Raw genomic sequence first — 72,089 nt, 5'->3', positions numbered from 1 at the left:
AATCTTATTTCTTTACTGGCTGACACAATAGAATAATTTGCATGCGGAGATTTGTCCCTCTAAAATAGCATGCATATGCATATTTAGTAAGAATCTTACTTAATCAAGAAAATGCCTCTCTTTACTTCAGTTTCACCTGCTGTATTTATTTTATCCTGTTTCTTAGAGCATCGTTAGTGCTACCAAAATATGGACGGGTTGGCTATTAAACTACAAGAAAAGCAAACTAGGGAAAAATGGTGGGGACCGCGGTCTTCTGCTTCCCTTATTACCAAGTACGAACGTGCGTACGTTTAACGTCGCTAAAGCAAGTCTTGAGCAATCGAGAATGGTAAGTTTCACTGCCAAGTTTAATGCACTACCTGCACATATGATATTTTACGGAACGTTCATTAACTAGTTGCCCGCGCTTTATGTAGCATTTACGAATATCAGTTCATGAAAACCACGTTCGCGTAATTGTATTGAGTTCACACGTGCATTACGCACCTTTTCTTTCTTATGCCCCTACCAACGCGCACTTACCAATATGTACATTGGTTTCAGAAGTAGTGGGGTTGACTGTACTATAAACTCACGAAAGGAAGAGCTCTTCTCCAGCAGCTTTGCTATACTTAAAACAAGCTCAACATGCCCATACGAGCTTTTTGTTCAAGTGTGGAATCCTGCCTAATCCAAGATTTTTGTAAAAATGCCCTCAGGAATTTTTCAGAAAGGAAGAGCTTCCTCAGATTGATTTGTACATACTTACAAAAGTTGCATCAGCCAGATTTTTGTCCATAAACTTGTCAAAAATTGGCCACACCAGAAATTAAGCAAAAACCCATACATACACACACATATTTACTTCTGGTTTAAGTTTAATTGGATACCAGGTTCAATTTGCTTATCTAATATTAAAACAATGCAATATGCAGAGCCCCTCTAGAATTGCTCCGTGACTCTATTATATGTTTGCATGTTTCCCCTCTGTGTCAGTGTGTGTAATTCCCGAGACGGTAGTATTGATTTTTGTTTTGCATGTTTCTCCTCAGCGCCAGTACTTACAGAAATTCCCGAGTATTGCATCAGCCAGTATTGTTAGAGTGACTGAGGAGAACAGATGTGTTTTTACAGTGCTTATCATACTTACAGGCCTGTTTGGTTTAATTGAACAATATAAAATCTGATATTTGTTGTAATCCACTCATATTTAGAGTCAGTGTGAATGAATATTTATTCTTTTTTTCCACTTGTGGGCTATTGGCTTTACAACCTGTCATAATAAGCATAGAGTTTTTGATTTGGACCCCAAGAAATTTTATATAAATACCAAAGCCAAAAAATATTAACACACATACACACATACACACACACAAATCACACAGCTGAACCCAACTGATATTTTTTATTCAGTATAAAGTTTTGAATTGAAACCCAGGAAATTGTATATAATAAACAACAACAAAAATGCCAAATCAAAAACATTGTGACCAATGCAATAAAAATATATCCAGCTCTAATTGGGCCAGACACCAAAAGATTTGTAACCCAGACAAATACAGAACTCCCACAAAAATTTGCCCCAAATGCAATAGAAAATATAACATGCAATACTTCACATATACACATAAAGATACTTGCTCTGCACAGTCATCAATATTGCCCCCTCAACCATCTACATCTGGTCTGAAAAGGAAGCATGAAACACCTGTTAATGCTTCACCTGCAAAGCAACCACGCTATGAACCCATCCGTAGCAGTTTTAATGCCCAACTTAGGGATTATCGCTTTGTATCAGAGCCAAAATGTGGTATTAAGAATTTCTTGAACAGTATAAATTCTGATCTGCAGGCAATTCTAAATGAACAAAATGGCTCTTATAAGCTGTCCCTCAAATTGTTTGTACAATATAAGAAACCAAATGGCACAAAATTTACACAGCCCCACATAACAGAAACTGTACCGGTATATTCAAATGCAAATTCGGACAGAATAATAAGCAGTTTGATGGATCAACTGAACATCAAACACTCTGAATTTGCAGCAAAAGAGTCCGGATGGAGCCTATGTGGTTCATCACACAAGTTATATGTTAATATTTCTGAATTCAGCCCATTGCAAGGATCTACATATTTGCCATTACCTGACAATATTAAAAACAGAAGAGCCGTGGTTAATATTGAAAATACCGACCAGAAATGCTTTTTGTGGTGTATATTAGCTGCTTTGTTTCCAGTTTCAAGGAATCCTCAGAGAATAAGTTATTACAAACAGCATGAACACGATTTTGACGATGCAATGGAGGGTTTAGAATATCCAATGTCAGTTCAGAATATTGATAAATTTGAAAAAAAGGCCAGGCACATCAATGGCAAACAATTATCTATTAATGTATTTATTTGTTCCACTGGCAATTGCCCGATAGCACCTCTCAGAATCAGTACATTTGATGATGAATCTGCTATTCCGATTGATCTGCTCTTAATTGAAGGGGATGGCACATATCATTACACTCTGATACATAATCTTGAAGCTTTAGTGAGAACACAACTAGACAAATCCAATACAATATTTAAGTTGTGCAGAAGATGTTTAACTGTATTTGATGGTCAAAAAATGGTGAAAGGGGTTCGGGAAGAGAGTGCAGAAATTGCAAAAAACAAGTTAATTGAGCATCTGAAATACTGTGGCAACCATAAACCTGTTCATCTGGTGATGCCCAATCCAAGTGAAAATTGCAAATTCAAAAAGTTTGAAGCCTTGTTGGAACACCCAGCATGTATTGTCTGTGATTTTGAATCGAACCTCAAACCTCTTGCATTCTGCAATCCAGATCCCGAAGAATCTTCAAGTACACCATACCAGCAACATGAACCTTCCAGCTTTTGTTATATGGTTATACGGGATGGTGTTGTTATTAAAGAATATTCATACGTGGGACCAGATGCCATCAAAATATTTAAACATAGAATAGAAAATGAGTGCCATGACATAGCATCTAATTTCTTATTAAAATCAAAGCCTATGTTGCCTTTAACAGAGCAACAGATTGAAGATTTCAACAATGCAGAAAAATGCCCGGTATGTGATTGTGAATTTTCAGATACAAATATCAAAGTGAAACACCATTCTCATACAGATGGTAAATTCTTAATGGCCCTGTGTAATAGCTGCAATATTCAGATCAAGAGACCAAAATTTATCCCCATATTTTGCCATGGAGCATCCAATTATGATTTCCATCATCTGATCAGATACGAGGGGTTTGACAAGCAGAATTTAAATATTTTAGCTGAAAATGATGAGAAATATATATCTATTAGCAAAATAATTAAAGTTGATGGTGTTCCTATTCAATTAAGATTTCTTGATTCTTACAGATTTTTATCTGCTAGCCTGCCTACACTGGCAAATCAATTATCTGATGAACAATTCAAAATCACACGTGCCATGTTTCCAAATCAGGATTTGAAATTAATTAGGCGGAAGGGTGTATATCCATATGACTATGTTACAGATTTTTCTAAATTTGATGAGTGTTCCCTGCCACCACAACAAGAGTTTTACAGCAGAATCAGAGGATCTGGAATCACTGATGAAGATTATCACCATGCTCAGTTGATGTGGAACAATTTAAAATGCAAGACATTTGGTGATTATCACATGGCATATTTGAAACTTGATGTGACCCTCTTAGCTGATATATTGCAGGCATTCAGAAAATCTTCCATGAAAAATTATAAACTGGACCCAATATATTTTTACAGTGCCCCGGGCCTAGCATGGTCTGCAACGTTTTTGAACACCAAAATGCAATTGGATCTGATCCCAGATCAAGATAAGTATCTGTTTATGGAGAAATGTATAAGAGGGGGGATGGTGCAATGTTCCCAGAGATATGCCAGAGCAAATAACAAATATATGCCTGATTATGATCCAGCACGGTCATCAAATTATATACTGTATGTAGATGCAAACAGCCTCTATGGTCATGCCATGATGCAAAAACTGCCATATGCAGGGCTTGAGTGGGTTGAAGATTTCAATATTGAAGATCTTCAGGACTTTGATGACAGTGACTATGGCCTCTTCTTAGAGGCTGATCTGATAATTCCTGATGATTTGCACAATAAATTTTCTGATCTGTCCCCAATTCCCGAGGTTCAGTGCTCACCTGGCTCTAAACAGAAGAAGCTCATGATGACTCTGGAGCCGAAACAGGGCTATGTCATATATTACAAAAACCTCCAGTTCCTGATGAAACATGGTGTTCAAGTGACCAAAATTGGAAAAGTTTTGAGGTTCAGGCACTCAGAATGGTTGAAACCATACATTGATACAAATACAGAGCTTCGAACATCTGCAAAGAGCCAATTTGATAAGGGCTTGTTTAAATTGATGGTTAATTCTGTGTATGGCAAAACTATTGAAAATGTCAGAAAACATACCGATGTTAAAATAATTACTGACCCCAGCCTGAGCAAAAAATTGGTTGCAAAGCCTAATTTCAATTACAGAAGAATTTATGATGAGCACATGGCACTTTTCAACATGAAGAAAACAAAGATCAAATTTGATAAACCTATTTATGTAGGGGCTGCAATATTGGAATCGTCTAAATTACATATGTTAACATTGTATTATGATGTGCTGAAACCTTTTTATGGTGATAATATAAAATTGATGTACATGGACACTGATAGTTTTGTTCTTGATATTCAAACAGAAGATGTTTATCAAGATATGTCACAGCCTGAATTGTTTCAATACTTTGATACCAGTGAACATACAAGAATTCAACCCCACAACAAAAAGGTGCCTGGCAAGTTAAAAGATGAGACACTTGGTGATGTTATTGTGAAATTTGCTGGGTTAAGTGCCAAGATGTACACTTTTGAAACATGTAGTGGCGCTGTTGCCAAAAAGGCCAAGGGTATTGGCAAAGTCACTGTTGAAAAAGACCTCCAATTTGAAGATTATGAAAATTGCCTCAAATCCCAGAGTTCAATCAGAACATCAGAAAATAGAATTCAGAGTGAGGATCACTTATTGACTTCAAATATTGTAAGAAAAGTGGCTCTGGACCCACATGATGATAAGAGATGCATTTTGTCATGTGGCATACATACTCTACCATGGGGTCATTGTGATTTGAACAGTGGTAATCAATGCCCAATTACAGAGCATGATTTGAAATAAATAAACATGCCCATGAACTTATTTGGGTTCAAAAAACAGGCTATTATGGAGCTGCCGACACCACAACCCTCTTCTGATATGCTGTCTAAACTGAGTGGCTTGTTAATTATTCATCTGAACAGCATATTTACAGATAATGATGATGAAACAGGCAAAACATTGTACATATTTAACAATAATTTAAATCATTACCAATTACCTGTAGGTGGGCAATTGCAATTTATTACAACCCCTGAGGGTGATGTTAAAATTTCAGTAGGGAGAAATATTTATAGAATTAAGCACTCAAACATGGTTTCTGGCACTGTTTATACTGTTTCTGCTGGTGACTGCTTATATATTGAGGTCCCTGGGTCATATGACAAGCTTATACCCTTTTTTATAGAATTAAGAATCAGATACTCTATAATAAATAACCACTAAAACAAAAATGCCTAATGATATATTTGGCCATACAAGACATGAAGATCACAGTGATGCGATTCTGATGCTTGATGTCAGAGTCAAGAAATTAAGAAGTGATTTACAAGCTTTACAGACCACACTCAATGCCAGTCTTCAACTAGAAATTACAAATTTACAATCACAATGCATGGACCCTCTTCTTAAAATTGATTCTGAACTCAAAGTGCTGCTTCAGAAATATACTGATCTGGCAACATTGGATAATTTTCAAAGTTTAGAAGAAGCTGTAGCAGCTCTTCAAGCCAAATTTAAGACCCAGGCCACCAATTCTGAGCAATTGAAACAACAATTGGAAGAGCAAATAAATAATATCCAGGCACAGCTCCAAACAATTGTCAAAAGCATAAAATCACAAGAAGATTTTGATCTAGTGATTTCCACTCTAAAGGAACAGATTCAGTCACTCCAAATACCTAATCTGGACCCCCTGAACAATGCCATAGCCGAGGTTAAAGAAAAAATTGAGACACTTGAAAATTTTATGAACAACTTGCCATCTTCTGATGCTTTGAATGCAATAACTCGGAGTGTAGCAAATATTAAGCTGCAACTTGAAACATATGAAGATTTTGGAAAAATTCAAAGTTCCATAACCCATCTTGAAGGTACAATAGCAGCAGTGCAAAATGATTTGGCAAATGTACTAGAATCCCGATTGCCTGGAATTGTAGACACACTTGTCAGTGTCCAGCACCAAATCACAAAGCTTGAAAACCTCAACACTGAATCTGAACTATCTCATTTTCATCACTTGATAGATGATATCCAAACAAAACTTGAAATTTTACAACAATCCACACCCTCTCAGGCAGATATAGCCCTGCTCCAAAATGCTATGCAAAATGTGGCTGATGCTTCTGAATTAAACAATGTAAAATTGGCACTTGAATCTTTGCAGAATACAGTATCAAATCTTCCCACATCACAGGAACTTAAAAATATTAAGAGGGCAGTGAATCGCATATTGAAATCAGAAGATATCAAGAATATCCAGGCAGAGATCAAACAACTTACTCAGACAGTGGCCACTCTACCAACCAATCAACATATTAATGAACTGCATGCCCTGTTTGAGGATATCAGAAGACAGGTCCATGATCTTACTGCTCAAAATTCAAAATTGGCAGTTGTTGAAAATTTGCAGCAAATTGTAGCTAATATCAAGCAACAGCTAGGGACCATGGAATCCAATCAAGCAAATGCTCTGTCTGTTTTTGCCACCCAGCTTCAAGAGATTGTGCAACAATACAAGAAACTTGTTGTGGACATAAAGATCAAGCCAGGCCATGATGATGTTGTTAGGACCATCAATGAGCACCTTGAATCTGTAACAAGCAGATTGCTCACAGCAGAAAAGGAAATAACAGGCATAATCGAGAATCCAAAACATACAGTAATTCTTGAATTGTACAGCATCCCCAACAAAGAATATGATTCACCATTTACACCAGGTGGCAAAATATATATGCTGTCCCCTGCACAATTTTATTACCAGTTTTTTGTTGGGGGCACACTGAGACCAATCAAGATCAAATATTGGCTTCAACCACAGGCACACCACTACCCTACCTTATCAATAACAAATGCTGACAACAAACCAAAAATCACCAGTGTAGAATTGGAGGATTTTACAGATCCTAATACATTAGAAACAGCCTATGCTGAAGATGATGGCTCTCTGGAATTTAAAATACAAATAGGGGACAAATTATATTTAGAAAATCCTGTAGTATCAGCTGCTGAACACCCCATAGTTGCAATATTCTTGTTTACATATTATGTCTAGACAAATTATTGTTGATGAATTACACAGACAGGCCAGACATAATTTTAAGAGGCTCCCAGTAGTCACAAAGGGCATAGATGATTTATGGCAGAGCGACTTGATTGAAATAGCAAGTGGACAGTTGAAAAACTTAGACAAAATCAACAAGGGCTACAAGTATCTACTCACTGTAATAGACACATTTTCAAAATTTGCCTGGGCTGTGCCACTCAAATCCAAGACTGGAAAATGTGTTACAGAAGCCCTCAGGACAATCATCAATCAGAGTGGAAGATCCCCGCGCTATTTGCAAACAGATAATGGCAAAGAATTTTATAATTCAGTGTTTCAACAATTTATTAAAAGCCAGGCAATACAACATTATTCGAGTTACAGTGATCTCAAGGCCTCAATTGTAGAGAGATTCAACAGAACCTTAAAAAATCTTATGTATAAACAATTTACCCTCCAAGGTAATTATAAATGGCTTAATATTCTTCCAGAACTTCTACATAAATATAACAACTCGGTCCATTCCACAATCAACATGAAACCCTCTGAAGTAACTTCATCTGATGAGCAAAAATTGATCAGGACTGTTTATTATCCTAGATACCAGCCAACAACAAGAAAAGCCAAATACAGGGTGGGTGATCAAGTAAGAATCAGCAAATATAAGCACTTATTCAAAAGAGGCTTTACAAGAAACTGGAGCACCGAATTATTTACAGTGGTTCAAGTTAAACCTGGGGCCCTTAACACATATATAATAAAAGACCACTGAGGAGAAATTCTCAAAGGCAGATTCTATGAAGAAGAACTCAGCAAAACTAAACAGCCTGACACATATCTCATAGAAAAAATCATCCGCAGAAAAGGCAACAAGTTATTTGTCAAATGGCTAGGACTTCCGGAACACAGCTGGATCGATGCAGACAAAGTGATAATATGAGCACCTGGGATGTTATAAAAAGGCTGCCAGAACCTGAACAACAAAATAAGAGAAATGGAAAATTGCTGCCTGAAAATATTAGGTGTCTTATTGTTGGGCCATCTGCTTGTGGTAAAACTACACTAATGGTTGATAATTTTTTATTGGCACCCAACTGGTTAGACTGGAAAAGCAGGCACTTGTATATCTTCTCTAAGAGCTTGGAACAATTAAAATATCAGCAGCTGATGAAGCTATATGATGGATTGGATATTGCCACTTTTGAACCAGATGTTAAGCCACTTCATGAATGTCTCGATAATTCTGTTGTTGTGTTTGATGATATTATATTGGATAATCAAAACAAGGTTAGAAATTTTTTTACACAGGGCCGGCACAAAAACATTGATTGCTTCTACCTGGCACAGACTTTTTCAAAAATACCCAAGCAACTGATCCGGGACAACAGTAATTTTATATGTGTGTTTCATCAGGATCATACCAACCTCAAACACATACATGATGAATATGTAGGTGGGGACTTGAGCTACAATGATTTTTCCAAGATTTGCAGCAAGTGCTGGAACCAGGACAGTTATGGGTTTGTCACAATTGATATGACAAGAACACCTAATAGTGGCAAATACAGAAATAAAATCAACGATTTTCTAGACGTTGAGACATATATAAATAACCATGAAAAGGCCAATCATTGATGATCTTAAATTAAGAGATTATCTTGTAAAAAGATTTAAGGGATGGAAATCAGAGAACCGGGGAATTTATGAAAAACACAAACAAACAGAACAGCCTGTCATTGATGCTATTAATAATTTAGGTAAGAATATCAAAACTGTTACAGAGCAGAATCAAAATTTGATCACAGAGCTTGTACCTGTAACTGCTAGGAACATATTAGATTATCCATTCACCCCACTTTCCAGTATTCATACACCTAGTCCTATTGCTCCTAGAAGAATTGAAGCTACTCAGGATCCTATTGAATTGGGCCTTCTTGCTCAAAAATATTTAACCACACCTAAAGACAACAAAGATGAGGTGTTTGGCTTATATGCTGACACAGAGCTTGATGGCAGTATCATACATAGAATTGGCAATTTCAGAGTAACATTTATGGGGGATGATCTGATTGTTTATTCAGAATCTCGTCTCGGAGAAAAAGGTGGTTTTGTTAAATATCCCGGCACACCTGGGTTGTGGGAACTGATAACTAGGAAGAGGCCTGGCAGCTATACAGATCAAGATTATGAACATTACAAAGAAATATTAATAAAATCAGATGCTCTATACCAGAACAATGATCCCACACAAAAAAGAGTCAAGTCTAGCAGTGAAGCAAAATACAATAATTTAATCAAGCCCATATGGTCACAGATCAAGACTGGCAGTGGAATCAAACAATACAACACCCTGCCTAAAGAATTTGTCTGGGTTGATGATGTCAGGAAACTTGTAGATAGGTTATTGGTGATAGCTGGGGAGGAAAATGCTGGCAGCCACAATTTTTACAATGAAAAGGTTGGAATTATGGACATGATAAGCACCAAATTGTCTAATTTTATAGTGAATGACACTAAGGGGATTGGATATCTTATAAAAATTATTAATACTCTACCACCTAAATTTTGGAATATTTCTGAGGGTCGGGGGTTGGTTAATGACATTATAAACAAGCTGCCATTTGAACTCCACATTCCAGGCTATCAGTATTGTGGTCCCGGTACAAAATTGGACCATAGATTAAACAGAGGGGATCCTGGTGTAAATCCTCTAGATGCTGCTTGTAGAGACCATGACATAGCATACAACACACATTCTGATCTTGACAAGAGACATGTTGCAGACAAAAAATTAGAAGAGGCTGCATTTGGCAGATTTGTAAGCAAAGATGCTTCTTTAAGTGAAAAAATAGCAGCATTGGGAACCACCATAGCTATGAGCACCAAACAAAAACTGGGGTGGGGGTTGTGAATATGTATATAATAAACCTACAATGAAGGCCAAGGGTGTTATGTATCAAATACCTTATGCAGGTCTCAAATCTCTTAAAACTATTGACAGTCTCTTGACCAAAAAGCAGCGCAAGAAAAAAAGCTCTTGTATTGCCAAGGGTCATGGTATGAAATTGTTGCTTAGTACCCCCCAATTAAAAAAATTACAACAATCTAGGAAAAAATCACATGTGGGGGGATTCATATTTACCATCCCTGCCATCTTAGCTGCTCTCGGGGCTGTTGGGAGCTTGGCTGGGGGATCAGCCGCCATAGCAAAAACAGTAATAGATGCCAAGAAAAATAGGGCAGAATTAGATGAGCAGAAGCGCCATAACCTGGCCATGGAGAAAAAAGGCAAAGGTGTTAAGAGAGCCATGAATAAGTTTAAAAAAAACAAGAGCCGCTTACAAACCAAGATATTGAAGCTTTAATCAAGCCACTGGGCATCAAACATTTTAGAGGTGTGTACATGTCTGATTCTTTACCGGAGCAACCACTCAACAAAGAGTGTGGCATTGTTAATTTGGATAAGTACAAAAATCAGGGCACTCACTGGATTTGTTATCTTAAATATTTAAAAAATAAGGCATTTGTGTTTGATTCATTTGGAGGTGTTCCACCTGAAAATTTAGTAAAATATCTAAAATCAGCTAATCTTTATTACAATAATGCCCGTGTTCAAAATTTCAAAGATGTTAATTGTGGACATCTGTGTTTATCTGTTCTCAAATATATGTCTCAAATAAATAAACCATCAATTGAAGATTTTCAAAAAGCCTTGTGGTATCTGAAACATCATGGGGGTATTCCATCTCACCAGCCAAAATTCAATATTGAAACTCAAATTGCATGATGATATAGTGTATCCCAAAACAATAGCTCTCAGAGCATTTTATGGCATGTACTTGATTCCTAATATTACACACCACAACAACAAAATTGCAGTAGGGGATCAAAAAATTGTCATCACTCCAGGGCAATATAATCTGTCCACTCTAAATGCTCAATTACCCAGAGGTATAGTTTTAAGTCAAAATTCTGTCACTCACAGAGTAGAGATTGTATCTGCTACAGAGACAGTACATCTGGGTACTATAGGAGAGCTGTTAGGCTTTGAGAACAACACAAAACTTGAAGCAGCCATCAAACACACTGCTATGAATATACCTAAATTCTTAGCCATAGAGACTCTGAATATTCACTGTAATGTGGCCGAGGGTATGATCACCAAATCAAATGGCATAGGCACTCACAAACAAACCGGCATCATTGCAACATTCAAACCTAATTCCGAATTCATGGAGCCAATCATCTACAATCCATCCCCAACATTATATTTTCCTGTGTGCCATAATAGAATAGATTACATTGAATTGATGGTCACTAATGAAAAAGAAGAATTAGTTGATTTTGCTGGAGCCACAACAACTGCTATCATAGAGATTAATATTTAAATAAAAATACATACAATGGAAAATATTGAGAGTTATGAGCTACAATCATTCCCCCCAAACAGGAGGACATTTGCAAATTTAAATCAACCCAACACAGAAATTGAGGTTGATCTTGATGTAGGGGATGGCTTTATACACCCCCACAGAGCAGATCTATACATCAAATTTGATGTTGTAAAGCTCGATGGAACAGATTATCCTGCAAATTCAAATATAAGATTGGTAGACAATTTTGTGCCGCATCTGTTCTCTGAAATTGAGATCAGAAAGCATGGTGTTGTTATAAACAGAATAGATTATCTCGGCATTACCTCCACAGCTTTGGCCACACTAAAATTATCCAAAACCGAGGCTTCTTACTACAGAATCGGTGGATTTGAAGCTGGTGAGAAAATATTATCTAAAAGCCACACAGTGCTGTTCCCTATGCGCCTGTTGCCAGGATTCTTCTCAGATTACAAAGATATCATGTGGAAGGGTGGGTTAAGAATTACATTTAGAAGAGCTGCCAATGATAATAATGCTTTGATGAGGTACAGCACATTAAACCCTACAGGAGAAGCTCTGCCTAATACCCTACCTGATGAGGGTAAATGCATTATTCAGACTATGGAGCTAAGAATCCCTGTTGTTGAATATGAAGCCAGTTATGCTCTTAAATACAAAGCTGATATCCTAAAAAATCCACACATTCCTCTGCAATTTTATACATATCAATGCGTACAGAAGCCCGCATCTGGTACTTATTATGAATTTGATGCCACAAATTCATTCTCCAGTATTCAATATGACATGCCTGATTTTGTGGTGGTACTGTTTCAGACTGGAAGACACAATAATCAGGAAAAAAATTCAAGCAAATTTGATAACTGCAACATCAAGAACATATATCTTAAAAATGGCAGAAATGAGGTATTTCCTAGAGAAAATTACAATTTAGACATGTCCAAGGATGATTTTCTTAAATTATATGAGGCATTTTCGGCTTTCAAGAGGGTCACTACAGGCAATACTGACATGTATTACACACCAGATGAATTCAAAGCACGGAGACCCATGTTTGTCATCAACACTTCAAAAAGGAAACAAGTTGTGGTGAATGACAGGACAAATATTAAAATTATCTGTGAATTCCACGAGGCTTTACCCGATGACACCATATGTAGTGTTATTCTCATAGGTGAAAAATCATATGTTTATGATGTAAGAAATGAGAGGGTCACGGAGCAATTCTAGAAGCCCGATTCAAACACAGAGGCCCCTTGATTATAAAACAATTTTGCCGTCATGAAATATATTACTTACCCAAATTTTATAGCTTTTCTGCTCGTGGCAGAAAAGCTTTTATATCTACCCAAATAACCAGCCAAAAGCTGAAATACAGAAATATTGCAATGATTATTCTGTAAGTTAAAGACTTGTGTGCGACAAAACCAAGCCTAAATGCAATTCGGTTTGCATGACAAATATCCAGGAATTTCCTCAATATGATGGATAGTCCCTGAAAAAGGCACAGTGTAGATAAGAATTTCTCTTTGAGTCCCATGACAAATGACATGTAATTTCCCTTTGAAAAAACATAGTGCAGGTTAAGCCAACAGATAAAATCTCCCAGGTATACAGAAAGAAGGCAATTGCTCTTTGATGATGAATAACTCTCTGAAAAGACGCAGTATAGATTATATCTGCTGGCATACAGAAAGAAGGCAATTATTTTTTGATGATGAATAATATGTTATTTTCCCGGGCAAGCATAATTTATTGTCGGCCAAAACATAGGATTGATTAAAAGATTAGAAGAACATGCAAGCTTGACCTCTATTCCGTTGTATTGATCAGGGAGTTTTGCCTCATAGAAATATAACAGCAGTTAATATGATTTTATACCCAGACAACAGCTATTAACTAGGCTCTGTTATATAACACTTTTACCAGGTTTTCAGATCTGGGAGCTATCAACTAGCAGTAATTATTCAAAATCTCACGTATGGAATGCCACACATATTTCAATCTATCAGGACTCGAACCCAGAACCCCTTGTTTATCAATTAAACTTAAACTAGAAGTGAATATGTGTGTATATGGGTGGGTGTGTGTGTATGTGTGTGTATGTATGAGTTTTTGCTTAATTTCTGGTGTGGCCAATTTTTGACAAGTTTATGGACAAAAATCTGGCTGATGCAACTTTTGTAAGTATACGCAAATCAATCTGAGGGAGCTCTTCTTTTCTGAAAAATTCCTGAGGGCATTTTTACAAAAATCTTGGATTAGACGGGGGTGCTACACTAGAGCAAAAACTCATATGGGCATGTTGAGCAAGTTTTAAGTGTAGCAAATCTGCTGGAGGAGAGCTCTTCCTTTCGTGAGTTTATAGTACAGTCAACCCCACTACTTTCAGACACTATCAAAATGTTCACCGTGAAAACAAGGGCAAAGGGGGCAAAAGGAATGCAGGAGAAATTATAGTTTTTCTCGTAGTTTCCCTTATTTCAAAGTTCCGTGCAAATGAAAGTGAGTAATCAAATTTCAGCGGCGAACGGCGAAAAAAAAAAATATAACCATATTCCCACATCACGGTCAAGAGTTTGTTTTGTACGTACCTCACCACTAATGTTCAATGCATGTAAAAATGCAACGCCATCCTTCCACTTAGACCACAATACTCATTTAACTGGCTTCTCCCCGTTAGCGGTTGGCGTGGCAGGCTTCACTTCAACAGGCAGTGGTTGGGTACTATCTCTTGCCGGCGAGGACTAGATGTCGTGCACAAGAACGGGCGTGAGCCGTTTGCAGCGGATCTACGAGGTGGAGAGCGAGGGACGAACTGCTTGCCCGGTGCTGCAGTATTTTACGAGCAAGCCTGCGTGGCAAAAATCACCACTAGAGGCAGCACCTGAGAGTCATCGTGAGGAGGAACGCCCTCCGATGGCTAAAAATTGAACGTCACTTTTGTTCAATTTTTAAATATGTAAGGTTTGTAAATACAAAAGTAAGGCAAACGTTACAAGAGCGAAGCAGTACACACTACTGCGAAGGGTGCTAACTACAGGATCTTTCCCACTCCACGCAATCCCATTCCCTCTCGCGTGTTCATTGGTGGAGCCGTCTCGCGTCACTACTTTTGCAGATACTTGTTTTAGTTGGTCCAGAAATAAACAAGACAGAGTACAACGCCGTTGCAGCAGCAAGCACTGCTTTCCTCCTTCCACTCACTTTCTCCCCTTATCTACCGTTATGCGCGGCGTTGCTCTACAGATTCCCGAGACAGATTATATCATAGCAAACTGCACTAATCGCCACGCCTAAAATCTCGCAGTCCAGCCTTGAACCCAGCTGCATAAACCAAATGATTGCTTTCTTTTTACTATACACCCACAAGGCACAACATAATACTGTGACACATATTCAGCCGAACAAAAAACGTTCTTCGAGTCAAGACACGTAGATGTTTAAGAAACGTGTCTTAGATCCCTTGGTCGCTTGACATGGGAACGTGTCAAACAGAACACCATCGCAACCCCCACCCACCCCTCACAAGGCCCTTTTCTTCCCCTGCTGTCTCGCAGCGTCACCATTCCCATTTTGTAGGCCTTCAGCGCAATCTTGACAAATGTCTCCTCTGCTAACATGGGAGCATGCTGAAGAAAGTCACCCCCTCCCCTTGCCCCTAGAGTTCACAGTCCAATCACGTTCGAGGAGGCATAAAAGGAAGACGCAGATCGAATGGGAACAGAGGAAACGTTTGTCCGATGTCCTCTGTGTATATGTACAGGATTGCATTGAATATTTTCGCTGGGTTCACATTCCTTCTGATTCATGGAGTGAATTAAGCATCCTGGACCTAGAGTCATCTGATCGATTATGGATGAAGAGTGGTAACCTTATTTTCTTATTTTGTGTAACTTTTTTTTTTACTATAAGGTTAATCGTGAGAACGAGGGAAAGTTATCTTTTACAGCCCCGAACAAATATAAACAAACTTGGACCTTACCTTCCTCACAATGTTGACAAGGCGAGTCCCTTTACAGACTAACGAATCTCTGGTGCCTGAACTTAGAGCCAGCCTCTGTAGGAATTTTGTTGTGGCATTTACTATGTGTGCTTGTGACTGTCCATCTATCTCATCTCTAATGACCTAGAGTTCATCCATAGACTATCTTTATATTCATAATTGTGAACAAAGGAATTTAAATTTTCTTAATAGACTAGAGATAATCGATAAAGACAATCTTTACAATTCATAATGGTAAACAAAGGAATCAAAATTTTCTTAATAGACTAGAGATAATCGATAAAGACAATCTTTACATTCATAATGGTAAACAAAGGAATTAAAATTTTCTTAATAGACTAGAGATAATCGATAAAGATTATTTTTATATTCATAATGGTGAACAAAGGAATTTAAATTTTCTTAATAGACTAGAGATAATCGATAAAGACAATATTTACATTCATATTGGTAAACAAAGGAATCAAAATTTTCTTAATAGACTAGAGATAATCGATAAAGATTATCTTTATATTCATAATGGTAAACAAAGTAATTTAAAAATTTTTTAATAGACTAGAGATAATCTGTAAAGATTATCTTTATATTCATAATGGTGAACAAAGGAATTAAAGTTTTCTTAATAGACTAGAGATAATCGATAAAGACTATCATTAGATTCATAATGGTGAACAAAGGAATTAAAGTTTTCTTAATAGACTAGAGATAATCGATAAAGACTATCATTATATTCATAATGGTGAACAAAGGAATTAAAGTTTTCTTAATAGACTAGAGATAATCGATAAAGACTATCATTAGATTCATAATGGTGAACAAAGGAATTAAAGTTTTCTTAATAGACTAGAGATAATCGATAAAGACTATCTTTATACTCAGAATGACGAACACATGATTTAGAATATCGTCAATAGACTAGAGGCAATCGATAAGGACTATTCTTATATTCATTCACAATAGTGAACAAATGATTTCAAATTACCTCAATATACTATAGTGAATTAAGCATCCTGGAGTCATCTGGTCCACACCAAAAATTGAATACTGTTCTCCGATCTGGTTTTTCCATGCCCATCTAATTTATATAGGCTAAATTTTGTTCTAAACTTCTTCCTGGCCATTATTTGTTACCGAATTCCATCCACTAAACACTTACAAAGGCCTATTCTTCTGAAAATTTTAAATATCCAACCAGCTCACGAGAGACAAACGGGCAGGCCATGTATTCCTGCACAATATAGTTAATGGTACCATCAGAAGTGACCGCCTTCTGTAGGAAATTCCCTTTTGAGTACCAACTCGCACAACAAGAAGCACTCAACTTTTCGCTTCTCAGAAGCCAAGGTTGTCTACAGATTACCCAGCCAATTCAACAAGTTAACACGCCAAATAGAAATTTTTGAAAATCAGGCACATTTCAAAAGGCTGCTGTACAATAATGTGTAAGGTTCTTTATTGGGTCTAATTTTTTGTTGTAATTTTCTTTATCTATAATTTTCCACTCTTATACATTCCAATGTAAAATGGCCAACGCTGTATTTGGAATTCTTCGTTAAATAAATAAATAATCCATAAAGACTATATATATATCCATAATGGTGAACAAAGGAATTAAAATTTCCTTAATAGCCTAGAGTTAATATATAAGACTATATTTTATAATACTGAACAAAGGAGTTAGAATTTCCTTAATAACCTAGGCTTAACCCCTAAAGACTATCTCATATTCTTTAAAGAAATATTTCCAATATTATGTAAGAAAAGGGCAACTGCACATGAAACCTACCATTCCATCGCAATGTTAGATTCTGACAGAGAAGATCGTATTTCAATATCAGGCCGAGGATACAGGATACAGAAAAGTTATGCAATAAAAAACTTCCGCGCGCAATATTGCCGAGAAATATCAATATACGCACTTACGTATTGCTTCCAGGATGAGTTCGGATGGCTAATATGTGCGTGCGTGTGTGTGCGTGGATGCAAAATAGCAGTCGTTCTTTTTTTGTCCCTTCCTTTGCAATCTATTCTTCGAAGTTTCGGAAAAGCAATAAACTTTGGAGTGATGACAGAAAAACGTAAAAGTAGGAGATATATGTTTGGCACATACTATATGACGGTACGACAGAAGAGGAGGGAAACATTTCAAAGTGGGAGGCGATACGAGGAAAGGTTTGTCCCAAAATGACGAAAGGATCTCCCCCTTTTTTATATTTCCATTGCATTTCGTTCTCTCTGAGAAGGACTGGAAGTAGAGACGACATAAAATGTCTTCATTTCGAAGTTCTAGTCAAGCCCTAAACTCTATCGGTAGCTCAATTTGCGAGCGAAACCTGTTTGCGTCATTTCGGTTATTACAGGGAAAGTTCTTGATATTTCAAGCTATGTAGCGTCATCATTCCATTTTACTTCATTTTTTAAAGCAAAAAGATTTTTCATCCAAGGTTGTAATATTTACTTCGTTTCATCTTACCTCTACAGCTACTCAATTAATATACAGTAAACCCTCGTTAACACGAATCCTAAGGGACCGAAAAATCAAGAGTTCGTGTTAAAGAAATTCGTGCTAACCGGCGACTCAAATTTTATAGTTGCAATACAGTTCTTTCTACACATTAATCATTTACAATACGTATTATGTATGTCACGAGCTTAAAGTATTGTAGATAATGTAGATGTGGCAATTCCATACTGTTCAGCAATTGTCGTTTTGTTCAATACACCACGGTCTACTTCGTCTAGGATTTTCAGTTTTGTTTGCAGATCTATGCCTGTCTGCTTCCTCTTGGCCATGACTCCCGTCTTACTGCTTGCAACTTGATGTTACTCGCACTGGCTATGTTTTAAAGTATAGAAAAACACATCTGAACACAGAACTGAATTTGTTGGTTAAATACCCTAGAGCACCTGTATGGGAAATTCCTTCCACTATTAAAGCCCCTTCTTGGGAAATTCCCTCTACCAGTCGATCAAATTTAAACCAGAGGTCGTTGTAGATGATGGTCTCCCATCTACAACGCGACATAATCTTGATGTTTGTAAGAGCGAAGAAGACAAACTAATTACTAATGAAAATTTAGATGTTTTATATCTAGATCTAAATTCTTATCCAAATTCAGAAGAAGAGAAATTGTTTAATGTTTTCGAAGTAACTGGGAATTGCAGCAAGAAGCCAGAAATTCAAATAGAAGTTTTGAGATTAAAAATAAGATGTACTTTGGATACAGGAAGTGAATGCACAGTCATGAATTATAATGTTTGGGTAAAGCTCCGAGAGAGATTACCAGGCTTGAAACTGCAAAGATGTCCAGGAATAAGGTTAAAGGATTTTGTTGGACATGAGAAGTCTCGTATTGTAGGATGCCGATCCATTATTTTTGAAATTGCAGGACACACTTTTGAAGATCAAGTGTACGTAGTGAAGAATTTAGAGGCAGATTTGTTATTTGGATATCCATTCTTCAAGAGATATAGAGTCAATTTGGATGCAGGTGCCAACAAATTATATTTAACGGTGAAGGGACAAGTCGTTGAAGAAAGTTTGATTCCAGATGACCAAGACGATAGTTTTGAAGCAATTAATGGTAAGACTTCGTGTGTTAAACTATCGGTGGCTGAAAGGGAATCGCATTCAGACAATAGGTCCGCCGCCGAGGAAGATATAAGAAAGAAGGCTTTCGCTCCAGGGTTGCTGAATCAAGAAGATGAGGAGAACCTACACTGCCCATTATTTTCTGACAAACAGGGACTTGTAAATACTTCAATCTGCAAGATAAGTGCAGAACAACCTGTATTTCCTTTACAAAATCCATCTCCCATTCCAAAAGAGAAGAATCTAGAAGAAGACCTAAATGGATGGAAGACCTGGCTAATTGACGTCAAGAAGTTTTACGAAGGAGTGTGTTGAACAAGATGTAAAACCATTTCCTGTTTTCTTCAGAAGCTACATGCAGATGAAGAATGAAGTCCAAGAAGACCATGCCAAATGAAACATCGCCTCACATCATGAAGAAGAAGTGAAACAAAAATGAAAATATACAAAAAGGGAGAAAAAGTTATAAAACAAAATTAAATAACGTTAACTTATATTTAATTTTATTTTCTTCTTGGGGAACGCTATGTGTCGCCCCTGTCAACACATGCTTTTTCAAGCAAAAAACTATTCAATCTGTATTGTATTAATCTATGTTGGAATCTTTTCTTTAAAAATGTGTTATTCTTGATGTTACAATAGGAAATGAATTGTTTAACTTAAATCAGGGGAAAATGATGAAACTATGGAAATATTAAACAACTATGTAATAACCATGGTAAATTGTAAACAACAATATGATATAAAAGAGCTAGACTTTTGTGAGTCTGCGGGACATTCTCCTGGTTGCCGAAAGGTTGATGGTTCAGGGGACGTTGGGGAATATCTTGCTTCAATCTTCGGAATGACTGGTGTACTTGTACTCCATTTGGCAGACATTACACAAACCCAACTCTGAATAAGGCGTTCTCCTGCATCATCAAAAAGACCAGGGTTATAAACTTCGGTATAACTAATAGGTTCAGGCCTACAAGTTATACCGGGTGAATTGTCTGTTTGAAAAAGTGTTTGTATAACATCGGAAGTTTAAATAAATCTTCGAGTAAAAGGTCTTAATGATCTTTAATTTCAAACCTACATAGGTGATAATTGAAAATAAATCCTGCACCACAGACCTCGCAAGGGCTTGGTCCTACTAACCCTTAGAAGCCTTTGAGAAGTCCGATAAAAGGGTTATAACCGTCTAACATAAAGCTATAAAGGCAGAAGGTGCGTGTCAAACGCAACGTCCTGTCGCTACCGTATGTTGTTCTACGTCATCATTGAAGTCGTTGTCGATGTCATTGCCGTCAACGCCGTCTTTCCTTGTGAAGACATTCAAAAATAATGAAAATAATCCGCCGGAAAGAACAAACATCGTAACAATGAAGATAGTCTGGATCATCACATGCAAAGCCAGCAACTCCAGCCAAAAATTATTAACAAAATAGTCCATTACTGCGACAGTTGTGGGAAGGACTAGAAATTCGAATACTTCAACCCAGTATACCATATACAAATATTAGACAATTCTGAGTCAGAGTCCTAAAAAAAGGACTGACACTCAGTAACAGATAAAATCCGACTTTGACAGATTAGGTGTCCACAAACGTTTCTGGGTAATCTGTGATACTGTATTCAAAGTGTACGATGTTTAGATACCCTGTTTGAATATATGTCTCGTGGATATCCAGAAATTAATATCTAAATTTGGATATGTAAAAGATATCCAGTGGATTCGAACTAAACATCAAATGGATGTCTCATGGATATTTGTATGGGATGTTGCTCCTTGTAAGTAATGCAATAAGAAATAGGATATTACTAGAAACAGTTTCCTTTTCCACACAGGGAACTAGAAGACATTATAAGATTGCTTTCGCAAAGCAACTTGGGAGTTTGTCAGGGGGGGCTAAACGGTTCCAGGGCTGCCGTGTCGGGAGCAAGGAAATGGGTCTACTGGGGTGACAAACTCCCTCAGGGAAGACACGGGATCTCAGCGCGGGTAGGAGATCCTTCAGGGTGCGGAAGCCGCCTAGCATCTGGAGAAAGGAGATTTGTCTCCGGGAGAGAATTTCCCCTCAGCGAGAGCCTGATTTACATACTCTTTACATGTCACAGCATCCCAGCCGTTTCTCCTGGGCCTACAATTTGGCTGATGAAAAGTTGAGTGACATCTCCTCTCCTTTCTCCGCAATCGCGGCTCCAGGACTTGGAAACTTTGGAGGCGAAAATCCAGGCCTCATCCTGACGGAGTTGCTATTATCTTGTTCTCGAGAGTAAGTCGTCGCTCTCTCTTTGTAATTGTGTTTTGATTTGTGTGCGCTTGGGATTATGTAGATTTATTATCGCTAAGATATTCTTTTTTTAAAATGTAGTCCCACTGACGGAATTGGAGAATAGCTGCAAACTTGTGAGAGGTATCTCTATAAATGCAGTACCGTATCGTACCCAAGGTATTGGGTAAGAAGTATAAAGTCTTAGCATAGCAGGAAGCAGAGAAAGGAATGCAGAATAAGCAAGGAGGCAAACGTTAGGGGAGTGACTCAGGAGGTGTGACCAGTTGGCGAGAATAGGAGAGAGAGAGTAAGGTCTGCGGATTGTGAGAGAAAAGCAAAGTGGAGAACGATTATTAGACGATGGTGTGTGTGATAGATTCGATGTCTGACAAGGAGGTCAGACAAGTGACATTTGAGAGGACAAGTGTAGGAACAATCTTCATCTATTTGTAAGGCAAGTAATATCCTTTTCTTAACCAATCCATATAGGTTCAGTCATGGAGAGTATAAAACCCATATCTAATCTAAGTTAATTTCTATCGCCATTCCTATAAAAGTAACCTCTTGCATTTATCACATTTAGGCCAAGCGAGTGATAACCACCTGAAAGATGAATGAGGAATAGCTACATCACCCAATTCAATCTAGAGGTTCTTGGTTCGATCCCAAACGCAGCATGGGAGTTGCGTTACGGTACTGTGGTAGTTCAATTCAGCGCAGTGTGGCATCTGAATTAGCCGAGAAACCAAAACGTTCTCTATCGATTGATTGATTTTGTTTACTTTACTTTGCTTTTCCGCCGCTTTCTTCTAATCCCGAAGACGAGGATGAATGAATTAGTTGCAATTTTTGTCCGCTCTGGCATATAAGGCCATTTTGCACCCGTCATGTATACCGGGAAATGATCCATTATCTAAAATTCTTACCTAAGGTTTAAAAAAAAAACCTGTAAAGAGCACCTCGGTGAAAAGTTAAAACTGCAAGGATGTAACGGAATCTACACAAGACAAACACAACACGTTAAAAAGGTAAGAATACTAAAAACTTCCTCCCAGACAATGGAAGAGACTTCTCAAAAAGCTAAGAACATTTGCTAAAGTACAGTCGTCGTCTTCCAACAGGGATAATAAACAGTTGGGAAGAAGTCTGTCGAAGGAATATGCCGAACACTTCAAATAACATTACAGATACGACACATTGGAGGGTCCAGCCCTTGCAGCAACTGGCCTTCAGTGAGACGGCTGCCGGCCCCCGTGGTGGAGTGGTTAGCACATCGCGCTACGACGCCAGGGGTTCCGGGTTCGAATCCCGGCCTGTTCGTTTGTATGTGTCCATTCATCAATTTCATCATATCATCACTCATCCCCGTCTTCGCACATTAGCCAAAAGTGGCACAAAGAGCGAAGTAAAATAAAGCAAATCAATCAATAAGTGAGATGGCTGTGTCAAATACTCAGCCGAGTTAGAACAACTTCTTCTCGACGAGAGGGCCGGTACAACAGACGCCAAGCATCAATGGTGGGCTTAATAGCTCAAAGCTTGTTCCCCGTTACTTCGTTCTACCCATCCTGCCAAGTATCAGGAAGAGAACGACGCAAGATATTCTGCAGGTCCCTACCTGGCAGAAGGTGGGGAGAATGAGTGTGATATGATGAAACTCATGAAGGGACACTCACAAAGAACAACCATGCTGGGATTCAAATCCTGAACCCCTGGCGTTAAACAATCGGTAAAAGTTTATCTATAACCGTCAGATATAGAAATCGCCACAATCACCAGGTAGGTACATGTAAGTGATATCAGTTATCGTTAAAATTACAAATGTGCCGGTCGCCTTGAAAAGCAGATTGTTATAATTTTTAATTTATGTACGTTATGGTTAACAGTGGTCAAAAATAAGTATAAAATTAAAAAGAAATGAAATCAGGAACTGGGGCATTAGTCCCCACTCTCAATACGTGATCACGGAAAAAGCCACTTCGTAATCGGAGAGATTATCTTAGTCCTGACTGAATGCTAACGAGCGCCGAGTTGTACGTCTTACAAGTTCTTATATGACAATCAGCTTGCCGTAGAGGTTACACTCAAACAACCAATCAGATTTAGAGAAATGTTCGCAGCAGAGTTTATTTCTGCCAGAAAGACTGGCCTCCTGCTGGACGCCACGTGGAAACTTTCTATAAACAAAACACCGAGACTGACGCTTTCGCCTAAACGCACAGCTAAGAAAATAGATGTCAGAGTAGAATTGCTCTGGTGCCACATATGGGAAAGCAAAGCGAGAGCTCTGGTGCCCACACTGTGTGGCAATGTCAACCGTGCTGCGTTGCCTGGTTCGAGCGTCAGACCGACTTCTCTCCGGGGCACTTTGGAGTCCCATTCGACACATAGCTGGGAATCGTGTGAATTGAAACTTCCTTACAGGCCCCAGAGATGGAGTCCGATATGTACAAGTCGGATTCCTCTTAAACCTCCGAACACACGGAGCTGTGCTCCGACGTGACAACAGCGCGAACTTCTGCCACCCGCCTAATTCCATGGCAATGCGTTTAGTGCTTCCTTAATTCGGTAAGGTTCCCATACACATGGTCGATGACTGAAAAGAACAGATATTGAAATTATTCTCCACAATGATTCCAGTAGTTTTCGTTTGCGGCTACGTCACCTTACTTTGAACGAAAAGTGGAAACTACGCTAAGTGTTATTCGTAATCCTTTCTTGACAAAAACGCCACGAGATCATAATACGTCAACGACTGCACAGTTTAAGACTATGACCCGCTTTAGACGGAAGCAATTACGTTAACATTTTTGCTAGCATAAATGCTTGTAATAGGTCCACTCCCGGTCCCCGAAATGACGTATCTTTCATACCCCGGCTTGGAGCCAGACGTCATTATTGGTACGAGAAACCGGTCGTGTGATATTACTTACGGTCCAGGTTTTTTAGTTCGGTACTGAGACGGTTGTTTATTGTCGTACTAATGCTAGGCAGAGATTAAATACCTTGAAATGTTACACTTTTTGGTTTACCTTAGATATGTAGACTCGAACAATAATAATACACCAATAGCATTATACCAGATACCTGAAAAACATCAAATAATAACACTGACGAACGCTAAAAGTATGAATATATTGTATCAACAAAAAAAATATTGGAATCAACGAACGGTTTATCTCGCCTCCTCACTCACTCTCTCTCATTCTCTCTCTCATTCTTACTTCTGAGGAATTTCACATGGGAATATACATACAATATCATGGATCTCATCAACATACCATTTCCTTTTTGTTTTGAACCTTTACATAGTCTGTCCGCTCCTGTGCTCTTTTAAATCAAATATGCGCCAGCCCTCGGAAAGCAATTGTCTAAAACAATTGGGTCGGCGTAGTTAAACCTTTCGTTCGAATGAACGTACGCATCGAGTCCTAAGCACGACATTTACCAAGTTTCTCGGACGGGGGTAATACACACAAGCCTCTCTCGTCCATTGAGAACAAATACACCATTACATAGTGATGCGAAACTTAATCGGCTCCATCTGCCGGAATACACAAATCAATCGTCGGCGCGAGCAAAAATTACAACAAAAATCACTATGCAATAAAGAATACTACACTCGCACGACCTTGCAATATAAAATAAGCTTTCCACAAATTAAAAAGACTAATCGGTCAACTATTGACAAGCTAATTGACGCGACGAGGTGGTCGGTTACACAAAAATGGAGCACACTTTTACAAATTACACGAAAAATTAACGTAATGGAATGGAACTTCCTAACTCTGAAAGCAGACAATCAAATCATTACATATGAACATGAAATTACCTTTTATATAACTACTCAAAAATATGAGACCCCGTAGTTAGATTCTGGTTTCCTAAGCCACTTTGCAAATCAGTGAGACTTCGGCGTTTACGGTACGGCGTTGATGCAAGCAATACATGCTTACACGGACACAGACCATCTGAAGAATACTCTGCCGGACTCTGCTACATCGTGTGATCGTTCATCTTTCCAGGATGCGGGGATTTGCACAAGGTTCCTTTGCGGCGAAAATGTTCTTCGAGGTCGAACGCGGCGAAGGATAATTGCGACGATATTGGGCACTTTTACTTTCATGGAACGTCGCGTGTCTCACTTCTCAGAAGCGTCGGCTGTACGTTCTCACGCGTCGGTCCGGAATCTCTCGTGTGTGTCGGACATCAATCAAACGTCGTCCTGGAATCATATCTCTCTCTCTCTCTCTCTCTCTCTCTCTCTCTCTCTCTCTCTCTCTCTCTCTCTTTGGGATTCTGTCGGGCGTTGATCTGGAATCATTCTTCTCTCTCTCTCTCTCTCTCTGTCTCTCTCTCTCTCTCTCTCTCTCTCTCTCTCTCTCTTTGGTAACGGGCTTCTGTTGGACGTCGAACTGGAACCGTCCTTCTGGGCGTCGGGCAATGGTTGGCTTCTCGGCATTGTGCGTCGGTGGTGTCGGCTGGCTTCACCGGATGGTGGTGGTGCATCTTTGCAGGCGTCGGGGAAGGCGACAGCCTCCTTTCTTTATCTTTTCAGTCGGTCATGTTTATGTTAGTCCACGCTTGGTAAAAACAAACCACCGCGAAATGCTTTACAGAATAAAGCTGGTAAACTCACTATCGATAACTCGCTCACGGTACGCAAAAAGAAAACAAAGTTCGTGGGGACAAAACAGTTGTCACGCGAGAGTGTAGCGCGGAGATGATCTCTCTACAAAATCTGGATAAAACTGTCTGGTGAACTCGAAGTACTGCAGATTTATATCACATTCAAAATTGTCCGTTGAAAACACGTTAGAGTGGCTTGGCTTGGGTTTCCGAAGAGATGGAAATGACCTCGGTCCATTGTCTCGAAATGCGGTCACAAGGCGTGTCCTCGGTTCTTGCTAGTTTGGGCTCCAGCTGATTATCCTGGTCATCCGTGAAAAGTAGTTTTGGTCTCCCGCGGCGAATCCTCGGTTGGTCCTGACTAAAATAAGTCCATCCTTTCTCCGTGACGGCCCGCTTTGGTGCAAAAATGCCATGTACTTTGCCGTATTGACAGTTCGGCTGTCACTCAGAAAAACCCGTCTCCCAACTCCCGATGTCTGGCTCGGATACCAATTTTGCCACATAATAAACCAAACCTCACATTATTACATTTAAACATGATATGAATCAATAAACAAAAATGATTAATATCGAACGGTGTTTTTTCACATGTCACTGGATACCGTGACATGCTATGTATATGCTTACAAAAATCTTATAGCATTTCATGGAACATTTCGATTAGCTTTTTCGATTAAAATGTATAATATATACAGCACGAAAGGCACGTCCAGTTACACCATCTATGTGCACGGTGTTCACAATTGAAACTATTAAAATCTTCTTCCATGCGCGTACTTTATAAATTTATAAAGTACGTATGTATTTAAGCAGCGCCATTGCTTTGTACCGGAAACCGTTTAATAGGAAACGTTGTTCCTCTCGGTTGAATAGTTATCGGCTTTTAAACATGTGAAGTGATACATTGTTTACATCTCACTCTGCCGCCATTACAACTGCACTCGTGACCCAGAGCTCGCATCTGATTGGTTATGCTGTGAAAATTGCTACGGAAATAGAACGCATTCTATCCTTGAGAAATGGCATGATATATGCCACAAAATTTTTCACTTTACACGATAGCATTGTGGTCATTAAATAGATGCTAAGGAAAATGCTTTCGTCTTAAGCGGGCCGCACTGATACGTAAATTTCATATAATATCCTTCTATGTATGCAACCCAACAACTAGAAGCACTGTACAACGTGGTAACAGTTGTAGGATGAAATAAGACAAAAGGCTACTTACGTATATTGCCGGTGGAGCTTGGAGAAACATACGGTTCATGAATAGCAGCTGATTATTGCGAATTTTGAGCTTACCTGTAATAATAGAGAGAGACATGAATCAAATTCAACATGAATATTTTAGAAACAGTAACTTTATTCTCAATGCAAATTGTAGGGAAATCTAGACATGAAAATTTTATTTTATTTTTATTAAAAACTAAATATGCTGACCAAGGCAGTAATTTATTTTATTATAAAGCATAAACTAAACGTAAAGTTTCAACCTTCTTAGCATGTCTTCTTCAGACTCTGCACCAAGTACAAATGTAATAAGGTACAAAAACAGGACGATATATATATACACAAACATTACTCACCTCCAGACTATTAGAAAGTTGTTCTGGAACATTCTAGCAGGTGGCTTTCCCTTGTCAACTGTACTTTCACCTAAAAGGCTAAACATATTTACATCCATCTATAATAAAATAAATTACTGCCTTGGTCAGCATATTCAGTTTTTCATATCATGGAAACAAGGCTTAATGGTGTTATAATTTATTTTTATTATTAAACCTAACCTAACAAGATAATACTATAAACACTCCTAACAATAATTGTAATTGCATGTATTTTTTTTAAAGGTGTCACTCCTTCGTGTGTTTGATTTACTTTATTGTATGACATATTTTAATGTAAATTAATATTTATAGTAAATTTCTTGACTTTCGTCATTAAAATTTTGTGTTTATGAAGTGGTGAGTAACGTTCCGTCACGTTTTGTTTTGGATTTTCGTGTTGGTTGCTATATTCACTTGCGTGAAGCATTCCAGATCAAATATTTGAGACACAGCTGAGATACTTTACATCACCGCGAGCTAATAACAACAGAAAATGTTCATAAACAACATGATATTCATAAGCCATGCAACATATTTTCACTTTTTGCAGTGGATACAAGTAGCGTGATATTGCAACAGTAGTGCAGTTTAGCCGGTTCAACGCCATCAAGTGGTGAACTGAAGTGGTGAGCAGTGTTGCCAACTCCTCACTCGGAAAAATCACCAAGGTTTTTGTTTTTGGGTCTAACCTAACCTAAAGCAAGGAGCTGGCAATCTTGCTTGAGGTATTTTCTCGCAGTGTTGCCAACTCCTCACTCGAAAAAATCACCAAGGTTTTTTTTTCTTGGTCTAACCTAACCTAAAGCAAGGAGCTGGCAACCTTGCTTGAGGTTTGGTTTACAGTGCATAAAGCAAGGTTGCCAACCCACTGGTACTTTTGCCATAGCCTTTTACAAAAAAAAAAGAGAAAGGGAAGAGTTAAACAACCGACAGCTTACCCACAGCCTTTTTTGCTCTAACCTAACCTAAAGCAAGAAGTTGGCAACCTTGCTTGTGCAATCAACCCGGTTGACCACCCTCAAGTAAAAAATCAGCGTTGCCAACTCCTCACTCGAAAAAAAATCACCAAGGTTTTTTGCTCTAACCTAACCTAAAGCAAGGAGCTGGCAACTTTGCTTGTGCAATCAACCCGGTTGACCGCCCTCAAGTAAAAATCAGCGTTGCCAACTCCTCACTCGAAAAAAAAATCACCATGGTTTTTTTGGTCTAACCTAGCCTAAAGCAAGGAGCTGACAACTTTGCTTGAGGCTTGCCTTACAGCGCATAAAGCAATTTTTGCCAACCTACACACACTAAACAAGGAGAGCCGACAACAAATATGTACTGCCGTAAAAGAGAGAGAGATGGGTGGATGGTAATATAGTATGCGTGTGCGTGTGCGCGTATAATATGTAGCATTATTAACTAGAGTGTGTTGGCAATTTACTTACAACTAAAAAAAATAGAGATGCCAACTTTGCTGTAAGATGAAGAGAGAGAGAGAGAGATTTATGGCTGGCAAGAGTAATGAGCGAATGCGGCATATCGTAATTTTCCAACTCCGTATATCGCGACCTTTGTAAACCTCTCTCGGGGGAACATTGTAACACAAACAAACAAACAAAATAATAATTGCTGTTTTTAGGATACCTGGCCCCTATAACCTCGCCAGGGTGCGTGGTGCCCAACCAAAAAAGTAAAAGGTTTTCTAACGGCTGCGGTTATAGATTACCGCACCTCTGTAGAGTTTCACGTGTTTTTTTTTTCCCCCAAACTTCCATGAAACCCTACAGAGGACTTCCGTAATGCATGCAACGTGTACTAACGACTCTAGTGTTATTTGATGTTGTGATATTTTTGGATATAGAGTTTTATTGTGAGATATAGATAAAAATAATTATGTTTATTATAATATTTTCTTGATGAAGATGGAGAATGTACGTGTGTGTTACAAATAAAGTTGCATGCTTATTTTTTTAGTGTGTGTGTGTATGTGTTTTTGATGTTTCGACAGCATCTGAAACGATAAAAAAAATTTATTGTTAATTTTCACGTGTAAAAAACAACAACAAATTTTTTTGTGCAAATTTTGATTGTCTCGTGCTATAGTGCAAAAAAGATATTGTAGCTGATAGCTAATGAAATTGATATTTGTAACTGATCTGAACTAGTGAAATTCGTATTGTGCCATTGCAACTGATTGTGCTAGTGCAGAAAATTTCTTATTTTGCAAGAAAATAGATGATAAAAAACTTGTTAAAACTGCTCTGTGACCCTCTCGTTCTTCACGTCGTAGGCGAAGGACTTCTCTGCAATCAGGATGACACTGCATAGGGTATCCTCGGGCAAGGCATCGTGGAACTCGCAGACGACCTTGATGTTGGTTCGATCGTTGACCACAACCTTCTTTCTCTTAGATGTGTTGATGACGGTCATGGGTCTCCGTGCTTTGAACTCGCTGGGCGTGTAGTACATGTCCACGTTTCCCTCGGTCACGCGTTTGTAAGCCGAAAATGCTTCGTAAAGTTTGAGGTAATCGTTTTTGGTCACGTCGAGGTTGTAATTCTCGCGCGGGAACACTTCGTTCCTACCGTTCTTCAGATAAACGTTCTTGATCTTGCAGTCGTCGAACTTGCTGGAATCTTTTTCCTGATTCTTGTCCCTCCCGGTCTGAAAGAGCACTACGACGAAATCTGGCATGTCGAACTGTATGTTGTTGAACTGCGTCGTTACGTCGAATTCCATGTGACTTCCCGACGCCATCTTCTGCACGCACTGGTAAGCGTGAAAGTGAATGAACACCTGCGGACTTTTCAAGATCTCCGCTTTGTACTTGAGGGCGTAGTTTGTTTCGTATTCCACCACCGGCATTCTCAATTCCATGCTCCGGATGACGCATTTCGCTGCTTCGGGTAAAGTGTTGGCTATCGGCGTGGTGCCGTCCGGACCCAAAGTAGCGTATCGCATCAGTGCGTCGTTGTCGTTGGCCGCTCTTCGAAACGTGATCCTCAGTCCTCCCTTCCACATGATCTCCTTGTAGTCCGAGAAGAAACCAGGCAGCAGACGCATGGGAAAGAGCACCGTGTGACTTTTCGTCGATATTTTGGTTCCTGCTTCGAATCCTCCCGCCTGATAGTATGCTGCATCCGTTTTGGATAATTTCAACGTTCCCACTGCCGTCGACGTGATGCCTGGATAATCTATTCTGTCGATGACGGTGTTGTGTTTCCTCACCTCCACCTGCGAGAACAGGTGAGGCACGAAGTTGTCTACGAGTATCAAGTTTGCTGCTGCGGGAAACGTGTCTCCGCTTTCTTTCTTCACCACGTCGAAATGAAGGTAGAGGTCCGCTCTGTGAGGATGAACGAACCCATCCCCTACGTCCACATCGTATTCGATCTCCCTGTTCGCCTCGTTAAGATTGGCGAACGTGCGACGGTTGGGAGGGAAAGATTGCAATTCGTAACTTTCGATTTGCTCCATTTTACATGTATGGTTATTTATTATACGTTGATCTCCACGATGGCAGTAGTTGTTGCACCTGCGAAATCCACCACGTCTCCTTTCTCGTTCGTCACCACCAACTCTATGTCGTCTATGCGGTTGCGACATACTGGAAAATAGATCGGCGAAGAGGGCGTGTAGATGATCGGTTCCATGAACTCGGAACTGGGTTTGAACGTGGCGATGATTCCCGTCTGCTTGTGACTTCCCAGTAATCCGTCCGAGGATTTCGTGATCATGCCTTCCGCCACGTTACAGTGTACGTTCAGAGTCTCTATGGCCAAGAATTTAGGAATGTTGGTTGCTACGTGCTTAATGCCAGCCTCGAGTTTGGTGTCGTTCTCGAAACCTAAAAGTTCTCCCATGGTGCCCAGGTCCACGGTCTCCGTCGCGGATAGGATTTCCACTCTGTGCGTGACCGAATTTTGAGAAAGATACGTGCCTTTGGGTAATTGAGCTTGCAAAGTAGAAAGATTGTATTGTCCTGGCGTGACGACGATGTGTTCACTTCCGACGCTAATTTTGTTGTTGTGCTGCGTAACATTGGGTATGAGGTACATGCTGTAGAATGCACGCAGAGCCACGGATTTAGGATAGACGATGTCGTCGTGCAGCGTGAGTTTCAAGATTGAAGATTCGCTCGTGAGATGGAACACGCCCATCCTAGTGATGCTGTTTGAGGTTCCACAATGCTTTCTGGAAATCCTCGATCGTAGGGTTATTTATTTTAGAGAGAAACGCGAGCACGGAGAGGCAGAGATGACCGCAGTTCACGTCTCCGAAATCTTGAATGCGTTCGTCGTTGTAGTATATAGAGGTTTTGTTCGTCTTCAGATAATGAATTAAATTTGTAGGTGGAACACCTCCGAAAGAATCGAAAACGAATGCTTTATCATTGTTGTTTTTGTGGTAACATATCCAATGCGTGCCTGGATTTTCTTGACCGTCCAAGTTGACTACGCCGCATTCTCTTCTTTTGACGGTTGAAGGTAACGAGTCGGACATGAAAACTCCTCTGAAGTGTTTGATTTGTAACGGTTCGATCAGAGATTCAATGTCTCGGTTGGTGAGTGCTTCTGTTTCTTTTTTTTAAACTTTTTCATCACGCCCTTCCCCTTCTTCTCCATGGCCAGGTTGTGACGTTTCTGTTCTTCCAACTCGGCCTTGTTCTTCTTTGAGTCGATGACGGTTTTCGCGATGGCGGCACTTCCGCCGGCCAAACTTCCAACGGCCCCCAATGCTGCCAGGATGGCCGGGATGCTGAATATGAAACCTCCGATCTTTTGCTGTTTCCGCGAACGCTGCAATCTTTTCAATTGAGGTGTGCTGAGCAGCAATTTCATTCCGTGTCCTTTCGACAAGCAAGAACGTTTCTTCTCGCGTTGTTTCTTGGTGAGTAACCCATCGAGAGCACCTAGATTTTTTAGATTGGAGTATGGTATCTGGTACACGACACCCTTGGGCTTCATGTTGATGCTCTATGTGTTATTTTCACGGTATGTTATTTATATATATATTCTGAGATTTTTTCTTGTGTAGTTTTTTACGGTATGTTATTTATATATTTTCAAGGCCTCGCTGTCGTTACACAAATTCTATTACGTGCTTCGTTTTCTTGCCAAGAAGTTCCTTTGTCCCCTTGTACACGATTCGAGTTTTGTTCTCGATTAAAATAGATAGCTTCTCGTCGGATAACATGTTAGCGTATCGATCTGGTAAAAATAGACTGTATTGTGCGTTGAGCAACAGGCGTACCTTGGGACCAAACTGGGTAGAAACGATTGAACCGGAAGTTATCGTGTAAGGTTTGTCGACTTCCAATTCCTGAATTTTTACATACTCAACTGACAAATTTAGCATTTCTTTTAATGCTTGGAGATCACTTATTTTTTCGGTCGTCATATCAAAGAAAAATTTCAAAGTGTTAGAGAGAAATTTAATTGCTTTTTTTTCACGATGTGTGTTATTTATATATACCAAAAATTATTTTTTTACGATGTGTGTTATTTATATATCAAGTTTTTTTTTTACGGTATGTTATTTATATACCCCACCCCAATTTTTGTTTTGTGTTCATGGCGATGGTGGTGCCTAGTGCGGCGACCCGTTCACCCAGCGATGCGTCTCTGCTCACGAACCTTTCGAAAGCTGCATGCTCTAATTTTCTGTCTGCTTCGTGACGTGCATCCAGATCCGTCTGCGTAGTGTTGTAAGCGATGTCGTGATCTTTGCATGCGGCGTCCAACGGATTCACACCCTTGTCTCCTCTCTCCAATCTTTTCTCGAGTTTGGTACCCGGCCCGCAGTACTGGTAGCCAGGTAGATGCATCTCGAAAGGTAACTTGTTGATGATGTCGTTCACGAGTCCCTTTCCTTCGGCCACGTTCCAAAATTTCGGAGGCAGCGTGTTGATGATTTTGATCAGGTAACCTATGCCCTTGTCGTCGTTCACGATGAAGTTGGAAAGTTTCGTGCTGATCATGTCCACGATGCCAACCTTCTCGTTGTAGAAATTACGGTTGCCTGCATTCTCTTCGCCGGCTATCACCAACAATCGGTCCACGAGTTTCCTAACGTCGTCCACCCAAACGAATTCTTTGGGTAACGTGTTGTAGCGTTTGACGCCGCTGCCTGTTTTGACCTGGTTCCAAATCGGTTTGATGAGATTCCTGTACTTCTCGCCGCTGCTCGATTTCACCCTATTCTGCGAGGCGTCGTTGTTCTGGTACAAGGCATCCGTCATGATCAGAATTTCCTTGTAACTTTGGTAATCTTCGTCGGTGTAATCTTTCGGCTGCTTTTTGGCGACGAGTTCCCACAGTCCCACCGTACCCGGATACCTGTTCCAACTATCCTTGTCGCCTAAATTGACTTTAATGTCGTTGCCTTCGAAGGTCACCTTCGATTTCCCAATCTTCCACACCACACCGCCGCCTTCGCTGGTTTCCATGCTGGGATACAATCCGAACACTTCATCCTTGTCGAATTTCCCCGTGCTCAGGTAGTCTCGTGCCAAAGGCCCCAACTCGATTTTATCCGAAGACGTGCTGCCTATGGCTCGACGTCGTGCCGGTACATCCTTCAGTTCGAACGGCGTCGAAGGAATGCTCGAAATGGGTGTGGGTACGGCGTAACTTTTAGCTGCGAGCGGTACGAGTTCATTAATCAAATTTTTATTTTGTTCCGTGACACTTTTAATTTCTTTACCTAGACTGCTGATGGCATCGATCACGGGTTGATCCTGACGTTTCTTCTCTTCGTAGAATCCGCGATTCTCGGATTTCCAACCTTTGAAGCGTTTCGCGAGGTAATCGCGAAGCTTGAGATTTTCGTCCTCGATTTTTCGTTTCGTCATAACGTTATTTATATACGTCGTTTCTCACAACGTTGCAACGTTTAGAAAGTCGTTGATTTTGTTTCTGTATTTTCCGTCGTTGGGTTTCCTCGTCATGTCGATCGTCACAAATCCGAAATCGTCACCGTTCCAGCAAGTAGAGCAGCCTTCCGAAAATTGATTGTAGTTCATGTCTCCGCCTACGTAGTCATCGTGCGCGTGCTTGAGGTTGGTGTGATCTTGACGAAACAAACATATGAAATTGGCGTTGTCGCGCACTAACTGTTTTGGAATTTTGGAAAACGTTTGAGCTAGGTAAAAACAATCCATTCCTTTGTGACGACCTTGCGTGAAAAAGTTGCGAATTTCATTTTGATTTTCCAGGATGGCGTCGTCGAACACAACGACTGAATTTTCACGACAATCGTCGAGTGGTTTTATTTCCGAGGCGAATGTTGCAATGTCCAGACCATCGTACAGTTTCATCAGTTGCTGGTATTTGGATTGCTCCAAACTTTTCGAGAACACGTACAGGTGCCTGTTCTTCCAATTTAACCAATTCGGTGCGAGGAGAAAATTGTCCACGAGCAGTGTCGTTTTCCCACACCCCGAAGGACCTACGATCAGACAGCGGATGCTGTCGGGAAGCAACTCACCGTTCTTTTTCTTTCTCGTTTGACTTTCCGGATCCGGTAGACGCTTCACCACGTTCCACGTACTCACAAGATTACTTCGTTCGCGTCGATCCAACTCTTTTCCGGAAGTCCCAGCCATTTGACAAACAGTTTGTCACCTTTCCTACGCAATACTTTCTCGATGAGGTACGTGTCGGGGTGTTTCGTTTTAGAGAGTTCCTCTTCGTAAAATCTTCCTTTCAAAATCTCGCCGCTACTATCTTTTATTATATACGTGTGTCGGTTTCCGGGTAGAACTCGAACCACCGTAAAAAGTTCCGTGCTCCAATTTTTTGTGAACCCCTTCTCAAAGGTGCGTTTGAATTTGCTGATCCTCACCCGGTCTCCAATTTTGTATTTAGCTTTCTTTGTCGTGGGTGTGTACTTTGGACAGTAAACTGTAGAAATTAAACGCTGCTCGTCGGACTTGGTAACGTCGGCTGGCTTCATGCCTATCGTTCTGTGTACCGTATCATTATAGGTGTCGACGAGTTCCGGCAGGATGTCGACCCATTTGTAATTTCCCCGAAGCGTGAATCGTTTCCACATGTGTGTTTTCAAGGTTCGATTGAATCTTTCCACGATGCTGGCTTTGATGTGACTGAAGCTCGAATAATGTCGAATCTTGTGTTTTTGAATAAACTTTTGGAATACGGCGTTGTAAAATTCTTTACCGTTGTCCGTTTGCAGAAACCGTGGTCGTCTGCCGCCGCTTTCGCGAAAAATTAATTTGAATGCTTCCGTGACGCATGTTCCCGTTTTCGCCTTCAAAGGTAGAGCCCATGCGAATTTCGAAAACGTGTCTATGACGGTGAGGAGGTACTTGTTGCCCTTGTTCAATTTATGCACGTTTTTCAAATTGCCGCTACTCATCTCCACGAGGTCACTTTGCCAGAGGTCGTCGATGCCCTTGGTTACCACAGCCAAACGTTCGTAGTTACGGCGTGCAGGTTTATGCAATTCTTCGACGATGGCTTGCCTTGACATTTTTTCTTAGAGATTACGTTTCAAGAGAAGCACAAGCGTGATGGGATTCAAAGAGGGTGGCACTTCGCTCGTGTTTTGAACGATCAGCTTATCGCCGGCACTCACGTCGAAAACAGTAAGATCTTCGTCTTCGTGTATTTCATATATGTTGCGCGTTTCGTTCCAACGCGCCAGAGGAATATTTCCTGCTTTCTGGACACCACGATTCGATATCAAAGTCATGGTGGGAACGCTAGCTTTTCTGCCGTGAGACCAGTACGAAAATTCGTTTATCTGAATCGTGCCATCGAGGAGAAACTTGTAGTACGGATGATAAGGATGCAACATGTACAGTTTGTTACCTTCGACGAAGGTGGAGATTCTCTGTTGATTGGGTATGCTGTTGATTTCGATGGCTTGCAGAAAATGCAGTTTAGCGAATTTAGTGTCGACGCCGAGCAGATTACTGTGAACTTGTCCGAGTTTATTTTCGATGGGCAGCAAATGCTCGACTATGGTATCCGTTACGGCAGAAAACGACGCTTTGATTTTCACTTCCACGTTCAACTGCTTGTAGTTTTCGTTGAGTTCTTGCAACTTGGCACCGAAAGAGGCCAGCGTCGATTCCTGCGTGGATTCCAGCACTCCAACTTGATCTCTGATGTTGACGACAATATTCTGAAGGTTCTCGACTTGATTCAATTTCGAGCTCTTCTCGGTAAGATCGTTCACGATGCTTCGCATCTCTGTAAACTGCGTGTGAAGGTCGGCTACGCTCTGGGAAGTGGGCAGCGTCGACACCAGCGAAGCAAGTTCGTCTCGAATCTGTTCCACGTTCGCCGTTTCCGTTTCCAGTCGTTTCAGCATTCGAGATATGTTTCTTTTCAAAGCGTGCAATTCTTTGGAGGTGGGGAGATTGGCCACTTTACTCTCGAGATCGCTCAACGAACTTTTGATGTCGCTCGATTCGGATAGTGCCGTCACCGCCGTTTTCAATTTTTCCAAATCTTCGCTCGAAGGCACGCTCGTTCGTAACGATTCCAAGTCACCCTGTATGTTGTCCAGTACGTGATGAAAATGAGCGAGATTCGTTTCGACGTTTAAATTTTCTAAATATTCGATCTTCTGCTGAACCGTGCTTAACGTGTCTTGAATGCTCGTCAACGCTCTCGCTTCAGCGTGAATATTTTTACTTTCTTCGTTGATCAATTCCAAGGACGCCTGAAGCGTGGCGATGGTGGTTTGAATGTGTTCGAAATCTCGATAGGCCTCCAATTGAATTTTTATGTTCGCGACGCTTTTACCGATGACCTGCAGTTCGTCCGACGATGGTAGGTTCGTCATGGTATCTTCCAAAGTCTGCAACTTGGATTTAATTTCTTCCAACGTGCTGGTGAATTCTTCTTGTAATTTGGAAACGACGACGTGCAAGCGTTCTGCGTCTATATCGCTCACCACGGTTTGAAGTTCAGAGAAATTCTTTTCTATTGCGGAAGTTCGTTCTTCGATTTCGAGTTTCAATTTTTCCAAATCTTCATTTTTCGATTGAAATTGCTGTAATTTGGCCAAATCATTTTGAAGCGAATCCACGCTCAACTGTATATTTTGAACGCTGTCGTAAGAAGGTACGTCGACATAATTTTTTATCAGCGTTTTCAGTTCGGAATCGATTTTCAGAATGGGGTCGAGACATTGCGTTTGGAGCGTAGCGATTTCCGACTCTAAACTTTTGTTTAAGGTTTCCTGCAAAGCAATCAAATCGGTCCTCAACTTCTTAACTCGAATGTCCAACATGAGAATCTCTTCTGCGTGGTCCACACGCTTGGTGTTGCCGAAAATGTCGTTAGGCATTTTTGGTTAACGGTTATTTATAATAGGATAGACGATTCGTAATTCTACGAAGAGAGGAATAAGTTTGTCGTAATCTCCGAGGAGTTCCACGTACAGGTAATCTCCTGCGGAAACATCGTACGTAATGTTAGAAAGCATCTTGTCGTGCTTAATTCGAAAAATGTTCTTGCCGGTAGAAATTTTGATTTCGCCTGCGTTTTCCGGATTCACGGTGATTTGAAGTTTCCCGTCGCCGGAATTTCGTAGAAATCTAAATTGTTATTAAAAACATAAAACATCTTGCCCACATCGTCATTCAGTTTCGTCCAAATGCTGTTGAGGTGAATGATCAACAGACCGTTGAGTTTAGGTAACACGGAAGGTAAGACTTCATGATCTGGTATGGTTTCCATAATGATCTGTTTTTTGAAACCGAACAAATTCATAGGCATGCTGGTTATTTAAGAATACGGTCATAGTTTTTTTTTTTTTTGTAATGACAGTCAAAGTGTTTTTTTTTTTTTTTGTTTTGTTTTGTTTTTATGAATCTTCTGTTGAAGATGGACATATGTTGCAGGTTTTGCTTTCTACTAAGCGATAGTGCCCCCACGGCAATGTGTGAATACCACACTCGAGGACGCACCTCTTATCGTCGTTGGGATCCAGGGCAATTTTTCTAACTTTGTTTGTGGTGATGATATGGTCGACGCTCTGGATGCGCTGTTCTTCTCTTAGAACCGACGACCTGGTCTTGAGGCAATCGACAAAGTCCTCGAATGCGAGATGCTCCCGAACCACCTGTCTGCCGACACCCTTGGCCTTCTTGGTAACGCTGCCCTCGGCTTTGATGGCATAGGCCTTGGCGCGAAGACCTGCAAACTCGAGAATTACATCACCGTCCTTCTCGTCTTTGAGTTTGCCAGGCACTTTTTTGTTTCGGGGCAGGATGCCGTACTGGTTCGGCTGGGTATAGCCCGAGGTGTCGAAGAGGTTAACCAAAGATGGAGCTGTGGCTATATCCCCGTACGCATCGTCCGTGCGAACGTGGTACACCAAGCTGTCCGTGTCCGTGTAGAGTAGGCTAATATTGTCGTTATAGTGCTGGCGTAGTATCCCATAATATGTTTGAAACATGTGCAGCTTGCTCAGATCTAATACTGAGGCACCAACATAAATTGGCTTGTCGAGCCTCACCTCACTCTTCCTCATATGCACCAGAGCAAGCTGTTCGTTATAAATGGTCCTCGATTTGAATAACGGGTTTGCTACGAGCCTGCGACATTGTGCTTTCCTCGTTACCAATTTTATGTCCATGCGATTCCGTACATTCTCCATAGTTTTGCCAAACACCGCATTGTTCATAAGCTTGAAGAAATCCTTATCAAGCTCGGACGTGGCTGCAGTGCGGTGTTTGGTGTTGACTTCAATATATGGCTTCAACCATGGAGAATGCTCGAACTTGAGGATGCGGTGAACTGCGCAGACCGTGACCCCTCGCTGCATCAACCACCGGAGATTCTGGTAGTGCAGGACATAACGCTCTTTGGGCTCGAAATCCATGACGAGCTTCTTCTGGTTGGAATCGGGTGGACACTTGAACTCGGGTGCAGGGGGAAGATCGCAGAACAAATCCTGCAGCTTCTCGGAGAACTCAAGATCCACCTCGGCGAAGAACCCATGTTCCGAATCGTCGAAGCTTTCGACGTCGAAGTTGGAAGGGTCAGCCCACTCGAAGCCTCTAAAAGGGAGTGGCTGCATCATGGAGTGTCCGTAGAGGTTATTGACGTCCGTGTACATGATGTAGCTGGACGGTTGTGAGGGGTCGTAGCCGGTGGCCATGTGGTGATTGTTGGCGCGCGAGTGTCGCTGCGACACCTGGACCATTCCACCCCGCACGGCGCGTTCCACAAACAGCATCATGTCCACGTTCGAAAGAAGCTCCAGCTTGATCTTCGTCACCAGAAACATGGCCGACCACGCCAGTCCGGGGAGACTGTAGAAGTAGGCAGGGTCCAGCTGGTAGATGGTCTTCGCAGTTGCACGGAACGTCTGGAACACGTCGGCGAGGAGCGTCACATCAAGTCTGAGGTAGGCGTCGTGGTAGTCCCCGAGAGTTCGACAGCCCAGCTCGCGCCACATGGACTGGGCGTGGTGATATTCCTCGTCGGTGATGTTCGAGCCTCGCAGCTGACTGTAGAAGTTTGCTCGAGGAGGTAGCGACGTCTCTGCGAACTTGGAAGGGTCTGTGATGTATTCATAGGGATAGACTCCCTTACGCTTGAAGAGGCCGGCGTCCAAGTTCGGAAAGTTTGCTGAGGTAATGAGCATTTGATCGTCGCTAAGCTTCCCTGCGAGAGCATCGAGGCTGGCCGGGAGGAACCTCAGGGAGTCGAGGAAGCGAAGCTCGACGGTAGAGTGTGATCCTGAAATTCGCACCCACTTGCTCAAGCTAATGTAACGCTCCTCGTTCTGTGCCAGGACGTTGATTCGCATGTCGTCGTACCCAAGATGCTTGATCAGGTGGTGGAAGTCGTACCCCGAGCCGTTGTGAAAAAACACAGGGATGAAGCGCGGGTCCCGGGCCATGAGGTTGCATCCGTTGCACCATGGACCAACATACCTACCGTTAAAGTGATCGTGGTGTTGAACTTTACGGTTGTTGGCGGTGTACTCCTTGACGCAGACAGGGCAAGCGATGGCCTCGTCGTGTCTACGTTGGTCGTCGGGAGACAGTGGGAGCATAGACTTGGGGGTCAACAGTATCTTCCCTATCTCCTTGGCCTCGACAACCATCCTCTCGAGGAAGTGTTTGGCTGCGTCGGGACCACGGTACACGTAGGGCTCGGGGGCGATGTGCTGGTCACGTCGCACCACAACGTATGCATAACTCGAAGCCTCGTGGAGTTGGTACGGGGTGGTGGAAGAAACTTCGGGATCTGGATCGCAAGTGGACAGGGGTTTGAGGAAGGCCTCGAAATCCGCGATGATGATAGCGGGATGCTCCACCATGGCACCGTGCATGTGGAAACGCTCCACGGTGCCAGGTTTGGGCAAGACTGCCACACCAGGCTCGTTGGCATTACAGTAGATCTTGTGGCTGCCAAGCTTCTCTGCAGCGATGTTGGGACCTTTGATGTGCTGATAATCCTGCTGTTTTTGATTGTCAAAAGTTGACAAGCACCTGCGACAAACTTCTATGCGGTGTTCGTGTTTGCTTGTTTGGCTCGACACCAACCGGGAGAGGGAACGGATGAGGGTGTAGTGGTGATTGGTCTCGTCTTTGATGAGCAGAAGGTGAATTTCCTGCGTACCATCAACATTTACGTCGCTCACCCTGATGGGGTACACCGCATTTTCGTCAGTGAGACCGTAAACGTTGATGGCCAACCGAGGGTTGTGTGTACGGGCCTCAAACTTTCGAATATCCGGGACCTCTACCGGGTAGTCGATCCCAGCCATCGCAACTTCCAGCTCTGGCTCGTAGGGTAGGTAGTGGTTAACCCGGTGTGGATGGTTTTTCCAGTGGACAGGGTGTAATGCTGCAAGCACCGACCATACGAAGCACTTGGCGTCACTGTTCTGAATGTTCAGGACGGCCCTTTTTGCCGCAATGGTAGGTGGTAAGGGGACGTAGCTGGAGGCGGAGAGAGGTATGAACTTGCAAAGTTTGACGCACAGTTCGTGAGGCTCGCCACACAGCGAACCCCCCGAGCCTTTAGCTTGATGTTCCTCCTGTTTCGCCACCAGCTCATCGGTAAACTGGTTGTAGATGACCTCGAGGTTGTCGATATCCGCCAGATGCAGCGTCTTCGCCTTGGTGTTGTGGCAGAAGCTGTAAATTTCATCAGACGGCTTCTTGTACTGGCAACGTAGCGATGCATAGAATTTGGTGGAGTACGTAGCCAGTGCATCGCCGAGGATGGAAATGATTTTGGCTTGCACGTTCTCCAAAAAGCTACGCACGTCGCATGAGCCCTCCGAAGTGATGACAAAGTCCTCTAACAACCGCTCGAAAGCAGTCTGGTTCGCTTTCGCCACAGGCTTGACGCGTTTGGCAGGTGGTGCATTGATGGAGGCTGCTTCTGCCTTCCTCTTGGTCGAGCTGGTCGACGGTTGGGGGACAGGTGCTTCGACGACAACTTTGCATGATGTTATATGCCTCTTCAAATTATTAATGGTAATAGGTATACCGCACCTGGGACATGGTTTTTTAGCGGTTACACGCTTACCAGGTGTGCAGGTACGACAATGTCTTGCAAAATGTGCGCTTGATATGGTTATCTTGCACACAGGGCAACTTTTCTCAGATTGCATTTTTTTGGGGGGTATGTTTATTTATATGTGATCTGTTGGTGGTAGAGTGTTTACAAAAAAATGCCTTACGAGAAAAATTTTGTAGGCTAATTCTAATTAGTGTTAGTTTGAGGGGTTTATTTATATATGGGTGGCGTTGTTTTCCTCAAATATGTGCTTTAATAGTTTGAGAAAAAAAAAACACGTGAAACTCTACAGAGGTGCGGTAATCTATAACCGCAGCCGTTAGAAAACCTTTTACTTTTTTGGTTGGGCACCACGCACCCTGGCGAGGTTATAGGGGCCAGGTATCCTAAAAACAGCAATTATTATTTTGTTTGTTTGTTTGTGTTACAATGTTCCCCCGAGAGAGGTTTACAAAGGTCGCGATATACGGAGTTGGAAAATTACGATATGCCGCATTCGCTCATTACTCTTGCCAGCCATAAATCTCTCTCTCTCTCTCTTCATCTTACAGCAAAGTTGGCATCTCTATTTTTTTTTAGTTGTAAGTAAATTGCCAACACACTCTAGTTAATAATGCTACATATTATACGCGCACACGCACACACATACTATATTACCATCCACCCATCTCTCTCTCTTTTACGGCAGTACATATTTGTTGTCGGCTCTCCTTGTTTAGTGTGTGTAGGTTGGCAAAAATTGCTTTATGCGCTGTAAGGCAAGCCTCAAGCAAAGTTGTCAGCTCCTTGCTTTAGGCTAGGTTAGACCAAAAAAACCATGGTGATTTTTTTTTCGAGTGAGGAGTTGGCAACGCTGATTTTTACTTGAGGGCGGTCAACCGGGTTGATTGCACAAGCAAAGTTGCCAGCTCCTTGCTTTAGGTTAGGTTAGAGCAAAAAACCTTGGTGATTTTTTTTCGAGTGAGGAGTTGGCAACACTGATCTCCACTTGAGGGCGGTCAACCGGGTTGATTGCACAAGTAAAGTTGCCAGCTCCTTGCTTTAGGTTAGGTTAGAGCAAAAAAAGCTGTGGGTAAGCTGTCGGTTGTTTAACTCTTCCCTCTCTCTTTTTTTTCTTGTAAAAGGCTATGGCAAAAATACCAGTGGGTTGGCAACCTTACTTTATGCACTGTAAGGCAAGCCTCAAGTAAGGTTGCCAGCTCCTTGCTTTAGGTTAGGTTAGACCAAGAAAAAAAAACCTTGGTGATTTTTTCGAGTGAGGAGTTGGCAACACTGCGAGAAAATACCTCAAGCAAGATTGCCAGCTCCTTGCTTTAGGTTAGGTTAGACCCAAAAACAAAAACCTTGGTGATTTTTCCGAGTGAGGAGTTGGCAACACTGCTCACCACTTCAGCTCACCACTTGATGGCGTTGAACCGGCTAAACTGCACTACTTGCAACAACAAATTTCACATCAAAAGCAAGTATCTCTGTTCGCAGGTGAGTCACGGCTCTCTGGAAATGCCCCTGCCCGAACAGGTGCTAATGCAGTGCAGTGCTAATTGGCGTAATTTTAATCTTCGTCTACCAGTTCTTTTCGAGTGGGAGAATCGTTAGTTTTACGGTGGCTGTGCGAGACTGCAATCCAAAGATGTCGAAGGACAAGCGAGCGATCTGTACTTCGCTTAGTGCGTATGTAAACTAATTTAAAGAATTTTCTACCGACGCAACGGCTCAGTCTTATTTTGTAAATACTGCGAAACTTCAGTGTCAGCTAGGATAAGGTTCCATAGTGGAATTATGGTTTTTGTATATGTATATTTATCATATGTAAAATATGGTCAATTGTCAATAAGGTAAGCCAAACCATATTTTTTTTTACTTATGTAAACAGTAGAATTAATAAATAGTTACAAGCTATGGCTAAATTTTCTGAGTTTGATGTAAATTTTTAAAATTTTGAATGCATATTTTGATAATTTAAAGAGCATTTTAAGAGCATATTTACATGCATATTGAAAGGTTTTTTAAGTGCATAACTATCCGAAGCCTAGTTACGACATTTAAACCATGTCGTTATATTGAGCGTCGAATGTTAGGTATTGAAGTGAGACTGCTATTATTATATACAATAGGCAAGCCATTGGTTCTAGTCTAAAGAAAAAAATCTGTATTAACTTTCCTGTACATGAGCTAGTTGTGGTCAAAGGAAGCAAAAATTAAGCAAGACACGAGTAGTTTACGGTTTTTTGGCATATTTTCAAATCAGCCTTAAAAGTTGATCCATATTTGATATAGTGACTAAAGCAGGTTTTACGTTTTCTAAATTTCAACATCTGTCACGTACACAAACTGCATTGTTGTTGTTTGAGATAGAGGATCATAGATGGCAGCATGCCAAAAGAACGACACATATATTTGATGATGCATAAAGCAGTTTAGAAAATGGGCCAGAGATGGCAGCACCCAAGAAAACTTATACAATTGTAAATAGAGGAAAAGGAACGCGCTGATGTGGTGAAATAATGATTGTACATACTAATACTAATTATAATGAAAGAAATAAATGAACTTAGTACAATAACAGGATATAAATAAGGTGGAAAGGGTAATTAATATTCAGTAATAGCATAAGTGATCATTATACAAAAGTAAAGAAGTCGAATTGTAATTACAATTCTGGGTCTATTTCGGTTCCCACGAACTGAGAGTTTCGTGTGGCTTTTGGGTTGTTTTTCCCAGGTGTAGCGCCATTTCACGGCAGGCACCCAAGCACTTTTGGTAGGCGCATCTATTGTAGCTCCAAGTTAAGGTTAGCGCAGGCCAGGCGGTGAACTTTAACTAACCCCTTTCTCTTTGTTTGTCTGGGAGATCGATTTTCTTAATATTTCCGCCAATTTGGATAAGATCGACAAAGAAGAAAAATACACAATATGTAATAATTACAAGAAGAAGAAGCCTTAGTAATTACAAGAAGATGAAGCCTTAGTAGTTATAATAAGAAGATGCCTTAGTAATTACAAGAAGAAGCAGCCTTAGTAATTACAAGAAGAAGATGACTTAGTAATTACAAGAAGAAGAAGCCTTAGCAATTATAAGAAGAAGAAGCCTCAGCGATTACTAGAAGAAGAAGCCCAAAGAAGAAGATTGGCTACAATTAATAAGAAATAAAAAAAATAGAAGAAAAATATTGTATGAAAAGATTTCCAAAGTTATCTAATATTTGTACATGATTATTCAAGAATATATTACGAATTGTACCCTCCGTAGTGGGTTAAATCTATTGTTTCTTTTCATATATTCGTAATGTTAGTCACCCTGATCTGTGCCCAGAGGTATCTCATTGTTTCTACTCTGTGCTAAGCTGGCAGATGCTCACTTGAGAGAACGTTGCACATCACAACCCTAAATTTCATTCCGAGCCCCCTTACCACCCCTAGATGATTAATTCTGGTGCCGCCGCTGCTCTGTTGCCAACAGGACAGTTGGTCTGACTGCTTGAGCGAACATAAATCGCAAAGCGAAAGTCATATTCGTTATTAATATATTGTTTTTATTCTGAAAAAATCTTCCAAAAAAATTACCATGATAACATATAAAAAAGCAACCAAATATCATTAAATATAAAATATTACAAAAATATAAAAAGGATGACAAAATATATTATAAAATATGACAAAATATGGTATATGAAAAATATAGCAAAATGAAAATAAAAATTTGTCTTTAAGCGCACATATTGGCTCACGATCGATGTGTTGTGGCCAGTGTCTTAATTTCTTGAAGGTTACAATGGATTAAGATTAATGTCTTGCTTGTTCTGTGCTATATCACCCGCAAGAAAAGACTGAACAAATGTGTGTATTTTATCTACTGACGAGACCATTCTGAGAAAGAGAGATAGCACTTGTCGATGCTGCTCAATCTGCACACAACAAAAACCCACCGAGTGGCTCTTGTAGAGATGCTGTGTCATCTTGCTTGAGAAGGATTGAGTGGACTGTTTTCTTTGTGTTTTGATGACACACGGAAAACTTCTCTTCTGGGAACGAAAGCCCATTGGTCTTCATTGCCGCCATCTTGGAGAGAAATATTGGTTGTACTGTGTACATTTACGCATCATTATAGTAACAATATTGCATCATCTTTCAAAGCATCCAATAATTTAAGCAGAAAAAATTCGTAGTAAGTTTTCATGACAATTGATCAGACATGAGACTAACTATTTAGATTGATTGATTGATTTTTTTCACTTCTCTTTTTGTGCCACCTTTGGTTAATTTGCGAAGATAGGGATGAGTGATATGATGAAATTGATGAAGGGACACTAATAAACATCCATGCCCAGGCCGGGATTCGAACCCGGGACCCCTGGCGTCGTAGAGCGATGTGCTAACCACTCCACCGCGGGTGCCGGCAGTAATCTACTTTAAAATTGCTCTTGGTAACTTGGTGTCATCAGCGTATACTTACAGAATTATGGGAGGGATATCCTTTAATTTAACTGTCTTTGTTATTTTACGTATCTTTTCTTCCTCTTTAGGCTAATCGCGACGATGAATTATGATTAAACGAAACAGTTTCGTGAGTGATTCTTTTTAATTTACTTCGCATTTCTGCAACTTTTGGCTAATCGCAAAGGTGGGAATGAGGGATGACATTATGAAATTGGTGTATATTCTCCCAGCCCAGCGACCTGTCATAATCACCCCGCCTAGGAGTTCGGCACTGTTAGCAATGTAATAGGTGACGATATAATCTAATGAGTCGCGGTAGCTCAGTCGTTATGGCGTTTGACTACCATGTGAGTGACCTGGATTCGATCCCTGTTGGGAGGGTAACCGGGATTTTTCCCACCTATTCCAGCGGCTCCGGCGGCCCACCCAACGTCGTATGAAGTGGGTATCTGGAGGAAACTCCCGGGGGGGTAAAGGTGGCCAGGAGCGTGGTGCTGATCACAGCACCTCCACCTTCGGCCGAGATCAAGAAAGTGTGGGGCTCCAACTTCACACCCCCTACACGCCTTAATGGCGTGGTGCAAAAGCACAGGGGAGCACTTCACTTTGACTTTCTATTATCATCTAGTTCATCTAATTATAATCGTTCAGAACTGACCAATGGAGGAAGAAGAGTAACTAAAATTATCCTAAATAGCGACAATCGTTTTACATATACGAGGGTTAAGTCATAAGTCATGGCAACTATTTCTTTCTCGCGAACAGGGGACAATACGAAAAATCTAAGATATGCGTTTGAAAGTGTATGGAATATACTTTCGAAAGAAGCCACCAGAAGGTGTATGTGAACAACGGTGGGGTAGTAAGCACGCACCCAAGTTCAGTCGGTGAGTGACAGCGTTCGGAAATGGAGTCATGAGGCAGGAGCAACGTTCGTACGTTAAAATAGCATTTCTTCGCGGCAGAAATGCACGGGAATGCCATACAGAGCTACGGTAAGCTCTGGGTGTGCATGCTATCGAACAGTGGCGATCTGCCTCATAATAAAACACTGTTGTCCACTATCCTGTGTTTTGCCTCTTCCCTACGACAGTCTCCTGCATCCAGACTTCATCTGGTGGCTTCATTCGAAGGTACATTCCATACACTTTCAAACGTACATCTTAAGATTTTTCGTGCTGTCCCCTGTTTACGAGAAAAAAAATAGTTGGCATGACTTATGACTTAACCCTCGTAACTTCCAACACGTCATCAGAAAATCAAATGAATGTTTGTGGAAACTACATCTCCAGAGGTCAATGCCCGTGTACAAACACTGCTAATGGAAATAGCGAAAAAGGGGAAAACTTCCACAGCTTAAAAAGGCAATATTGTCTAAACAGAACAAAACGACGGCTTGTACAAACAGCATAGGAAATTAAATCCATTAACAGAAACATCTCCCTGTGTTTGTTGCCATCAAACAGAAAGAGACGGGTGGGAGTTTTGACTAGTGGGTTAAAAGTAGAGCCTGAAGCCCCTCCGAAAAAAATTTACAAAAAAGTAGTGTGTTTAAAAAATATATATCATTACAGATGAAATATCTCGGTAACTACATAATCAAGGTAAAGGAAACTACATAGATGTAATGCTCAACTCAATAAAATTTGTGCATAAAAAATTGAATAAGAAATTCAAAGGTATGTAGATGACACAAACAATTGTTCACAAGTGTTCAATATCCGCACCGCCTATGACACACACACACTATGTCGGTAGTCCAGCTTCTGTCAAATACAGTGCAGCATGTTTGTGTTAACAGTCTCCAGTCTCTGCTGGAGTTCCTCTAGGCTTGTAGGAAGAGAGAGGACATAGACGAGGCCCTTCACGAAGCCCCCAGAAAAAATATCACAAGGGTCAGGTCTGGTGAACGTGGAGACCATTTCAAAAGCACTTTATCTTCATCACTAGCACGCCCGACCCATCTCCCTGGCAATGTATCATTGAGATACACACGCACATTGAGCTTCCAGTGAGGTGGCGCCCCGTCCTGTTGCAAATTGAAGTGTTCATGTTCGTTTGGAATGAGTGTATTCATGAGACAGGTCTGAAGCATTTGCAGCCCTTGTCACATTTCCCGCTGAGAAAAACGGGCCATGAAGATGATTCTTGGAGATGGCATAGAAAACAGTCGCTTTTGGTGAGCCTCTCAGTTGCTAGAGTGTGGCATGGGGATTTTCTTCGCACCAAATGTGAACATTATGCTTGTTGACTTTGTCATTCGTGTGAAATGTTGCCTCATCACTAAAAACAAGACGTGTATCAAGGTGGTCACATGACACAGACTTTTGAGGTGTTTCTACACATATTGTGAAATGTACAGATTTGCACGTGAATTGGTAACGTTATTAGAATACGAAATTATGTTAATTTTTTTTAAACACCCGGTATTCTTATGTGGCAGTTCATGAGCCTTGCACTTCACGTTCGTAATCGAATTTCCCTTGTTCAAATCCTCACCATCGTTCGCAAATGCTCGACATCAATAAACACCTTCTCGATCTGTTTTCCTTTTCGTTAATCCTCGATGTAAGTCTGCCTCCATGGCCGATTGATTAGCACAGCTCGCTACGACGCCAAGGGTCCCGGGTTCAAATCCAGGGCTGGGTATGTGTGTTCTTCATTAGTGTTCCTTCATCAATTTCATCATATCATTACTCATCCTCATATTCGCAATTTGCCAAAAAGTTGCAGAAATGCTAATCAAAATAAAGCAAATCAACAACAAAAATCCTCGATGTATGATATTATGAGTATATTTGTTGCGGTCGGTTCTATGCTGTTATCCATTGTAGTACTATGATTAGGTATCCACCCAATATTCGCATTTGAGTTTTAATTTATGCACGCATAGGCTAATCGGGACTGGGCGTAGGACTTAAAGTGGGATACGAACAACTGTGTCTCCCCATCTGATAAAGATTGATAACCGTATGGTACCGTGTGGTGTTTAATACAGCTATGCAGTAGTCATACGATTTGCGTGAGGAGGAAGCAAAGTGTGGTGACTTTGGAGCGCCACTTCATAGGTGACTGTTTGAGCCTGAGCAATCACTGGAGTAGAATGGGTAGCAAATTTGCTTGGTTTCAGTGCTTGTTAAAATATGTTCTTGGGAATTGCGGGTTCTGAACACGGAGCCAGTTGTTGGGTATGGTTGTTATTGTTCTTCAAGTTAAAATAAGTAGTTACCAGCGGCGGCAAATAAGGGGTAGAGGGGGGAGCTGCTCCCCCCCCCCCCGCTTTTTGCCACTTTTGCTCGCTTAACCTTATCTACGAAGGGGAAGTAAACTGTCCTTGCCCCCATCCCTTAGTTTTGGAACCCATTTGCTGCCACTGTTATTGATGGGTTTATTGAGATTGTTTCGAATATTTTGTGTTGCCTAAAGCCCTTTTGGTTAGTTGTTACAACAAACCTCTAGTGCTTGAAAATAGTTACTCAAGTTACTCTACGGTAACCATTTCACTACATTCATTCGACGCTTCTCGTCGAGGTTACTCTTTTAAGGTTAACGACGGCTTGCACCTAATAGCAAGTGGTCATAGAACGCGGAACCCCTTGATTACAATGCGACGACGTTACCTCTAGGCTATCGGAGATGGATGTATACTTTACAGCCACACCAGGGTAGCTATGCTATCTCGCAACAGCCTAAATTCCAGAAAGGGGGAAGAAAAACTATGCCTTACCGAGAATTCGAACCTAGAACCTTTCTTTATCATAGCACAGCACGCCACACCAGCAAGGAGGCTGATGGTTTTGCTCTTTATTTGTGCTCTTCTTGCAGAGTGCGCGAGGGGGAAGGTAACCTTCATGGGCGTCGCCACAAATTTTTACAGGGGGGTCGGGCAAATGATAAAAGTTTAATAGCAGAAAAAATAATAAGTATTATTATCATGGATATAAATGTTGTTATGCAATAATAAATATTATAATCTAACAAAACTAAACTTTATTCGAAATAATAATAATAATTATTATTATATAAATGGGGAGACTCGATCCACCAAACGAGTGAATACCAGGACAACCATTTTACCATTATTTCTTTTGCATTTTATGCAGTTAGTATCTGAAATGCATTTTGATAAAAACTTTTGCACGTCTCGTTCAAGAAAAGGCTTTAAATGTTAGGGAGGGTTTTATTTTTATAAAGTTTGTTGTGTGACCTCTTACCTACAACTATAATTATTAAGAATTTTGAAAACTGTGGAACCATTTCTTGTTTGGATGCAATGGTAGAATATAACCTTGTCCCTGTATATTTCACTCAATGTTTTCGATCCAATGAATTTTTACTTTGATTATTCTGTTCGAAAACTAAATAAATTAACTTTTTTTCTGTTTTTAACAATAAGAGTAAGTAACTTTCGGCTTTCTTGTATCTTTAAATGAACAATGTCAATTTCCAGGGGGCCCACCGACCCGTTCGACTCCCCCCCCCTTCCCAACGCCCATGGTAACCTTGGACATTTCGAATGGTGAAACGCTGACTCATCCAATGTGATTTCAATAATGTAATTTGGATTTCAGTTCATTTCTTTTCTCACAGGCAAATTAGACTTACAGATGCAATTTAAATGTTTAAAATGTCCCTTTTTTGGTTCTCGTTTAGAATATATACGAACATTGTTGCACAGTAAGTGGATTGTTGAACGAGTTTCCAATCTATTCAAGCTCTCCTCATATCTGCTCCTCCAGAAAGAACCTACTATGTTAGTGAATCTAGCTGACAGATGTACAGTCACCGTCCACATCAATTCGTATCAAAAATATCTTCCGCTTTTGTACAAGAAATGTACATGTTCTAATACCTTAGCCCAAGCATTCATACCCGGGTTCGATACCACTTAGTGGTTCGGATCCCACATTAAACCGTATGTTCTGTACCAATTACCCCAATCTGTGCATATAAGTGGCCTTGAAAAAAACTCAAAACAAGCATTCAATCCTTTTACATTAAGGTGCATCTCTTCCTCTCTCTTGCAGTTATGGTTCCGGATATATAAATATTCCATGCCGTCAATTTTAGATCAGCTTTCACGCTACACAAGACATGGACGCTTAATTGTTTGTTCATTAATTTACCATTAAGACACATCGTCGCGATTACACCATAGGCCAAAAGCGACGTCAACTAAACAAGACTAGAACATCATGCTCCGAATATTGTTTGAGATAGCCTACCCTTTAACAAAACAGTTCCAAAAACATACAATATCATCTCAGTGGAATAGGCTTTGTAATAAAAAGAAACCTGCTTCGAATATCTGTAACAAGTTTTATGCTATTGACGATCGGAAATTTGACCACGTGACTTTTGTGCCACCCTGTTGTTCCTGATATAGTTCTCGCCGAAATGACGCTTTCATTCACACGTTTTGACCAGCGGATCAAATCGAGCGGGAAAATTACATTCCTGGCTCGCCAAAGGAATTGAAACGTTTTAATTTCAAAACTCGTATTCGGTTTTTATCGTTTCAGATTTCTCCCTTTGTTAACGCATTCCTACCGCAAAAAAACCTAAGTGGTATTCGTTATGAGATCTATTAAACCAGAAATCTGACTGATGGATGCTGAGGTTCCGATCCAACGATACGTATGGACCACTTTCCATTTCGCTACGCATAAATCATCAGAGATTAGTCTCGCATATACAATTACGAATGACAACGCAAGCTAATCACGTGACACGGATGATTCCGCTGGAAATTATAGAGAGCATGATTAATCCCCTTTTTGGTCGCAATAACAATCATGTGCGGATACTAGGGGCAAGTGCTTGGTTTCCCGATGCACAGTGGCGTATTCAAAGGGTGCTATGAACCAAAATAATATGATTACTAAGAGGCTAGATAATATTATGACCCAAGAAATCACCAAAATATACAAAATTTTAAAAATGTACTTAATACATAAATTTCCAATAATACACCTTAAAACATTAATATGTATGACCTAAAAACAATATAAATTTTTAATTACTAAACTGTGATTCTTTTATATCTTGTGAGACTTATAGAATATTAACATCAGAAGAGGAAACAAGTCAAAAAGTATGAAATTTGAAAGTTTTTTACGACAATTTATTATCTTCCGAATATCAGTACCATCTACTGGGATATTTTCCAATACTTTATGCTAGTTCACTTTATAAGCCTTATTTTGTGCATATTTTCATTCTAAATGGCAGGTTATTATTAGCCACAAACTCCTGTGCCTATCGGAGATAGCAAAATTGTAAACGATCGTTTTTTATACCTTGAAATTGCGAAAATATGCACAATATGACCGGAAAATGGCATAAGATGGTCACATATGCATATATACGCCCTAGCCAAGTGTAAAAAAGTTAGTTATACCTTGCAAGAGCTACAATATGATCGAAAAAATGGAAAAAATATGTTGCATAGAGTTGGATATAGTCAAAATATGCATAAACATGGCTCAACCAAAAACTTTAGTAAATTTCTTTTTCATAACAAGGGTGTCCATATACTTGGGGAACATCAAAATATGCTGAGTTAAGTTGAAAATGGTCACATATACACACATATCGCCTAACGAAGAACTTCAATTTGTTTTCCATAAGATGAATTTCTATGCTTGAGAAACATATCACCCTTACCAAAAAGATATGACTAATCGTGACAATCCTAGCGGTAATGATTATAATGAACAATCATGTTTTGTAAAGTGATAAGGTTGAAATTTGAGGTCACCAAAGTCCATATGAGAAATTTCAAACAGATTACAAGTTATTGGAGTTTTAAGATGAATTCTACGAGTAGCTTGGTCGTTCATACTTTGTAATGAAAGGATATAAGTTTCATAAGAGAAGAATTTATTTTCTGTCGTCACGAACACTTTTGGACCGGAGCAGCAATCGAAATTCCACCCCCTTATAACTTCAATGATTGAGGGTGAACTAACTATCCGACAACTATTCCACTTCCTCCTCATTGCAATTACAGTTTTCGGAAGTTGGGGGAGGGTGAGGGGGTGGCGAAACTGCAAGATTGAAGGAAACGTTTGATGAAGAGTGGTGAAAATATAAAGGAACATTTTCCCTCTGCTTTTCACCCTGAGGCAGAATCTTTTGTTTTATATCCTCGATATCATTTTTTTTTCAACAAAGACGTGGCCCTCCCCCCCCCCCCAAGAGCTTGATGAGCGGGAAACTTTTCGTCTTCCATTATCCTCGGCTCTTTTTCTCAGTTTTTCTCTTTGTCACCCCCATCTCGTCTCCTGCTCCCACCTCAGCGGTGATTTACTAAGGTGATTGCTACCCGAGTTCCTCTAAATGATTACACTTTGTTTCTCAGTCCACGAAAACTTCCTCGTTCTATGAAAATACAGGAAACACTACTTTTAATTACGAGGTAATGAAACAAAAATTGTCCTCCCGTGAGGTAACAATGATGGAAGAGAAGAGAGGGTAGAAAAAGAGAGGAGTCGGAACAATCGCACGAAAAACCAGAAAAGAAACACGGTGCTAACTTCACTTTCCTCTATTCTTCGCCATTAGGCTAAATAATATGCAAGCAGTCTGCTTAATAATCTCAACAAAGGAGTCCCCAAGGGCTTACAGGGTGCTTGTAAAGTAACACCATATTTAAAGGACTGAGAAAGTCGCTACGTAGGAGATGTTTCTATCATAAGAACAGGTTCGGACAATGGAGGAATATGAAAAGACAACACTAAGTCCTTTCAAAGTATTATGCTACTGGAAAATGATGAAGGTCAAAGAATGAACAGAATACCAATCGAGGAGTTGGCTATCCGATGCTTTATATATAGGTTTCCTACATATACAGGATGATTAAAAAATATCAACATTTTTACAGCACCACGGCTCTTGAGAGTGAATTTCGATAGAGATGAACTCTCCCAACATTTAATTTCATTTCAGCAAAAATGTCGACGCAGATGGAAAATCGGTTTTCTGCACTGAAAGATAAAATAAATCTCTGCCTTGGTCAGCATAGTAAGTTGTTTTTTTATTATAAAACATAAACTAAACGTAATGTTTTAACCTTCTAGCAAGGTCTTCTTCAGACTCTGCACCAAGGACAAATGTAACAAGGTACAAAACAGGACGATATATATACACAAAAATTACTCCCCTCCAGACTATTAGAAAGTTCTTCTGGAACATTCTAGCAGGTGGCTTTCCCTTGTCAACTGTACTTTCACCTAAAAGGCTAAACATTTTCTTCCATGTGGTTGGACTCTTTATCTCACGCTCTTTTTCCTTCATTATTCTCTCCTCTTTCTCTCTTATCCTTTCCACTCTTTCTAACACTTTCTTCCATTCTTTGCTTATCTTCAGTCCCCCCTTCCAGTTCATTGTGTCTTCTTCACCTTTCTTCTCTATTTCCTTGGCCTCCTTCTATTTTCTCACTAGTATTCTCTTCTCCCTTCCTATCTGCTTAGCCTCATCCCACTCTGTCATGTCCTGTTTCTCTCGTGTGCTTGATTATCGCATTTCTCTCTCTCTTAAGTCGTACATCATGTTGTTTCAACCTGTCTTTTATCCTCTTTTTTGAGTTTTTCATATCATGGAAACAAGGCTTAATGGTGTTATGCAAGATAATGTGATTAACGCGTGCTGCAAAAGGATTTCGGACAATTTCCCAAAAGTCTGCACCAAGGTGTATATGCCAATGGCGCAATAAGTCTGCGTAGATTGGATGTCCATGCGGGAGAGCGGGAGAAAGAGTACAAGTCTGAGTCGGTTGAGAATATCCCTTGAAACAGAGAAATCATCTTGTAGCCCGTTTCAGAGATTCCAGAGACAGGATATAGACTCGTGACGAGATAACGAAGTTAGGGTTTCAAACTGGAAAAAAATACCGAGAGTGACAAGTACAGGGTGTCCAAAAAGGTTCCTTATTATTTCACACTTTAGTAACAAGAATTATAATAGAGATGTAATTCAGAGATACGAAAACATCTGCGTCTTTGTTATTGGAGAAAGGTGCAAAGTAGGGAAAGCATAAAAAATACTAACTTGGACTGCTTTTGAACGTTTTAACGAATGGACGTAGTGTATTAGAAGTCTGAAAGATATAAATCCGTGTAAGGAATTATCTCCACTCTTTTCGATTTTCAAGCGAAATATTTTGAATTGAATCAGAATCATAACAAGAAATGCATTGTACTCATTTCGGCACCAATATTATATTTTCCAATATATTCTACAATTATTATAATTACGTATGTCTTTTTGGTAACATTATAGTATAGGGGTGACGGATTTCTTCAAATTTACAGGAGAAAGTACTTACGGAAATCGTTTTCTGTAGCGTTGTGGAAGTTCGTGAATGTAGTTTTGATCCATTTTAATGCGAATCATGTTGTTTTCTGCGAAAATCTCTGTCCGACACGCTGTTTCTCCTGCCGCCATTTGCTGTCTGCACGAGAGCACAATGAATGACGTAATCCCGTAGTCAGGGTTTCAAACTCGCCGTGTTTTCACTAGAACATGATGTGTCTAGTATTTTTATTTTTATTTTTTTTTTTAACTATGCTTGCCTAACCTAACTTAACCTAACCTTACGGAAAATGGTTTGTGGGGCTAACGTCAATGGTTTGCGAGGTATTAGCATAATTTCAAATCCGGGCACGAAAGTAGGTATTTTCCGGTGAACGAGGTTGCAACACTGCATAAATCGACAAAACGCCCGCACAACGCGCGATGAACCAGTACACTGTCGCCATAATGTGTGTTACAGAATCGAAATAACAAGTAAGAGTAAGTACTCGTAAATGAAAGAAATAGACATTATCTTACTTAGAAATGCATTATTTCACCTTAGGAAATGTTCCGCATTCCAAAATAGTACGTTAGAAATGTAAAAAGGTGCGAAATATATGATTTATAGGTGTCACCCCCATACTATAATAGTACAGTCTTTTTTTCTGCATAAATTAATATATGTGTACGTTTATCTGCTGTCTCTAATTGGAGGTTTTACCTCTGTTGAGGGTAGTAATTAAATAAATATCAAGAAAAGAAAGTTGTCCTAGCATTGTGCAATTAAGATTGCACGCCACTGTGCTCACCTGAATGCATCTCCTGCAATTCCAGCCAGTAGGACCCTCCGACAGTCGCAACTCTCCCCCGTCTCCAGTTTCCTGGAGGGAACAGGGAGAAAGGGGGGCGGGGGAGGAGTCTCGATCTCTCAGTCGCGTGGTGAATTTACTACAGAGCGACCAGCCCACGCAAAGCCATTTCCCAGGAGACCGTCCTCAGCTAATGAAACCCTTCGTAGGGATAACCGGACACTGCTTTCAGTTAAACCACGAATTCGAAATTTTCGTTTTATTTTTTTCGTTACTTTCTCCCCGGCCCCCCGCTCCCTTATAATCAAGGTTTCTAACCGCAAAATGTCCCAGACTACCCTACCTTATCGTTTTCGAAATGTGCCGCTTTCGCCACGGTTAAGTCACGCGTTATGCGTACGGACGCAGGTATTGCAAAATATGCGTGTCGCTGCTAAATTGGACACGCAGTGTTGAAAGGGAGAGCATACGGATCAGTTTCTATAAACGGTGAGCTGCTTCAATTCAAAGTGACGTATGCAGATGATATTTCGAATTCCTCTGTCTCTTTCTGCAAATATTACTTAAAACGGGTTTATATGATAACTTATGATTGATGAATAATTGTTTTATATATCTTTCTCTCATTCTCTGTCTAATTTTATCCATTCTTTCCCCGTCTTAACTCTTATTATAAATTATATCTTCATTTTCTTCCTATATCTAATTTTATCCCTACTCTCTCTCATTACTTTTCATCCATTCAGTCACTCTTACCTTGTCATCCATTCTCTCTTCCCTTGTCCCTTTTCATCCATTCTCTCTCTTCCCATATAACTTTTTATCCATTCTCTCTCTCTCTTCCCTTATCCATTCTCTCTTTCTCTTCCCTTGTCCCTTTCCATCCATTCTCTCTCTCTCTCTCTCTTCCCATATAACTTTTTATCCATTCTCTCTCTCTGTTCCTTTGTCATCCATTCTCTCTTCCCTTGTCCCTTTTCATCCATTATCTCTCTCTCTTTCCCCATATAACTTTTTATCCATTCTCTCTCTCTCTCTTCCCTTGTCCCTTTTCATCCATTCTCTTTCTCTCTCTTTCCCCATACAACTTTTTATCCATTCTCTCTCTCTCTTTTTCATTGTCATCCATTCTCTCTTCCCTTGTCCCTTTTCATCCATTCTCTCTCTTTCTCTATTCCCATATAACTTTTTATCCATTCTCTCTCTCTCTCTGCCCATATAACTTTTTATCCATTCTCTGTCTCTCTCTCTTCCTTTGTCATCCATTCTCTCTTCCCTTGTCCCTTTTCATCCACTCTCTCTCTCTCTCTCTCTCTTCCCTTACCACATTTTATCCATTCTTTCTCTCTTTCCTATCACTTTTTATCCATTCTCTCTCTCTCTGTCTCATAACTTTTTATCCATTCTCACTCTTCCCTTTTGTCACTGTATCCATTCTCAATCTCTCTCCTTGTTTTTATGTATAGTCAAGTGTCTTGGATTCAGGCTTCGCAGATTGCCAAGCTTACCTGTAACATACGTTCTTGGGTATTTCTTTATGAGAATTGACTCATAGTTTTCTTTAAAGCTGGTAACAGATAGATTGGAATCTGAACAGGTGGCAGTGGGATGTTCATCCCGTATCCAGATTTCCGTTAAAGTTCTACAGGCAGATCACTATTGAGCAGGAATGTGTTGTTTAGAATTCAGGTTTACCTTCATCCCATGTGGCACGGGGCAGGGATATCTGTTTGGATAGGCTCATTGGAAGAATGAATCGAATTGCTCTGTCGTGCATTTAAAGGGCATTACTTACGGCAGGATTTTGACCGTGTGGTTCCACATTTTTCGTAGGCAGAATGCGTCAGGTTGCACGTCAACACAGCGCTTCGTGCGTCATCCACACCAGTGAGGATTTTACGCACAGCAAATCGGCAAACGCCTGTCGCTTCGTTCTTTGGGTAATGCGTCGAGTTTTGCGGTGAAGGTTCTCAAGAGTTTTTATCCAATTTCAGTATCGGAAGCCCTCTGGCAATCTTGTTGCTACTCTCTTGTCCAGTCACGGACAATTCTGGGTTCTAACGATCTCTCACTGGGGGCCAAAGGGCTTGTTAAAACCCAGAACTGTCCATGAGTGTACGTATAATCCAAGCTACAGCTATTAGCATAGAAAAAGTTTTATTTACTTGCGGAGATGACTTCTTATTAACATGATTCTTTAGTCATTGCAATTGGTCATATTACGTAGTACATTGGTTTACTATTTCCAGTTGATTTATATGAAGATATTGTCCAAAAAGATCAACTTTATCTAGTTTAGTTTCTCATTTCATCAAACCCGGTGGAGGCACATAGTGGGTTGGATCCCACTTTAAACTGTAGGTCCAGTCCTGATTAGCCTTACTGTGCATAAAGTGGACTTATAACACCAAACCAATTAATCATTTCATCAAAATTTGTCCATCCGTTACAGAGACATTGCAGGTATAGTACTAATACCGCATTTAAAGATAACATCCAATAATGAAGCACTCAAAAATTAAGGAAATTGCTTTGTATGTTGTGTATGTTCCAATACTAACTAACTCGCTCTCTCTCTCTCTCTCTCTCTCTCTCTATCTCTCTCTCTCTCTCTCTCTCTCTCTCTCTCTAGCCTTCTTAAACCCGAAGGTTCATGGCTGCAACAATACAGGCCTTCCCTCTGTCCCTATCCTGGGCAAGATAAATCCAATCTTTTCCATCCTTACAGATTTCCTTTAGGTCCATCTCAACGTTAATCCCTCCATCTTCGTCTTGGCCTTCTTACAGGTCCGTTACCATTAGGTTTCCCAACAAGAGTTCTACAAACTCTTCTTTCCTCTCCCATTCGTATTACATGGCCTGCCCACCTAAGTCCTCTTGATGTAATTATTCTCATAATATCTGGACAAGAATACATATCATGCAGTTCTAAATTATGTAACCTTCTCCACTCACCTACTTCCACATCCCTTTTAGGCCCAAATATTTTCCTAAGGGTTTTATTTTCAAATACTCTTAATTAATGTTCCAATACATACATTCTAGACCGCAGCCTGCCGTATATATTTTCTCACATGTTAATTCACAATTGCAACTCATTTTCCAGGTTCTGACGCTAGATGGCAGAGTCTACTGTTTATCCTTCAATGTTTGTGAAACACGGAAATAAGTTGTTTCAAAACGATAATTTTGCTTTGTGTAGTCGCATTTAATGTAAATGAAACCAAGCTTCATCCTCAGGAAAATAGGTTAATAAATTAACATCCTCGGAAAGGTACTATGTTTCCGTTATGCATCATGCCATTCTCGAAAGACGTACGTGCAGGGTCCAGCAAAAAGATTTCACGAATAAGGAATGAAACTTATTCAGTTGTGTGAACTGCTAGAACGTATCGTATTGTACCCTTGAATACATACAGGTTGGTCAAAACTCAAGTTGCATAGAAAGTTTCTGACTGTGAGTGAAGGAAGATGTTGACAAAAGACGAAATAGTGGAGGTGATTTTCCTGAGTGGCCATCGCGGTCTCCAGACCTGACACCAATGGATTATTTTCATATAGGGTCATTTAAAGGCGCTCGTCTACTGAGTTAAGATTCTGAACATCCAGCATCTGAAAGAACGCATTCTGCAATGTGCAGACATGATTATGCCGGACGTTCTGCAAAAGGTTCTGGAGAATTGGAAACGACGCGTCCACAAATGCATTAATGTTCAAGGTGCACACATTGAAGATATTCTATAAATCCCTATGTAACCTGACTTTTGTCTCACCCTGTATATTGCCATTTACAAGAGTGAAAGAGCAGATTCCAGCGAATGCGATTTGGGTCCGAAAAATGACGTCGTCGAAATGGTGACCATATTTACGGACATGCTCTGCAGAGCTTGCTGAATTACTTCTGCGGGTATGTCGTGAATTTTACGACTAATCTCTCCTTTCAGGTTAGCAACTGCTCTTAATGCAAAACTTGCTTGCAAAGAAAGAAATTGCTAAGACGATGAGATCTGGTGATTGCGGTGGCCATCAAATGTGACAACTCCGGGAACCTGAAAACATGCTGGTGACAAATGTCGCTGAAGTCCTAGCTGTATGGGATGTTGCCCAATCGTGTTGGAACCACACTCGGCGAACGGGAAAGAGACGTCTACAGTGTTTTGGCGCCAGGAAAATACGCAACGTCGAAACCCAACTAACTGAATTGACTGTAACTATACGTCCGCCATACTCAAAAAATATGAGCTAATTCCTTAGAGTTTACAAACACCGCACTACATTGTCACTCGTTCACAGTGAATATCAACTTTATCTGGGTATTCAGAGTTTCGTTACTTTCTTTTAAAAAATATATCTACGGAAAACGTTCGATGCATACGTTCCACTGTTTCATAGTAACTCATTCAGTGCCACCACTCTGGGAGCGCCATCCATCTTCCATCCTAAATACTATAGGTCTTTTCAGATCTTACGGCGGGCGATCTAGAAGCTGGCATGGGAAGTGGGGAGCGGGGAATTCGCCGCAGACCAACCAGACAACAGCGGTGACGCCGAGAGATACGACGTGGCGGAAATAAGTACTACGTGAACGTCGTTCTACAGGCTGCTGGTTTTGTCGCTTCCCCGTTCCCTACTTCCCTTACCAGCTTCTAGAGCGCCCGCCGTAAGAACTGAAAATACCTATAGTACTTAGGATGGAAGGTGGATGGCGCTCCCAGAGTGGTGGAGCTGAAACCCGTAACTATGAAGCAGTGTGTGTACATAGGAGAAACGTAAAAGACAGGTTGAAACAACATAGAGATGATGTACGACTCAAGAGAGAGAGAGAAATGCGATATTTAAACACACGAGAGAAACAGGACATGGCATAGAGTGGGATGAGGCTAAGCAGATAGGAAGGGAGAAGAGAATACTAGTGAGAAAATAGAAGGAGGCCAAGGTGTTAGAAAGAGTGGAAAGGACAAGAGAGAAAGAGGAGACAAGAAGGAAGAAGAATGAAGGCAAAAAGAGCGTGAGATAAAGAGTCCAACCACATTCTATATGGAAGTAAATATGTTTAGCCTTTTAGGTGTTAGTACAGTTGACAAGGGAAAGCCACCTGCTAGAATGTTCCAGAACAACTTTCTAATAGACTGGAGGGGAGTAATGTTTGTGTATATATATCGTCCTGTTTTTGTACCTTGTTACATTTGTACTTGGTGCAAAGTCTGAAGAAGACCTTGCTAGAAGGTTGAAACGTTACGTTCAGTTTATGCTTTATAATAAAATAAATTACTGCCTTGGTCAGCATATTGAGTTTTTCATATCATGGAAACAAGGCTTAATGGTGTTATAAATTGAGGGGTCTAGTGAGAGAGGGAGCTATGCCTTTTGACAAGAAATGGAAATAAATTGAGTTTTCTAAAGCATTGCGTTGAGTCATAATTTGTATAACAAAGGGTAATTTTTTTTTCTGAACATATTGTTAGGTAAATTATTCAAAAGGAAAAATATGAATTTCAATATAAATACCATTTATTATGAACATGTGTGCTATATTGTTGCAGTATACCCATGTGGAAAAATCAATCTAGCACATCAAATACTTTGAACAAGGCTTAAATACTTTTGCATGAGTGTAAATCATGTTCACAGTGTTACACATGATCTACATAAAGACAACTTCATATGTCTTCTGGAGGATCTTCACTGTCCATTGTTTCTGTGGATTTTAGTTTTTGGTAAACACCATGAAGAACTGGAGGAATATAAGGCATTATTGCCATGAGATCTTTTAACTTCAGGGCTGATATTAAATCTAGCACCGGTTACTGCAACACAACCTCTGCCACTCCTATTGCAGACACCATCAATAAGTGGCATAGCTCCTTCTCTCACTCAAAATGCTGATGAGGACGTATTCAAGAACTCAGAAAATCTGCTGCAGAACAAGGGGGAGTTATACCACATGGTTGTAGTTCACATGATAGATGACAGATGGCAGGAGAAGACTGAAAATGGCAAAAAATAAAATTTTCAAGATTTGTGGCATAGCTCCCTCTCTCACTAGACCTCTCAATTGTGTTATAAGTGGAACGAACGTATGCATCAAACGTTTGCCGTAGAGATATTTTTTAAAAGAAAGTAACGAAACTCTATGAATACCCAGAAAAAGTTGATATTCACTGTGAACGAGTGACAATGCAGTGCGGCGTTTGTAAACTCTAAGGCATTAGCCCATATTTTTTTAGTATGGCGGGCGTATAGTTAGAGTCGATTCACATCGTTGCGTTTCGACGATGCGCATTTTCCTGGCGCCAAAACTCTGTAGACGTCTCATATTTTTGCCTAACCCCATTATCAAGCAAATTGTCCATCACCGTGTCTCATCTCTTTATTTGATCCTGTGAGAACTGAAACGAAACGCCTGAAGCTTAGCGCCTACAGAGACGCTGAGAAACGCGACAACAGAAAGCAACAGAGCTTCTGTTGTATGCTTCTGTTGAAATCAAAGTGTGTAACGCCCACTACAGGGAAACGCGCAGGACCGAAGCGGGAATTTCCGTGCCAGAAGTCTGCTGGTTTTCTTAAAGGTTGTCGCCCATAGAGACGCCGGACGCGTCTGTTGCAACGTTTCTCCGCGTCTTAGTGGGCGTTAAGCTTAACAAGCTGCTGACAACCTCTGCAACAGAAAACTTAATGAAAATAGTCATGGATAATTTGCAGAGCTATACTTGTGCATTCCGATGTACAGTTGGGACAAAGTTGCTGTATACTCTGTCCCAGCTAACTTTGGAGCAGGCGAACGAAAACAAGTCTCTACACAAGTAGTGAAGCGAGACGGCTCCACCAATGGCCACGTGAGAGGAACGGAATTGCATGGAGTGGGGGAAAGCGAATGGAGTTACCAGCCTTCCCAGCAGCGTGTACTGCTTCGCACTGGCCAATAGATTTCCTTCGCTTCTCTGGCGCTATGCGCGGCCATGCTCCACAGTTAGCTGGGACATGGTATAGTTATGGAATCATCATAACACATAATGGTAAAACTCAAGAGGTGATGCGCGATTCAACGTATAAATAGAAGAAATTTCACCATGTTTGTCAAAAAGTCCCTTACAAAGGCAAATTCCGTTGATTGTACTTAAGTCATCTAATCCAAGAAACAATTGGAACGTTTTTTTCATAATTTGCAACAAATGTGAGGTTACAGAACTTCGAACTATTGTTACAATGTAGAACGAATGATGTACAGTCACCAGTGTGTGTGCGTTCCCGCGCGTATTTATACCGATTTTCAACCTTTTCCGGTAATCATGACAATGAAGATGTTGTGATTTGGTTTATTTTACTTCGCATTTCTGCCACTATTGGTTAATCGCGAAGATGAGGATGAGAGATGATATGATGAAATTGATTAAGGGACACTCACTAGGAACACCCATGTCCAGGCCAGGATTCGAACCCGAGCCACCTGGCGTCACGATGAAGATAGACAGATGCAATTAATAACCAGGGTTCGAACCTGGTTTCCTCTTGTACACTTCGCAACATCTTATTTGACCGCCCTGAAAAATTTCATAGTCCGGAATTCGTAAATTTGGCAGCATAGCGCTTCAGAGCCAACTAAGAGTAGCCAACTTTGCAACATTTCTTCTTCCTGAATGAAAACGCTCGAGATTTTTTTTCATTCTTTCACATTCCATAAAGTAAAGATACCCTAAAGCAGTAATAAAATATATCAGTAGACAAAAAAATGTTAAGTAGAAATACGGATGTTGAAAATATTTCAAGATTCTTCGTTCTGAATTTGAAAATAGGAAAATGTATGTGCATTGTGAAACACTGAACAGGTTCTCATCCACCTGGAAAGAATTGCGGTCACATTTGAATGCAAGAAGGCAAATTTATGATTATTTTATGCGAAATGTTTAGTAAAGATACCTTGCACAACACCAAACTATTCTGCAAAGTGTGTCTTTTCCTTGGTTCTTGGCGAAAAATGGTTCGAAACTCCGGCACAATGTTGCTTCAATTGAGATTAACGTGTTTAACTAAGCTTTCTGTTAGCAATCTTCTGGAGTAGTTGGTTAAATAACAGCACTTTTGTTTCTTACTGTTTTCGTCAAGATCGAAACATCGTAGGTTCAAATCCCACCCTTTCCTTATTATTTTTTCCTTTTTATTTACCGAGTACGAAGTGTTCTAATAACGTAATATAATATTATATGATATTACTGTAAATATTTATACGATGCATGCTCAGTGGCGGCGATTGGGTTTCAAAACTGATGGGGCAAGGTGGGGGAGGACAAGGACAGTTTCTTTCCCTTGGTAGATAATGTTTAGCATAGTTTTGGGTCATCTGCGCCTCCACACTCCATAATCGTCGCCACTGTGCATGCCTCAAGTAATTCTTCTACTAATGTTTTTAATGTTTCAGTGATTGGCAGGATTTTAGGAAATACTTTTCCTTTCATTCAGCCGTTATAAGTTAACACATATTAAGAACTTACATGTCAACTTTCTCCATCCGGAAATGCTGCACATAAATCGCATAAATATCAACGGAAATATCCAAGAAACGTAGATAAGCATTCTCGTCCAAAGCTGTTTACTTCCCGAAAAAGATTTTGCAAAGAAGTAGGTTTGAACCCATTACCTTCCATTCCATAAGCAAACGATCCCCCTACACCACACTGTTGACGTTATTTTATGCACTCGGTTCGGATCTCCCACTTTAAACTGTAGGTCTCGTCCCGATTAGCCGTACTATGCATAAAGTTGACTTAAAACACCAAATCAACCAATTTATCTCCTTTCAGAGTTGGCCCTCTATGATACTGTAGTCGGCCAGCATCCGAAAATACAGTTCTGCTTCGCGTATACCAGAGTGTAATTGCATTTAATATTGTGACTAATTTTAGTTTGAAACTACAGATTAAAGCGATAATAGTGTCCAGAAAAAGAACCTCAAAGTAGATCTTCACACAAAGTATTTTAATCCATTGCCAAACATTTCAGTTAAGAATAATATTATGCTTTTCCATTGACCGTATTTTCGATTCATGGTGAATTTGCTAAAAGGACCATGACAAGAAATCTAAATATGTAAGTTTTACTAGTAAATGCATTTAAAATGTGCACGAAACAACAGGGGAGGAGAAAAATAAACCTCAAAAAATAAGTAAAAAATGCAACAAAATCTGTTAAGAATACTGACAAATAAACTAAAAGCCAAAAAAGGCCGAAAAATGCAAAACAAAATTTAAAATAGAAACTGTTTTCCGGCTATAACTGAAGGGAAACTGACATGATATTAGGTTTAGCATTGTTTTTAAGGGCCAGAAAAAAAGTTGATTTTTCATCAACTTCCGGGCCCTAATTAGTAATTATGACCATTGAAAAAGTTGGAGGTAGCTTATTAAAATTTTCTTGCTGAGGGATTGTATCGTCCCATATCTCCACTTCATAATATAGAAAAACATCAAGTTCATATTTCGAAAATGACTTGGAGTTTTCCACCACGAAAATATGTTTTTCATAGTTTGAAGTTCGTTAGTATTATCTTTCAAGGTTTCCATTGTTTTAATTTCACACATATTTTATATTTCATACGTTCCTCTCCCTTTTCATACATTCTTTGGAAAAAAGCTGAAGTTTCTTGTCAAACAGGGTCTGGTTCAAATGATTCATTTTCGCTCTCCTGTTCCTACTTTAAACAAACAACAAAATACTTCTCAAAACACGGAATTTTTACACAATTTACAAAATTTGACAAAACGAAAATAGATATGTTCATCATTTTTCCCTTTCAGCGTTTCTCGATTTTATCTTAATTCGTTTCCTCATGAAAATTGCCATGAGGAAATTATAGATATGACATTATGTGTGAATTTGTTTCTTCAAACTGGTAGCAAATTTTAACATGACCTATCTGGAGAAGAGGTAATGTGCTTGATTCTTACGAGGGAGGTCGTAGGTTCAATTCTCCACCTAGGCAGGATATTTTTCAGGAGTATATCCTTGGGTGTAAAGTTTATCCACCGTGCTAAGAAGTTAGCATTGGTCACTGTATTTCACGAGGTGAAAGAAAATAGTAAGAGAAAATTATTTCGATGATAGGAGGAAGTCACATGCCACGTGGAATGCGCAGAATCAAGTTACATAGAGCTAAGTCTGTAATGGTGGTTTCGAATATTGCAAAGTTTAGTGGGGAAAGTTTGTTAAATCTGATACTCGTACTTTCTGTTCAAAGAAGACAAACATTTTAGATACAAAGCAGTGAGGAATTATGAGGTTTTGAATTTTTTGTTTGTCACTCACTATATAAATACTTATTAGTAGTTTCTTATCGAATCGGCCTTCGTCGCAATAACAATTTATTTTTGTTAATTAGTATTGACAACGGTCATTACGAAGGAACGGACATAAAATTACCAATCTTAGCAATTTGAACTCATTAAACGCTCTCCTTCGTTACAGTACTGCACTACATCACTACTTAACATAACTGTATATGTTTTTTTAGTATATCGAAATCAAATAATCAATATTTTAGGTGTCAGTGAAGAACAAACAATACGTAACTTAAATAACATTACATTTTGCATCCTGAATACATATATGTGATTTGTGAATTAATCATGATGTGTGTGTTAACACAACATATGAACAATAACTAAAAAAGAAAAGTTTTAACTTTAGATCCTGGAAATCTCCAACTTATAAGGGGAAATATGCGCAGAAGGGACGTCCCTCAAGTGTGCATCGGATTCATTTTTTAAATATTCTAATAATAACGGTATCTGTTCAGCAAACACAAAAATAAAAAAAGAAATAGGAGAGGGTGGGATTTGAACCGGCGACCTTTCACGCTTGATGAAAAAGAAGGATAGCAGAGCCTAACCAACTGCTCTACGTTAACTTAATGACGTTATACTCTTAAAAACATGTTGACGTTTATGAAGACTCCCACCTTCCTGTGTTTCAAGCACATTTTCTCGACATGTCGTGCAAAATATATGTTTTTGAGAACTGTTCGATATTGCAAGGTATTGTAAATAAAATGTCGCATAAACTCCTCACAAATTTGCTTCTTTCTGCACAAACGTGATGGCAATTTCCTCCAGGTGGAGAAAAACTCTATTCAGTGTTTCAAACCCCCCAAATTTCAAGTCGAGCAAGCAGAATCGTAAATATCCTTCAAGGTTCTTTTTCCAATTTCTTATTTATGTTTGATTGCGTCGGTTTATAGTTTCTAAGTTCATGGAAAGTGTTAAATTGAAAACCTATCACCGCAGCGTTTTTCGTCTAGTGGAAGGACTTACTCAAAGTTGGCTACTCTCACCTGGAGCTGAAGTGCAATGTTGCTAAGTTTACGATTTCGGAACTTAGAATTCTTTCGGGGCGGTCAAATAAGATGTTGCGAAGTGTACGCGACGCTGACCTTTTCGCAAAGAAAGGTATAGCCAGTCCAGATTTATGTTTGCCTGTGTTCATGGGAGAGAGGGCCTTCCCGATGGCGCAGTGGTAACATCGTCGCCTTGTAATCAAGAGATCCCGAGTTCGATACCTGATGAAGGTACAGAGTGGTTCGGATGTCACTTTAAATGGTAGGTCCAGTCCCGATTAGCCTTACTGTGCACAAAGTGGACTTAAAACACCAACTCAATCTAAGCATGACAGAGAGAGAGAGAGAGAGAGAGAGAGAGAGAGTATAAGGGATATTGAGGCCACCTATGAACAGAGGAAACAAATTTAATGTACCCGGCACCATTTGAAAATGGACGATGGAATTATGCATGAGAGCGTAGGAGCATAACCCCTTCTCCACCCGATCGCAGAACAAGCTAACACCGGTCACACGATCCTCACATCTGGACTCCTCCTAATCCCCGTTTCCTGTGACGTCACCCTTCCTGTCTCCCCCTCCAGATATTCAAACAAGCCAGAAACTTGTGCGCCCGCATCTCTCGGCTTCAAGTTTATTTCAGCGGCTGTAAATTTCAGATTTCCACGTTGCGGGGGGAGCAACTCGTGGTGCCCTGCGGGTTAAATGCTACGTGAGGATGTCCATGATCTGGAGATTAAAATTTTCAGCAAACGTTTCGGTATAATTTGCGTTTCCCGCGTTGGCAGTGTCTTCCAAGCGAGTGCCAGGACAATTACAAACCAGCAGACAGTGTCATACAAGCGAAGCTTGACGAATGACAAACTCATTGACAATGTCATACAAGCAATACAACTACCCCACGGCGCTCCCAAATGGCATTTATTGGTTTGGTGTCTTACGCCCGCTTTTACTTCATGGCATTGTGCAGATGCCGTGGCTACTTCATGGCATTGTGCAGATGTCGTTGCTACTTCATGGCATTGTGCAGATGCCGTGGCTACTTCATGGCATTGTTCAGATGCCGTGGCTACTTCATGGCATTGTGCAATGCCGTGGCTACTTCATGGCATTGTGCAGATGCTGTGGCTACTTCATGGCATTGTGCAGATGGCGTGGCTACATCATGTTATTGAGCAGATGACGTGGCTACATCATGGCATTTTGCAGATGCCGTGGCTACATCATGGCATTGTGCAGATGCCGTGGCTACTTCATGGCATTGTGCCGATGCCGTGGCTACTTCATGGCATTGTGCAGATGCCGTGGCTACTCCATGGCATTGTGCAGATGCCGTGGCTACTCCATGGCATTGTGCAGATGCCGTGGCTACTTCATGGCATTGTGCAGATGCCGTGGCTACTTCATGGCATTGTGCAGATGCCGTGTTTACTTCATGGCATTGTACTTCATGGCATTTTGCAGATGCCGTGGCTACTTCATGGCATTGTACAGATGCCATAGCTACTTCATGGCATTGTGCAGATGCCATGGCTACTTCATGGCATTGTGCAGATGCCATGGCTACTTCATGGCATTGTGCAGATGCCATGGCTACTTCATGGAATTGTGCAGATGCCATGGCATACTTCATGGAATTGTGCAGATGCCATGGCATACTTCATGGAATTGTGCAGATGCCATGGTATACTTCATGGCCTTCCAGATGCCATGGCATACTTCATGGCATTCCAGATGCCATGGCATACTTCATGGCATTTCAGATGCCATGGCATACTTCATGGCATTTCAGATGCCATGGCATACTTCATGGCATTTCTCAAGGATATGATCGGTCCTATTTCCGTAGCATTTTTCGTAGCATAACAAATCAGAAGCGACCTCTAGGTCACGAGGGGAGTTGTAATGGCGGCCGCGTGAGATGTAAACAATGTATCACTTCACATGTTTAAAAACCGATAAGTATTCTACCGAGAGGAATAAAGTTTTGTATTAATGGTTTCAGGTAAAGAAGAATCGTGCTGATTAAATTCATACATTACAGCATTTACAGTACACATATGGAAGAATATTATAGTTTTTTTTAAAATTGTAAACACCGTGCACTCAGCATAGATGGTGTAACTCGACTTGCTTTTCGTGCTGTAAGTAATAAAGATTGTAATCGCAAAGCTAGCAGAAAAGTTACATGAAATGCTTGCGTGTAAAGTGCTATCTGCTATAAGATTTTTGGAAACATTTACGTAGCATTTATGCTCGCTAAAATGTTAAAGGAAATGCTTTCGTCTATAGCCGGCCTTAGTATTCTAGCTGCTTAGCCAGCAAAAACTGCATATGCAGCATACCATATAAATACGGGCAAATTTACATTGTAGAGCCTGGAAGGCCTCTATGGATGAGGATAGATCAACGCGAGCAGCACAAGTTGAAACAAATAGGTGTTTCATTCTCTATTCCTTCCTTTCTCTATTTCCTTCTTCCCCATTTCTCACATTTTTTCACCTATCTCCTCTTGCTTCTCTCTTTAGTTATATTCGTTTTCTGTCTTCTCTATTCTCCCTCTGCGTGTGTGTTCCTATTCCTCTCTTTAAATTTCCTCCTTCTTGTATCCTCCCGCCTTTCGTTTCCTCCCTCCCCTTGCAAGTCCGTATATTTCTCTCACGTTCTCTCTTTGGTTTTATTCGTTTTCTCTTTCTCTTCTCTCCCCACTCTCTCTCTCTCTCTCTCTCTCTCTCTCTCTCTCTCTCTCTCTCTCTCTCTCATCTATGATAAAATATTCTACAATGTCTCTCATGTAGGATATTGGATGTGAAATATGGTGGTCCAAGACTGTTTCAAAATAGTCGGTTAAAGCCCACCATTGCCCACCCTATGGCAACGTTCGTCCTCTGAAATGTATTATTTTTCTCAAGACTTTCCACGTGCAGTAAACTCTATTCAAAGAGGACACGAAAAATGATCGAATTATACAAATCTCGAATTAACAAAAATATCACGTCATTAAAGAAGGGGAAAAACTTCTATTCAAATTATCTCGAAATTCGAATTATCCAAGTTCAAGTTATATTCAACGTAAAGTAGCTAAAATGTGTGGTAATTAATGATGTAGAACTGTTAAAATTATAAAACTATTCAGAAAGTGTTAAAGGCCTAGTACATGTGACGTCATATAATCGTGATTGTTGGACACTATAGGACCGACCTGTATACTTCCGCCTTGACTGAAGTGTCTTTTAAAAATGTAATAAAATTTGATCGTTGGAATGAGATACGCCGCCATCACCTCAGTGGCTGTTTCTGTTAAATATTATTTCTTTTAACGTGAACGAAATGTGTATTAGATTTCTACCCAACGTTCGGAAATAGAAAAAAACGCCGTAGGGGAATGAAATACTGAATCAATGTCTTCCGTTGTATATGGTGAGATTTAGAATCCGAGACAAAGGAAACAATTGAATCTCAAGATTCTTCCGAAGTGGCTCTGGAGAGATGAGGATTGGTTTCGACGCACAGCCGTAAGAGGTACATACACCCACACACGCCTAGCAGCGAAGGCAATATAGTAACAGGGAATGATACAGGCACGGAGCGATTCCCGAAAGCAAACTGCCTCATTTTAACGGAGCGGATCAGGAGAAAACGAGACGCGTCTCAAGATGTTTCACAGAGGACGGGATTGTCTCCCAACTGGTGATTCTGGATGAAAGAAAAGGCAATCTTACGATTTGAACTTCCTTATGGAACGAAAACAAAAGTGTGAGCAGAAACTTTGGAGAAATTCTGGCTTCCTATATGCTTGCAG

The sequence above is a fragment of the Lepisma saccharinum genome, chromosome 9 (assembly GCF_977018435.1).
Source record: "Lepisma saccharinum chromosome 9, izLepSacc3.1, whole genome shotgun sequence".
NCBI classification, from domain to species: Eukaryota; Metazoa; Arthropoda; class Insecta; order Zygentoma; family Lepismatidae; genus Lepisma; species Lepisma saccharinum.
Note: the sequence above shows the minus strand (reverse complement) of the source record.